The sequence below is a fragment of the Podarcis liolepis genome, assembly GCF_965112155.1.
Source record: "Podarcis liolepis genome assembly, chromosome: 3".
In the NCBI taxonomy this organism is placed as follows: Eukaryota; Metazoa; Chordata; class Lepidosauria; order Squamata; family Lacertidae; genus Podarcis; species Podarcis liolepis.
Genome location: NC_139557.1, coordinates 15,476,047 through 15,548,135, shown reverse-complemented (window position 1 = coordinate 15,548,135; position 72,089 = coordinate 15,476,047). Strand labels below are relative to the sequence as shown.

The following is a 72,089-nucleotide window of genomic DNA, read 5'->3' as shown; positions in this document are numbered from 1 at the left end:
TGGCGGTATCAGGCCTTGGGCGGAATCCTTTTGTCCATCTTCCTCTTGCGGCGGTGATACCAGGGTTCCCCGTTAAAGGGGTTTTCTGAAGGGAGGCTTTGGCCGTACACCGAAAGGTCATCATTGCTCCCTCCTGCGGCGGCGGCGTTACGGGGGCGGCCATCTCTGCTTGAACATATGTTCTCCAGAGCCGGCCCATCCCCCCCCCCACACACTGGATAACCCTGATGCTCCCTAGGTCCCCGGCTGGGGACCGGGGAGGGAGAACGCCCAATGCCTGAGCCAAGGTCTACCCACATTTGAAATTTAATAAAGTTGTGGCCAATTTAATCCCATAGCACGTTGTCTTGAGTCGTTATTCACATGACGGGGGGACCGTGCAGGATCTGGGGACTCCGCCTGTCCACGCAAATTTCAGAAAAAGTGCAAATTTCTATTGTGTTCCGGTTCACATGCTGTTTGGGGAAAGTGTGAATCAGATAGATTATTTCTTTATTACATTTGTTAGTCACCATTTACACATACAGGTAAAACTTGGAAAATTAGAATATCATGGAAAAGTTCATTTATTTCAGTAATTCAACTTAAAAGGTGAAACTAAGATATGAGATATCTTGCTTTGCATGTCATGAGTCTACGTCAAGCCTTTATTTGTTATAATTGTGGTGATCATGGCATACAGCTGAGGAAAACCCCAAATTAACAATCTCAGAAAATTAGAATATTAAATGAAAGCAGCAAAACAAGGACTGCAAATAGAGCAATATTGGACCTCTGAGAAGCATGCATATGTACTCAAGACTTGGTTTAGGTCCCTTTTGCATCAATTACTGCCTCAATGTGGCGTGGCATGGATGCTATCAGCCTGTGGCACTCCTGAGGTGTTATGGAAGACCAGGAAGCTTCAATAGCAGCCTTCAGCTCTTCTGCATTGCTTGGTCTCATGTCTCTCATCTTTCTCTTGGCAATGCCCCATAGATTCTCTATGGGGTTCAGGTCAGGCGAGTTTGCTGCCCAATCAAGCACAGTAATCCCATGGGCATTGAACCAGGTTTGGGTACTTTTGGCAGTGTGGGCAGGTGCCAAAGTCCTGCTGGAAAATGAAGTCAGCATCCCCATAAAGCTCGTCTGTGGAAGGAAGCATGAAGTGCTCCAAAATCCCCTGGGAGACGGCTGCGTTGACCCTGGACTTAATGAAGCACAGTGGACCAACACCAGCTGATGACATTTGGGATTTTCATCAGCCATGATCATATCTCGCTTTGCATGTCATGAATCTATCTCATATATTAGTTTCACCTTTTAAGTTGAATTACTGAAATAAATGAACTTTTCCACGGTATTCTAATTTTCCGAGTTTCACCTGTATGCACACACACAAGCATCAAAGCGAAGTAGAAAAGACCATATAATAAGTAAAACCAGTTAAAACGCAAAACAATGTAACAATACAAATACCTAAAATTGTCCTTTAATTTGCCTTCAGTGCAAACTGGATGTGGCTTGTGCTGATGGCTGTAGGATTTATGCACACGGCAAGTGGAAATTATCTGGGCCAGTCCATTAAACACTGCTGCCTTTTCTTGCCACAGTGACACACTGTTTGGCGGTTAAAAATGAAAGCCAAGATTTCTGCTTGGCGAAACCATGTGGCAGACTGTACCCTTTTGGACCATAGGGGCATAGGTGGAGGTGGTGGTGAGATCATAACTCTGCCCAATTGCTCCCCCAGGTAAAATAACGTCACGTGCAGATCAGAAGTAGGTGTAACCTAGGCTACTCCCTGGTTGCTAACTGTCTATGTTCAAGAGCAGGGGCCGGATCTGGCCCAATGGCCTTCTAAATCCAGCCCGCGGACTGTCCAGGAATCAGCGTGTTTTTACATGAGTAGAATGTGTCCTTTTATTTAAAATGCATCTCTGGGTAATTTGTGGGGCCTGCCTGGTGTTTTTACATGAGTAGAATGTGTCCTTTTATTTAAAATGCATCTCTGGGTTATTTGAGGGGCATTGGAATTCGTTCTCCGCCCCCCCCATGTAGTCCGGCCCACCACATGGTCTGAGAGACGGTGGACCGGCCCATGGCTGAAAATGGTTGCTGACCCCTGTTCAAGAGCATCTCTAAATGCAATGCACGATCCCTATTCTATCACCTGTTTTTTCCTGACCATACTTCATAGTACAGTTATGGCCAGCCCACCCATAAGGCAATGTGAGGGGACCACTTCAGATGGCAGGATCCACAGGAACAGCAGATCTAGCCTCCATGGAATGCATCACCCCTTATTCCTGATGTAGGTCTTCACTCACTCCTTCTTCCCTGGGGGGATACCATTTTGTGGTTTGGCCAAAATGTACCAAAATGTCTTGCACCAGCCCTGAGTAGAGTCCTCCTTGGACCGTAGCATGAGATTCTGCTCACAATGCAGATCTGCCCTTACAGATGCTTGGATACTGTGTTATTAGCCAAATGCTCTAAAGCTAAGCATTATTGTTCTGGAATGGGGGGTGATTATTATATTCTAATCAGCTAACGTGTTACAGAGAGAAAGGCTTGATTTCTCTGAATGGCCAATACTTCATCGCCGAAGAATTGATGCTTTTGAATTCTGGTGCTGGAAGAGACTCTTGAGAGTCCCATGGACTGCAAGAAGATCAAACCTCTCCATTCTTAAGGAAATCAACCCTGAGTGCTCACTGGAAGGACAGATCCTGAAGCTGAAGCTCCAAGACGTTGGCCCCCTCATGAGAAGAGAAGGCTCCCTGGAAAAGACCCTGATGCTGGGAAAGATGGAGGGCACAAGGAGAAGGGGACGACAGAGGACGAGATGGTTGGACAGTGTTCTTGAAGCTACCAGCATGAGTTTGACCAAACTGTGGGAGGCAGTGGAAGACAGGAGTGCCTGGCGTGCTCTGGTCCATGGGGTCACAAAGAGTCGGACACGACTAAACGACTAAACAACAACAACACCCTGTACCAGTGATGGCAAACCTTTTAGAGACCATGGGTAGGCAAACTGGATCCGGCCCAATCGCCTTCTAAATCCGGCCCATGGATGGTCCGGGAATCAGCATGTTTTTACATGAGTAGAATGTGCCCTTTTATTTAAAATGCATCTCTGGGTTGTTTGTGGGGCATAGGAGTTCATTCATCTCCCCCCATATAGTCCGGCCCCCACAAGATCTGAGGGACAGTGGACCGGCCCCCTGCTGAAAAGGTTTGCTGACCCCTGCTGTAGACCCTTAGCATAACACAGACTTGCTGAGATTTCTTCCACTGATGTTCAAAATGAATGCACACATAGGCCTTTCAGTAGTGAGTATTTCTACCAGCTACACCCTGGAATTAATGGGGGGGGGGAAGCATCCTGCTTCTATTCTACCTCATTTTCAAAAGCATTCCAAGATTGTAAATAGTCACAATCATATTATCAGACATGAACTACTCTCCCATTTAAAATATTGATAGATCTTGCAGACCGTGAGGGAATCAGTTTGAGAATAGGAAAAGCAATATCCTGTTAGACAGGCAAAATGAGAAACTGACTTATCAGACCAGCAAGTCATCTGCTAAAGATTGAGGGACAGGTGAGCCTAGTATTTTGCTCCTACGATGAGAAATTTGAAATATGTTGTTGCTCTAGTCTAGTTTGATGGGTGGGGTTCAGCATGCAACTCTCTCAACAGCAAATCTTCCTCACCTTTCTCTGGAGGGAAAGTAGTATATAGGTCTCGTAAGTCAATAAATAGGGATGTGGGTGGTGCTGTGGTCTAAACCACAGAGCCTAGGGCTTGCAGATCAGAAGGTTGGCAGTTCGAATCCCTGCAAAGGGGTGAGCTCCCGTTGCTCGGTCCCTGTTCCTGCCAACCTAGCAATTCGAAAGCATGTCAAAGTGCAAGTAAATAAATAGGTACCACTCTGGCGGTAAGGTAAACGGCGTTTCTGTGCGCTGCTCTGGTTTGCCAGAAGTGACTTAGTCATGCTGGCCACATGTCTGTGGACAAATGCCAGCTCCCTTGGCCTATAGAGTGAGATGAGCATGCAACCCCAGAGTTGTCCGTGACTGGACCTAAAAGTCAGGGGTACCTTTACCTTTAAGTCAATAAATAAAATTGTTAGTTGCGATGTTCTTGAACACCAGACCAGTTTGATCCAAATGTAGGATGAGCCAGTGGCAACATGTTGCCCTATTATATTTGTGCTTGTGTGTACATCTGGGGTCGCTAATGTTTTTGGACTAGTGGGCAAATTTGGAGCAGTCCAAGACATTCTGAGGATGGGACGCGGGTGGCGCTGTGGGTTAAACCACAGAGCCTAGGGCTTGCCGATCAGAAGGTCGGTGGTTCAAATCCCTGCGACGGGGTGAGCTCCTGTTGCTCAGTCCCTGCTCCTGCCAACCTAGCAGTTCGAAAGCAAGTCAAAGTGCAAGTAGATAAATAGGTACCACTCTGGCGGGAAGGTAAACAGCATTTCCGTGCGCTGCTCTGGTTTGCCATAAGCGGCTTAGTCATGCTGGCCACATGACCCGGAAGCTGTACACCGGCTTCTTCGGCCAGTAAAGCGAGGTGAGTGCCGCAACCCCAGAGTCGGCCATGACTGGACCTAATGGCCAGGGGTCCCTTTACATTTACCTTTAAGACATTTTGACACCTGAGGCGAACTCCAAAATTGTTCCCCCTTCCCTGTCAGGGAAGAAGGGGTAAGTGAAGATCTACATCAGGAACAAGGGGCAGGGAGAAAGAGGAGAAAGGTTGACATCTGGATATGCTGACCCTAGGGATTCTGCCGCGTGAGGCAGTCACCTCACTTGGCCTCAGTGGGGGCCCGGCCCTATCTACACCCCTTCTGCACATTTCTACTTATTTCTGCCAGGAAAGATTGTCAGGATTTGGAATCTGGCTTTTTAACAGTTGTAGAGATTTTCCCTTCCCTTTCATCTGCTGTGCAGAGCATAAAAACCAGAGCACATCTCTTTCCAACCTCCCTTAAGGCCACTAATTAGCTGTGGAAACCAAAGGCTGTTTTGTATCTCTTGCACAGGCATTCATGCAGCAATCGGGCACACAGAAGAGGCTCTTTAGCAAGGTCCCTCTTCCCTGCATCCATCTGCCGCTGCTCTGTGCTTTCTCGTCTGTTTTTCCTGCCTGAAAGGCTTGTGAGTGCTGTGTCCAATTTTTATGAGCTTTGATTTTTTAAAAACATTTTTTTTTTGCAAGGGGTGGGGAAACCTTGCACTGGATACAAAAAAGCCCCTTGAAACCTTACTCACCTTTCCTATTTGGGGGTGTATGCCTTTTCCAATGCTGCAGCATCCAGGGCCAGAGTTAAGATTGTCTGCTTTGTTGAATTATCTTAGCCTATTAGGTAAAGGTAAAGGGACCCCTGACCATTAGGTCCAGTCGTGGCCGACTCTGGGGTTGGGCGCTCATCTCGCTTTATTGGCAGAGGGAGCCGGCGTACAGCTTCCGGGTCATGTGGCCAGCATGACTAAGCCACTTCTGGCAAACCAGAGCAGCGCACGGAAACACCGTTTACTGCCAGAGCAGTACCTATTTATCTACTTGCACTAGTGTGCTTTTGAACTGCTAGGTTGGCAGGAGCAGGGACCGAGCAACAGGAGCTCACCCTGTTGCAGGGATTCGAACTGCCGACCTTCTGAACGGCAAGTCCTAGGCTCTGTGGTTTAACCCACAGCGCCACCCGCATCACTTTATCTTAGCCTATTAGGGACCATGTAGTAAGCACAACAGCAGCCACAAAATTAAAAGACGCCTGCTTCTTGGGAGAAAAGCAATGACAAACCTAAACAGCATCTTAAAAAGTAGAGACATCACCTTGCCAACAAAGGTCTCTATAGTGAAAGCTATGGTTTTCCCAGTAGTAATGTATAGAAGTGAAAGCTGGACCATAAAGAATGCTGATCGCCAAAGAATTGATGTTTTTGAATTATGGTGCTGGAGGAGACTCTTGAGAGTCCCATGGACTGCAAGAAGATCAAACCTCTCCATTCTTAAGGAAATCAGCCCTGGGTGCTCACTGGGAGGACAGATCCTGAAGCTGAGGCTCCCATACTTTGGCCACCTCATGGGAAGAGAAGACTCCCCGGAAAAGCCTCTGATGTTGGGAAAGATGGAGGGCACAAGGAGAAGGGGACGACAGAGGACGAGATGGTTGGATGGTGTTCTCGAAGCTACCAGCATGAGTCTGACCAAACTGCGGGAGGCAGTGGAAGACATGAGTGCCTGGCGTGCTCTGGTCCAGGGGGTCACGAAGAGTCGGACACAACTAAACGACTAAACAACAACTATAAGCACAATGACGCCACAGCGTCACAGTTCTGTCTAGCCAATGACATATGGAGTGTCAGAGCAACTCTGTAGGGTCAGGCCATTGGCCCATTGAGTCCAGCCAATCTGATATCCGTCGGAAGCCCTTGAGCAGGACTGAATCACTCTCCCCTCCTGCAGTTTCAAGCAACATCTGGAACATTATTTGGGTATGGGATGACTTCAGAGAAAGCAAATGCAATCTCCTGGTGCGCTCACTCCTAGTGGAGACAGGAGGGTACACATCCCCATTGCCAAAACCATTTGGCTAATGTTTCATAGCCAGATGCTCAGCCCATTTCAGCTGTCACAGTTACGTGCGACCAGTTGGATGATGATGTGCATAGCTGAGCACATTCAGAGATGTGTCGAGATGGGCATCCCATTGGAAACAATACAGGGTGAATGAAGAACTCTCATGAAATCCTACTCAGTATTGATCCAGAGCAGATTCCAACATAGTTAGCAGAGTATAAACTTAAACATGTTGCAGGATTCCCCAAAAATAGATCAATTGTATTTCATCCAGCAGAGCTTTACTGCTACTGAAGGCAAATGAGCATAATGGTCACAAATCCACTACATTCAGGATTAGGCACTGTCCATAAGAAATCCAGTTGCAGCAGACTTAACTTAAACTTACAATAACTCATAATAAGTCTAAATCTTAACAGTAAGCATACTATGTACAGAACACCACACCAGAAGGAAAAGAGATAGAAAGAGAAAGTGAAACCCAGGTTCCTTCTGGCCCTACTTTTATAGTCAGCATGACCTTGACAGAAGAGATAACAGAACCAGTTTAAGCCAGCTGTACTCAGCTTCTCGGAAGGAATAACCCAAACATCATGAACCTTCTGCTTGTTTCTTTCACACAGAGAAGCGTCCAGAACCCTCTTGAATTAAGTAGAATAGGAAAGATCTCTCCACATCAGATCAATACTTTCTGCACTAAGAAATGCAAATTGACAGGTGGGAACCCAGAAATCGGGGCCCTGCACTAATTTAATTGAGATGTGCATTTGAATACACATTCCTATCCCCATTCCTGTCCCCACCCTCACGTCAACAACACAGGATTGGCGCATGAAGGAGTGTTGGCTCAATTGCACTATGACCTGGGAACATAGCGCGTCATCTTCCCAGCACCTCTTCCAAGGCAGCAATGTGTACTTTCAAAAAGGGCTGCAAATAATAATAATAATAATATAAAATAAAATAAAGGATGGCATAAAGAAGCCACATTTTTTGTGAAATGCAGCCCTCTCCCTTCAGTTCCGCACTTAAAATTGCCAACCTGCAATTCTTTGTATAATCTGTACCTGGCATCCTCTAATACAAATCTGTTCCCTTATTAGAGATCTAGTTATATTATCAACGCCCACATCAACACACACAGCTAATTGCATGCTAGCCGTAAATCAAGAAACTTTCAAAAACATTTCAAACTGGATTCAGAAAGGCAACACAGCTAGAGATGGCAACATACTAGACCTGATTCAGTCTACTGGACCAAAGCTGTGGATATGAGTGCCATATTCTCTCTCGGCCTAGTGGTGGGCCAGTGGTGGGTGTGGCCAGGACAATAGTGGGCGTGGCTCCCCTGACAAACCACACCCTCATGCACACCTGTGTACAGCTAGGGCCCAGTGACTCCTAACCTATCCATTTGATCTCAACCATCACTGTCAATGACAGACAGAAAAAAGTGTAATGAACAATTAGTACAGCAAGCTGCTCTGTCTGCCAAGGCAGTTAGCGCTCATTCCCCACCTGCCCTGCTTCTTTTCCTGGCTCACCAAATCACTGATGGGCATTGCATTATATTTTTAAAAGCTGCTGCCATCTATGTGGTCTCAGGCAGCATGCTAACTCAGAGGACTCTTGCAATATATTAACAGGTTATCTTCTCTGAGCTTCTCTGGAGATGCTTCTTCTTACAGACAAGGCCTGCGTTCCCCATACTGATGGTGTCTCTTTTGCTCGCTCTTGCAAGCTGACTCCCTGCAGATTGTGCCAGCAGCAAACCTCAACCTTTCCTCCCATTAACATTAAGAGGATGGCACCCTCAGGCTTGTGGGCTGTGCTTTTCCTGCAGCCCTTGCCTACAAAATGCAGGTCCTCGCTCAAAGATGCTTCAGCAGCTGAAACAGATGAGAAATGGTTGCTTGGTGTTGCTGCTGTTTTGCAGCCTCCTGAAATAAAGGTAGATACCCTGTACCAACAAAGGTCTCTATAGTGAAAGCTATGGTTTTCCCAGTAGTGATGTATGGAAGTGAGAGCTGGACCATAAGAAGGCTGATCGCCAAAGAATTGATGCTTTTTGAATTATGGTGCTGGAGGAGACTCTTGAGAGTCCCGTGGACTGCAAGAAGATCAAAGCTATCCATTCTGAAGGAAATCAGCCCTGAGTGCTCACTGGAAGGACAGATCGTGAAGCGGAGGCTCCAAGACTTTGGCCACCTCATGAGAAGAGAAGACTCCCTGGAAAAGACCCTGATGCTGGGAAAGATGGAGGGCACAAGGAGAAGGGGACGACAGAGGACGAGATGGTTGGACAGTGTTCTTGAAGCTACCAGCATGAGTTTGACCAAACTGCGGGAGGCAGTGGAAGACAGGAGTGGCTGGCGTGCTCTGGTCCATGGGGTCACGAAGAGTCGGACGCGACTAAACGACTAAACAACAACAACACCCTGTACCAGTGATGGCAAACCTTTTAGAGACTGAGTGCCCAAACTGCAACCCCAAACCCACTTATTTATCGCAAAGTGCCAACACGGCAATTTAACCAGTATATCTAATTTTTCCTGTGTTTTCCACATTTCTTCTTTATGACTGCTATTGTAATAAATAATCCTTCATAAAAGTTAACGCATTACGTTCTTCATTAAATTATCTTTCCATTGATATATAATTTTATGGTATAACTCAGTGCTTTTTTTCTTCAAAAATGTTTAGGGGTACTCTCAGTTTGACTCAAGAAAATCACCTCCGGGGGGGGGGGGCAGGGGGCTGGGGCAGGATAAATACATCCCTTGCCTGCTCACTTGCCACCCCGGCCCAGCCTCCCCAGGGCTGCAGGGCTGCATTCAAATTAAAACTGAAACTTTGCAGAAAACCACAAAGCCAACAAACTTGCAACTCGTGAAAAAGCAGCAACACAACAAATTGAAAAAAGCAAACCAACCGCCAATGAATCTAAATCAGAATAAAGCATAAAACAACACTGACCCTGACCCTGACCCTAACCCTAACCCTAACCGTAATCCTAATCCTAATCCTACTCCTAATCCTAATCCTAATCCTAATTCTAATTCCAATTCTAATTCTAATTCTAATAATTCTAATTCTAATTCTAATTCTAATTCTAATTCTAATTCTAATTCTAATTCTAATTCTAATTCTAATTCTAATTCTAATTCTAATTCTTACCTTAACCCTTCGGGATGCGGGTGGCGCTGTGGGTTAGACCACAGAGCCTAGGACTTGCCGATCAGAAGGTCAGCGGTTCGAATCCCCACGACGGGGTGAGCGCCCATTGCTCGGTCCCTTCTCCTGCCAACCTAGCAGTTCGAAAGCACATCAAAGTGCAAGTAGATAAATAGGTACCACTCCGGCGGGAAGGTAAACGGCTTTTCCGTGCGCTGCTCTGGTTCGCCAGAAGTGGTTTAGTCATGCTGGCCATGTGACCTGGAAGCTGTATGCTGGCTCCCTCGGCCAATAAAGCGAGATTAGCACCGCAACCCCAGAGTCGGCCACGACTGGACTAATGGTCAGGGGTCCTTTTATCTTTATCTTTACCTTAACCCAGCCCCCCTCTCCTCTTCACTCCTCCCTTACCCCCGGCACAGAAGCTACAGCCCTGCTGGGGAGACAGCGCTCATGCCCACAGAGAGGGCTCTGAGTGCCCTCTCTGGCACGAATGCCATAGGTTCGCCACCACTGCCCTGTACAGTCATTGTTCGGAATAGCTGGATCTGGTTGATTTCAGTTTCTCATCTTTCCACTCTTCACTTCAGGTCTCCATATCTCTGCATCAGTTTGCTGCTTTTTAAAAAAAGTCCTCATGAAAATCTCTCAGCGTTTTGGAGCACATATCTCCTAATACACACATTTTTACTTGATGTACACAGGTGGCACTGTGGTCTAAACCACTGAGCCTCTTGGGCTTGCCAATCAGAAGGTTGGTGGTTCAAATCCCCGCGATGGGGTGAGCTCCCGTTGCTCTGTCCCAGCTCCTGCCAACCTAGCAGTTTGAAAGCACACCAGTGCAAGTAGATTAATAGGTACCGCTCCGGTGGGAAGGCAAACAGCATTTCTGTGTGCTCTGGTTTCCGTCACTGTGTTCCGTTGCGCCAAAAGCGGTTTAGTCCTGTTGGCCACATGATCCAGAAAGCTGTCTGTGGACAAACGCTGGCTCCATTAGCCTGAAAGCGAGATGAGAACCGCAACCCCATAATCGCCTTTGACTGGACTTAACCGTCCAGGGGTCTTTTACCTTTACCTTTTTACATATTTTTGCAATCACATTTCCCCAATGCAATCCATGTTATAGGTTAGTTCACTAATCTGTGCATTTTAATGCATACTTTCCCCCAACGCACACATTTTATAATCTTTTTTAAAAAAGAACTGCAACACAAATTCAGAGGAAGCATGTGCCTTGATGGCTGTGTTTCAGTTTGCATATTGTTTCAGAAAGCATTAATTAGGTAGGTTCGCGTTAAAATTCAAACCAAACTGAATTTCTCCCCCTTCCTTAATCATGGTGGTATCTGAAGCATCACAAATCCAGGAGAGCAACTATCAAGATTTGCTTCATCTGACTCACCCCTAGGGTGACTAGAGCAATAAAGGAACCAAGTATTAAGTTGCCCTTCAGCCAAAGTCCTCTTTGCCACTGTGACTCTGTCGCATCCAGAATTCAGTCCAGGAATGCAGAGAGAATTGCCCATAGAAGAGAACCCTATGCAAGGGTGGGTTCCAGGCCCATACCAGAAATTCATCCGAGATGGATGCACTGCAACCTGGGATGACAATATACCATGCCCTACCCACTGCACACTGTCAAATATCAAACAGGCAGCTTTTCAAAATAAAAAAATTCCTTCCAGTAGCACCTTAAAGACCAACTAAGTTAGTTCTTGGTATGAGCTTTCGTGTGCATGCACACTTCTTCAGATACACTGAAACAGAAGTTGCCAGATCCTTCTATATAGTGAGAAGGTAGGGAGGGGTATTACTCAGGAGGGTGGTGGGAATGGGAGATTGGCAGATAGCTGAGATGAGCCTGTTGACGACTCTTAACGACTGCAATAGGTCTTGCAGGAAAAGGCAAGGGGTGAGAAGGTGAAAAATGGCTTAGTCATGTATAATGAGATAAGAATCCAATGTCTCTGTTCAGACCAGGTCTCTCCATGGTTTTAAGTTTGGTAATGAGTTGCAATTCAGCAGCTTCTCTTTCCAGTCTATTTCTGAAATTCCTTTGTAGTAAAACAGCTACTTTGAGATCTTGTATAGAATGTCCTGGGAGATTGAAGTGTTCTCCTACTGGTTTCTCTGTTTTTCAGTTACCATTCCAGATACCATGGGAACTTTTTCGAGAGGAAACTGGTGCTTCCACTTATCGTCAATTAGCACACGTGGAACCTCCAGGTAGGGAATGCCTGGAAAGAACCAGAGTAATCTGCGATAGTTGTGAAATCGAAGTATCCCTTTAAGGGTTAACATTGGGTCATTCCTAACTCTTAACTTGTGATTTTGCTGATTGCTGATTTGTGATGCAGGGCAAATCCTAGACCCTTCTTTGAATATGGGATAGCCTGGCCTCCTTCAACAGGGAGGCCATGAAGTGGTTTATGTGTGTCTGACGGTATTTCCCACTCAGACTTCATGTCCATATTCAGCCTCTCCTTCCCCTTCCACCTCGCCTCACACAATGACAGCCATTTAAAATAAAAACAAATGCAATTAACCTAATCAGCGGTGTACGTTTTGGCCCAGGATCACATCAAACTTGCAGCTTGTATATGTGCATATCCAATTTTGCGGTGTTTGCTGGGGAAACAGTTAACAGTTTCCAACTTTATTTTTTTCTGCGCGTTTCATATTTTTAGCTTGGTAATTGTGACTTTTGCATTTTTAATGCTGTGCACTTCGTACACATGAAGATGGAATATCTTAATTTGGGGTTTTGCCGAAGATGATTTGCATGTTTGGATCTGGGGCGATGTACAGTCTGTTGTATCTGCCCACCCACCCACTGTTTTTCTTTGGGATGTGCACTTTAAAATATGGAATTTAAAATAGCAGAAGTGATTTATTTTTTTTACATCCACCTCACCCAAGAGACAGTCCTTGCCTCAACCTGTTTGTGAATGCCCAAATACATCGCTCTCCTCTTTCTCATCACCCCTTTCTACAAAGCTAGACAAGGTACGGGTTATTATAGATCTTATTGGCAATCTGCATTTTCTTTGAAACTTTTCTTTACCTTCTCTCAGATGCAGCAGAGGGTTTGATCCTGCCTCCTTCCCCATCCACTAGGCATGCTTGCTCTGTCTCCAGCAACACCATCACCCTTTCAACTATGCAGTTGTTTTCGGGATTTGGGTTGGTGGTATAGATATATACAGGGACGCGAGTGGCGCTGTGGGTTAAATCACAGAGCCTAGGACTGCCGATCAGAAGGTCGGCGGTTTGAATCCCTGCGACGGGGTGAGCTCCCGTTGCTCGGTCCCTGCTCCTGCCAACCTAGCAGTTCGAAAGCACGTCAAAGTGCATGTAGATAAATAGGTACTGCTCCGGCGGGAAGGTAAACAGCGTTTCCGTGCGCTGTTCTGGTTCGCCAGAAGCGGCTTAGTCATGCTGGCCACATGACCCGGAAACTGTACGCTGGCTTCCTCGGCTAATAAAGCGAGATGAGCACCGCAACCCTAGAGTCAGTCACGACTGGACCTAATGGTCAGGGGTCCCTTTACCTTTATAGCTATATACCATGCAAGATTTGCATTTTTAAGTGCGTACGCCCAATTCAAAGACAGCACCCACATATAGATGTCTCGTGAGTAGGGGTCAGAGATGGAACAAACACATCTGGTAGAAAAGGCATAAAGGCATGTGCTTTTAGGGAGAGCATTATCCAAACTGGGTCCCTATATTCTTTTGTAGTATATTCAACACAGCAACCAGGCAGCTTTTTTCACATCGTTAAAACCAAAAATCGGGCATCAATTTTAATCAGTTTTCTAACTGAATTTTTATCATCTTCTTTCCCCCTTCCAGTGCATTGCATGTTAAAATTCAGAGCAATAAACTTCAGTTCTTTTGTCATGGTGGAAAATCTATAGGTTTCTGAAGGCATAAACATGAAGGACGTTTATGTGAAATATCTGAAGAACCACCACCATAATCCAGCAAGAAATTCATATATGCATTTGAAGAGGGTGTTTGATTTGTTTTTGCCTTTTGAAAAGGAAAACCCACTGAGTAATGTTCTCCCTCTCACCTAAGGAACAGCCCGCACACTTGACGTTCGGAGCACAATGCTCTTTTGCCTTATTGGCTATGTATTGCTATAAAATGTGCTCTTGGAAAAGACTCAGATGGGCTCCACAGTAATAAAGGGGAGGGTGGGGAATGATGCTAATGTCAAACATTTCAGTTCCCAGTGGAGACAACATAGCTCAAAGCAAGATGACTTGCAAATGTCTAAGAGAAATCTCTGGAAAGGTCAGGCACAACACCAAGTGGGGAAAAGAGAGGCTTGAAGCATGAGTTTCGATAATGTCTTTTGAGTAAAATATACAGGGCGGAATTGCATGTTACAAGGAAAAGACAGAGGTCCTATCCCTGTGTTTTCATTGCCCCAGTAATGAGGAGGCTGATAGATGGATAGATAGATAGATGATAGATAGATAAAGAGATTTAGATAATTTTAATTAAATTTTTCTGTTTTACAATTTAAAATACTCATTTTATACCCTTACGATATCAGTGACTTCCCTTCTTATCTTTCCATGGTTCATTTTATATATCATAAAGGGAAAGGGAAACGACCCCTGACAGTTAAGTCCAGTTGCGAACGACTCTGGGGTTGCAGCGCTCATCTTGCTTTATTGGCTGAGGAAGCCAGCATTTGTCCGCAGACAGTTTTTCTGGGTCATGTGGCCAGCATGACTAAGCCGCTTCTGGCGAAACCAGAGCAGCGCATGGAAATGCCATTTACCTTCCCGCTGGAGCAGTACCTATTTATCTACTTGCACTTTTGATGTGCTTTCGAACTGCTAGGTTGGCAGGAGCAGGGATGGAACTACGGAAGCTCACCCCATTGCTGGGATTCGAACCGCCGACCTTCTGATCGGCAAGCCCAAGGCTCAGTGATTTACAGCACAGCACCACCCACGTCCCATGCAAACCTTACTATAAATAAATACATGTTTAAAACGATGACGCAACTATCTTAAATTATAAAACCCTTATCTTTCAGCAGGGTATATGGTAATCCACGTTACCCTGCTGGCATGATGTAAAGCATACTTTCCCAAACAATTGCTTCTATTTTTATTCCAAGGGACCTTTTCTAATCCTTTTATGACATATACATAGTTATATATGCATGTGGTGTACTCACTAGGTCTAGAGTGCAAAATACTGGAGCTTATCTTGATGAGAGGTTAGGCTTTTAGACTGATGAGAAGTCAAGATTCTTATTTACATTGTATTCTTTAAAATGGGAGATAAGCATAGACACTTCACATCTTAATCCTCTGTGGCATTATATCTGTGCTTTTAATAAATCAGCTCATTGTTTCTTGTAAATCGCCCCCCTCTCACTTTTCAGGGGCATAATGTATGACTTTCTTAAAGGGTTTGGCTTCCAAGGCTCCTTTTTATAAAATCATGGCTTCTCATAAGAGTCTGTGGCTCGGCTCTGTATTTTGGAAAGTTCTTTTTCACTTTCTCTGTTGTCTCTGCATTTAGACACCTCAACACAAGCAAAATCTCCACAAAGTCAGCTGAAGGAGTGGGCTTTTGTTGCTGTTTGATGCAACGGGATTGGATGACATTAAGAATCAAGATGGTGGACTGAACCTCTTAAAACTGTACTGATTTTCACCACCAATTTTGGAAATGAACTGATCTTTTCGGTTTCTTAGAGTTCCTGAGCAACACCAGTCCTTTTCCACTACTTGTTAATATCGGGGATGGGCAAACTCCCAAGCCCCAGCTGGCTTGCATCAAGGACTCTCCCACAAGGGGATGCAGGAGACTGGAATTGAAACGAAACCCAGTGCTTGTTCACCCAGTCAACCCAGAGTGGGGTGTTCCTCTGTCCAGGGGCGTCTTACCCATAGAGGCTAGTGGCGCGGGGCACCAGGGCACCAAGTTCTGGAGGGTGCCAGGGGAGGCTGGACGCAGCGCCTCCCGGCATCAGCTCGCCGACCTCGCCCGCCTCCGCCATGCAATGCCACGTCTGGAGACTCCATCTGCCATGGCCACTGCGACACGAAGTGACCAGCTGAGCTGGGAGGCGCCACATCCAGCCTCTGCCTCTACCCCGCTGGAGGAGCCGCCCTCCAGCCGCTGCCCACCTCCCACAGTGCCGCCGACACTAAAAAACTCTGGGAAACAGGAGGGGCGCCAGAGGGAGCTTTGTACCACAGTGCCGGATATGGTTAATTCAGCCCTGCCCCTGCCTCTCTCTCCCACAACCCACCATCACCCTGGCTAAGAATGTGATGTTGTCATTTGTTTAAAGCAGGAATAGGAAACCTGTGGCCCTACAGAAGATGTTGGGACTACAGCTCCAATAATCTCAGATCACTGAGCAGGTTAGCTAGGGCTGATGGGAGTTGGAGTCTAACAACTTCTGGGAAGCTATCCTTCATAAAAGGAGTCCAGCAACTGCCCTCCAGAATCGACCATGCTCAAGGGATTGCAGGTGCAGCAGTAAAACTGCTAGCCCTTTTGCAAAGCTAAACAGGGAACAGTATGGTTTGAAGTCGGATGGGGAGCCACGCGTTGAGATTCCTGCATTGGAGGGGTTGGAACTCTACAGTTCCATGATTCTGTGATTAGCATTTCTGAATGTGGAGGAGGGAGGGAGAGAGGAGGGAGGGGAAAGGGGAAAGGGGGAGGACCCAATTCTTTCTCATTGCTGCTGCTTCAGCCACAACTCCCAGTCTCAATAATGGAAGGGACAGAGTGTCTGTTTGTGTGACAGAGATGGACAGGAGAGTTCCTTTTCCAGGTAAAGGTAAAGGGACCCCTGACCATTAGGTCCAGTTGTGGCTGACTCTGGGGTTGCGCCGCTCATTTCACTTTATTGGCCGAGGGAGCAGCGTACAGCTTCTGGGTCATGTGGCCAGCATGACTAAGCCGCTTCTGGCGAACCAGAACAGCGCACGGAAACGCCATTTACCTTCCTGCCGGAGCAGCGCCTATTTATCTACTTGCACTTCATGCTTTCGAACAGCTAGGTTGGCAGGAGCAGGGACCGAGCAACGGGAGCTCACCCCGTTGCGGGGATTCAAACCGCCGAACTTCTGATTGGCAAGTCCTAGGATCTGTGGTTTAACCCACAGCGCCACCCGAGTCCCTTTTCCAGGTACTCACAACCTATTTGGACTTGGGTCTTCCAAACTCCCTGGGTTTGATTCCAAGCTGAGCTCAAAGAAATTCTCACACCATATCTAATTAGTATATCGTGTTGTTGCTTTTGTTGTTCTTTATCACTTACAAAGCTCCAAATCAATTACCGGTAATACAGTGGAAGAAGGCAATGTAGTTGTTGAAGCAGAGTCAGACCCCTGGGGTCTCTTCCAACTTCTATGATTCTGTTCAGTTGAGATTTCTACCTTGCAAAAGATTGGACTAGAGGACTCTGGGGTCAACTTCCAACTCTGCAATTCTATGATTCTATAAATGTCCCGTCTAGCCAGTCCACCACTAACTTTAATTTAAATGCATGATAGTGTTGCTGAATATTTAGTGCTCCTACCCTTCTCTTTTCCCGCTTCTCGTGCAGAATTTTTTACTTCACTCTGGGGGTTTCGTTATTCCATATAAATGCTAATAATATTATTTTGCTACTCTTTTAATCTTTTGTCTGGAATGTGAGGCACGATCCAACGCATGGTTACTTGGAAGTAAACCCCAGTGAGTTCCCTGGGGTTATTCCCAGGGACGTGTAGGATCGCATCATCCTGCATATGTCTGACTTAAAAGTAAGCCCTGCTGAGATCAATGGCAATTATTCTCCGGCAAATGTATACAGAACTGGCTTTATAGAAATTTTAGAACTTGCTTATTCTACTGACAGATATGCTTGTGTGTAGGGGTGTATGTATGTGTACACAAATGCGAGATATATCGTTGACCCTCTTGTCTGTGCTTAAACCACTTGAGATCTGTTATGTGCTGAGACAGGAAAGGGCCTTCTCTGTTGTGGCACCATGGCTGTAAGATGCCCTTCCTTCGAAGATGCAGTTGGCACTTCGTCTAGTTAGTTTTTGCTATCAGCTGAATGCCTATTTCCTGGCCCAAATATTTGCAGAATATTAGGGCTCAGACCTGGTTATCTGTTGTTTTTGCTGCAGTGGCTGCTGCTGGGAAATTTTTTGCTGTCCTTTTATTGAATAATTTGTGCTAGTTTTGTAATGAACCAATCATTCAGTGTAGCGGCAGTGGGCAAAATTCCCTGCCGATTGACCTTAGGTAAGTGCCCTTGCTGTGCTCCTTACAGCACCTGCTAAAAACTGTTTTTTTTTTTGTTTAGGTGAGCCTCCCAGCTATGTAAAGCTGGCATGTATTTTAATATGTAATTTTATTTTCCAATCTATGTTTTTAACAGCTGTTTTTCTTTTTGTCTTTTAGGTCAGCTTGTTTTTAATTTATAACTTTAATAAATAGTTTTAATATGCATGTTATATTTTCTGTAAACTACTCAGAGGCTTTCACAATTTACAATAAGCAGTGCACAGATTACACACACACACACACACACACACACACACACACACACACACACACACTGGTTTATTGTATCCTGACTTGGGATTGCTTGTCCAGGCAAGGCGGGCTAGAAATATTTTGAATGAATAGTGTAAGCTTTTGTGTGTGGCAATTCATGTTTTTGCTAGGACCGTACAGTAATATGAACTGATGGCCGTCTCTTTGCCATTTTATCCCAGTCTTTTGTAGCCCATTGATTGTATTGTAGATTGTTATAACTATAGTTTGTCCCCCCCCCCAAAAAAATGTCAAGTCAACACACCATGAATGTTTTTTTCTTATTATACTAAATTGTACTTCTCTTTTGCATATATTTATCATCAGTGCTTTTTTTCGGGGGGGGGGGGAACGCAGGGGTACGCATACCCCTAAACATTTTGTGAATCTAAGTTTGGCCTCATTGAGGGGCAGTGTTTCAATATGAGTAGGAAAATGTGAGCACCCCGAAACATTTTTTAAAGGAATAAAAGCACTGTTTATCATCATCATCAATCTTTATTACAGTCCAGAGACCCAACAAAACATTACAAATCAATACAGAGTTCATACAGCCTACCTCCAGGTTAATCAAGCACTTTGTTTGGAATACAGGGCTCGTTTGTTCTTGCAACCACCGATAAAAACTTTGCCACTGCCAACGTTCTATCTTTTGTCTGGTCTTCCAGTAGGAACCTGACATAGTGAGCCTCTGACTTTCCCGGGAAAGGGTAAGGGTAGTATCAGTTCAGCCCTGGCCTGCTCATACTTCGCACAATGTAACAAAATATGATCTATGGAATCGATGTCTATTTATCATATTTGGAGGGTTGAATTGTATGTGCCCCCAGTTTTGTTCTTATTTGTTCCCTCCTCCTCCTTTTTTTCTGGGAGGGGGGAGGTTCTTATCCTGAATTCACTGGCCATCAGATTCATTGGAGGAACCCATGTTCTTGTGCCAAGAAAGAGGATATTCTATACAAAACACACACCCTGGAAAAAATAATTTGGAGGAATTGAGAGTTGTTGCATCCTGGGTTGTGGTTGTTGTTGTTATTGGTTTCCCTTTTCTTTTTGGGACATGCATCATGAATGGAGGCGCGAGTGGAATTTGCTCACTCGATAGCTCCTAAAAAACCAGCGCCAAGACCCAGCTCTAAAAATAAAATATAGTCTCATCCATCTCTGGGAACCTCTTTTCAATGGATGCAGGGGGACTGTACAAGCAGGCCGCAATAAAGCGTTCCTTGCTTGAAATTACTTCTCGCTCTGCTCTTGTATGAGCTGTTCACCCAGCTGGCTCTTTGACAAACTTCCTCAGTGCCCAGATGACTCATGCTGATCAACACAAGCCATTCTAGTGCATCGTACCCTTACCTGTGTAATTGCTAGGGGCTGCCGGGAGCCAGCTGGCTTCTGTGATATGATGATGATGGCGCACACATTTGGATCCATGGAAGTGTGAGCAGCCTGACTTGCACGGGTCGGACAAAAGCTCTCCCTGTCCCTATTTAACGATAAAATGTACTACAATTTCATTTTTAAAAGTGGAATTGAGAACCAGGTGAAAGGTACCAGGCAGACGTTGGGCTTTAATGTTTACTATAACTAACCGCAAGTTGTTGGTATCCATCCATCTCGAGAGACAAGAGAGACTTCATCTGGGGATGAAGTCAAACCGCCGGAGGATCACAGTGCCTGCTGTGGCTGCAGAGATCTGCAACTTGTAACTGCTGCCTTCAACATTGTTTTACTCCATTAGTGTGGGGATGATTAGGGAGACAGGAGGAAATATTATTAAATGATATCCTTCCTAACTTGCGTTAGCTAGTTCCATATTCTAGCAGAGTTCCAAACGTCCCCCTTTTTAAATTACACAGCGATCAGCTTGTAGCTGACTCATCTGAGTCTCACTATTAATAATGATAATAATAATTTATTATTTATACCCCGCCCATCTGGCTGGGTTTCCCCAGCCACTCTGGGCGGCTTCCAACAGAACACTAAAGTACAATAACCTCTTGGCCTCGCTGATGTGGCCCAAAGGAAAGCAGAGCGATACATTTGGCACCAGCTTGGCTGCAGGAGTTGCTGGAAAGGGGCGTACAAGACGTTATCCAACCATCTTAGGAACTCCACTCCAGAATTGTGTAGGGTTTGCTCCTTAACCTTTTCTCCTCCCGAAGATGTCCCTCAAGGCAATGGGTATGGATTTCTCAGGGTTTTACTCCTGACGCCTTTCTCATGAAGGTTTCGGATTAGAGTTTTCCTTCTCCTCAGAGTTTTCCTTCTCCAAGCGTGCCTATAGAAATACCAATTTGTTACGCTATTAAAGATGTATGAAAACTGTGCTATCTTTTGATCATTAGCACCTACAAAGGGGCTAGAATGGATGTTTCACTTTAGCTAATGGGGCCTCCTGCTGCTGCCGCACCACCGGAGCATGATTTCTGTTCTCATCCTGAAGCAAAGTTCTTAACCTGAAGCACTGTTTCTGGGTTAGCGGAGTCTGTAACCTGAAGCGTATGTAACCTGAAGCGTATGTAACCCAAGGTACCACTGTATTATCTTTATACTTGCCGATTTGTGAATACAATCCCATTTTTCAATAGATTACCCCCAGCCCAGCCCAGCCCGCCAATCAATATTTCAGAGTTAACTTGTCTGATTTCAGTGAGGCCTCAATTCAAGTAACTTAGGCTGCAACGCTAGACACACTTACCTGCAAGTAAGTCCCATTGAACTCATTACGGCTTATTTCAAAGTACTGGGTTTTACTTTTGAGACATTGGTCATATGTTTGTGTTGTAAATTACATTTAGTTTTTAGATTATTTCTTCCAGGAGTTCTTTTTTAAAAAGTTTTGTGATTTAATCCAACCCACCCCAATTTTTTGGTGACTATGTAGGTCTGTAAGGCAGGATTCGCCAGTGTGGTGCCCAGCGGTAGAGGAAGCCGCTTGGGCGCCTGGGGCAGTGCACCCAGGGGCAGGTGAGCCACCCATAGGGGCAGGGCGCATCGTGGGGCCTCCAGAGTCTGCCTGCCTCCTCCCACCCAGCCGTCCTACAGCTGGGGGGGGGGGAGCAGTGGGCAAACTGTTTGGGCAGCATGGAGCCTGTGTGTGTGCTCAAGCCACCGTGTCTCTCCCAGGAGACACACATGGCTCGGGCGCACTGCAGGCCCCACGTTGAGTGTCGCCCGCCATGACACCCGGGCTCGTCTGCACCCACCACACACCCCTTCTTCTGCCCCTGGTGGTGCCACCCAACTGAGACGCTGGTGTAGGTGGGTGACATGGAAGAAATGAACTTCACAAATAGGCAACCCAGTCACTGTAGAGCAGCGGTAGGGGAACTTGAGACCTACTAGAGGTTGTTAGACTATAAATCCCCATCATCCCCATCCATTGGCCATTTTGGTTGAGATGATAAGCTCAAGTGTGGGGTCAGTGCAATGGGTCTGAATCCAGTGCTTTGTGCAGTAGGCTAGTTTCTATAGATACTTAGGCAGGGCCTGTATCTTCCACAGATGCAAGAGGCATTATCAGAGTTCAAAGACTCATTCCGGTGTCACAGACTGGTGGGACACAGAGGAATCAGTTGGCGAACCCACAAGGGAAGAGGGCTCAGAGCCAGGGGATTGGCGGTGGGGCAATGATGAGTGGTCAGAGGGAGGAGAGAGAGAAGACTGGGAAGAGGAGGTTTCGGAAGATGAAGAGGTAACAGGGCTTAGTGAGCTGGGAGAGTCTGTGGCAGAGAGAAGTCCAGAATTAGGGCAGAAGGTGAAGCAGAAAAAGGAGGAGGCCAAGAGGTAGAGATGAGGAATGGGTGTCTCCCCCTCTGACTGCAATGAGCTCCCCTACCCACTTGTCTTCCAAAACCAGGAGGGAGGTGACGTGGGCAGAGGAGAAGCTTCATACAGGCACAGTCTCAGATCGCTTGGGGAAAATACTGGAGAAGAGGAGACTTTGGCAGCTGTGGAGAAGTGAGGACCTTCAGTCTCAGCAACCGCTTCATGGGGGAAGACCTGCTGGAGATGAGTCCTGTGCTCATTAGGCCCGACACTCCTGTACAGATCCTGTTTTTGTCAATAAAGAGTTAACTACACTTTGATCAGTGTGATTTGCAGCAGGCTCGCACCACCCAGTCAAGAATACTCAAGGATGGTGCAGAGCAGGGCTTGTGGCTTAGGGAGAGGGGTTTGGGCTGGGAAGGGTGTGTGACCTGGGAGAGTATCAAGGGCCAAATAGCTGGGGGGCTGAATTTCTCCCCTGGGCTAGAGGTTGCCCCTTCCTGCTCTAAAGGGTTGTCAAGCTTAGACCCTGAGAGATACCCCATGTCTCTAATACCCTGTTTCCCCGAAAGTAAGACATGCCCCGAAAATAAGACCTACTTCCAGTTTTGCCTCTCGCTGTAATATAAGGCACCCCCGGAAAAAAAACCTCCCCGATAATAAGGCCTCCCCGCAATATAAGGCCCCCAAAGCTATCATAAGACATCTGAGTCCTCTGGACCATAGGGCAGGCGCCACCACTGTGCAGCTCACTGATTGGCCACAGCGCAGCGGGAGCTGTTCAGGCAGTGCAAGGTCTCTTTAAATCAGAGAGCCCATGCCACCACCAGGAAAAGCTGCCGCCTGCTGCTCGCTCTGCCCTGACGGAATCTGGCTGACTCACAATTAGACAAGAAATGTGTACTGTATTCTTCTTCTTCATGGAAAAATAAGGCATCCCCTGAAAATAAGACCTAGCGCATCTTTGGGAGCAAAAATTAATACAGTGGCACCTCAGGTTACATATGCTTCAGGTTACAGACTCCGCTAACCCAGAAATAGTGCTTCAGGTTAAGAACTTTGCTTCAGGATGAGAACAGAAATCGCGCGGCGGCGGCAGCAGGAGGCCCCATTAGCTAAAGTGGTCTTCAGGTTAAGAACAGTTTCAGGTTAAGTACGGACCTCCAGAACGAATTAAGTACTTAACCCGAGGTACCACTGTATAAGACACTGTCTTATTTTCAGGGAAACAGGGTAGTTGCACAGAATGGAAACAGAAGACATTTTCACCATTGCAGCCATGCTAAGGCAGGGGAAATCACCTGATAACATGCTTTCTTCTCTCATTCTGTTCAAGGTACAGGGCTCTCAAACAGTCGGTGGGGGGGGACGGGAAGCTGCCTTTGGCAATTCTGATCTTTTGCTGCTGCACTCAATTAGATTGGAAACAGGCATGCCGGTTACCATTTAGATAGGTACCATTCCCCAAGTAACGCTCTTGGCCTTTTCCTGAGGGCCCTGAGTTCAAAAGGGGGAAAATCCCATTATCCCAGATATAATATATCATGTTAGGGGCGTAATTGCTTGAATTAATTTCATCTCTTACACAGGGAATAACACGGACCTTCTCTACTCCGCAGCAGTTGCTACAGGCCCCAGAGACTGAAGAAGCCAGTGTGTTCTTTTACTTCCTTTCTAGGCAAAACCAAGCCCTGGAATAGAGTAAAACGGGGCTTGCGTCTAGGCAACATCTTGCTTCGTAAAGGGCACAGCAATGCCTGCAAGTAACCCATTCTAAAGTTCAGCCGGAGGTGGCGGAGGAGAGATGACCTTTTGCTCCGAGCAGGAGAGAGCAATGGGAGTGCAATTGTCATCTGATGCAATATAATAGCTGAGCTTGAGGGAATCGTAGCACTGCAACAGTCATCCTCTACTCGGTTCAGAGAAATCTCCAAGATGCACTCTTCCCTCTTGGTAATCCCAGACCTGACGTTTCTCATAAGACACTTTATTCCTCTAAGAAAATATCAGTTACAGTGGTGCCCCGCAAGACGAATGCCTCACAAGACGGAAAACTCACTAGACGAAAGAGTTTTCCATTTTGGAGGTGCTTCGCAAAACGAATCTCCTATGGGCTTGCTTCACAAGACGAAAATGTCTTGCGAGTTCCTGCGGGGGTTTTTTCCTCCCCCCCCTTTTTCTAAGCCGCTAAGCCGCTCATCAGCTGATCCGATAAGCCGATAAGACGCTAAAAGCCGCTAATAGCGCTAATAGCGCTAATCCATCAATGGGCTTCCTTCGCAAGACGAAAAAACCGCTAGACGAAGAGAATCACAGAACGGATTCTTTTCGTCTTGCGAGGCACTACTGTATTTGTCTTCTTCACCACAACCTCCCCAAGAGGAAAAAACAAAAAAACACTTTGCAGAATACCCTCTGGCTTGTCTCCTTATTTCTTTTGAAGGAGCCACCCATCTCTCGCCAAGGTGGAGGATGCAAAATGGCGGCTAAACTGCTGACACAGTTGCTGCTCAGTCCCTGCTCCTGCCAACCTAGCAGTTCAAAAGCACGTCAAAGTGCAAGTAGATAAATAGGTACCGCTAAGGCGGGAAGGTAAACAGCGTTTCCGTGCGCTGCTCTGGTTCGCCAGAAGCGGCTTAGTCATGCTGGCCGCATGACCCGGAAGCTGTACGCCGGCTCCCTCGGCCAATAAAGCAAGATGAGCGCCGCAACCCCAGAGTCGGCCACGACTGGACCTAATGGTCAGGGGTCCCTTTACCCTTTACCTTTACAGTGGTACCTTCGGTTAAGTACTTAATTCATTCCGGAGGTCTGTTCTTAACCTGAAACTGTACTTAAGCTGAAGCACCACTTTAGCTAATGGGGCATCCTGCTACTGCTGCGCCACCGGAGCACGATTTCTGTTCTCATCCTAAAGCAAAGTTCTTAACCTGAAGCACAATTTCTGGGTTAGCGGAGTCTGTAACCTGAAGCATATGTAACCTGAAGCGTATGTAACCCGAGGTACCACTGTACCACATGCAGCAATGGTGAAGCAATTTTAAAAACAACAAATCCTGAGGAAAACAAGAAAGAAGTTGTGTTCCTTTCACTGTTAATGGTGAGCCTCAACTCCAAGGAACTTGGAAAATTTCTTCCCCACCTTCCTCAGAGAGGAGCGCTCCTCAATGTGTTTGCCCACAAATAGGCTGCAGAATTCTGAGAGGCCATTTGTGTGCAGCCCTAGATGTAGTTCTGTATGTGTAGCTTCTGAAGACCCTGTCTGTGGTGTTTTCAAGGTCGGTAGTTTTCCAGGCAGCACCTGGACTAAGCACCACCACACACAGTGTGAGTGTGTGTGCTCTTTAGATGGCAATGGGTTCTACTTTAAAATGTGCTTAACTAGCCTTGCACACCCGCCAACATTTCTTCAATGAAAATAGGAACGTCCTATCCAGTCCCTGCTCCTGCCAACCTAGCAGTTCAAAAGCACGTCAAAGTGCAAGTAGATAAATAGGTACCACTCCGGCGGGAAGGTAAACAGCATTTCCATGCGCTGCTCTAGTTTGCGAGAAGCGGCTGAGTCATGCTGGCCACATGACCCGGAAGCTGTATGCCGGCTCCCTCGGCCAATAAAGCGAGATGAGCGCCGCAACCCCAGAGTCGTCCGCGACTGGACCAAACGGTCGGGGGTCCCTTTACCTTTATCTGGTTCAAGAAAAACAGGCTCCCTCCCCCCTGGCTGAATGTGCTGGAAGTCCTATCATTATGTTCGCGTCTAGCAGGCCGAGGGCATGCAAAGCCTTTTGTTGTTATGAACTGCCATTCCCTTTATCAGCGCTATCATAATATATGAGTACAAGGCAGTGTGAGCGATGAGCCTGATATGGGAATAGCATCGGCTGGACTGTTAAACCTCATTATACTATTAATTCACGATCTTCAAGTTTCCCCCTTTGGATATCGCATTTCAGTGTATTTTGCATCCTTCTTCCACCTCCCCTAGGAAAACAGGTCTGAGGTTTGAGCTGGTGGATCAAGCAAATAATTATGTCATTCACGAACATAGCTCCATTTCATTGTGATGTCTCAATGCTCAAGGGGGGTGTCGCATTACAGAATAAGCCTCTTGATGCCAGTGGCATTTCCAGGCATGTAAAATCAGTTATATAATCACATTAATGGCCTGATACCATGTTCTAGGTTGGAGCTTTGCTGCCGGATTGTCTTAGTTTGGTTTTAAGAACTGCTTTATGAGGGTATACTTGGTGATAGAAATATTAGCTGTGCTTAAGTATTATGCCTCAACAGGAAACATAAAGCCCTGAATGGTGTGGGATATGAAACACAAGAGCAGTCAAGTACAACATTGCTAGAGTGAACATGTTTACACATGGGGAGGGATGTTTGTCCAGCCAGCAGGTAAACTTCCTGCTTCCTTCTGGGCTGCGACAGACTTCCTCTGCATGTGACTAGAGGTGGGTGTGGCCTCACCTGTGCAGGTAATGACAAAAGCACAGGGCAGGGCAGCCATCTCTCTCTCTTTCACCACATGCATCGAATACACAACATCTACTGAGCGAAAGATGCCATCTTGGCTTCTAGCCAAGAGAGGACAAAAGGGACTGTCTTCTTATGAGATAGATTCCAAGTGTATGTTACTTCATTAAGCTAAGTCTGCCTTCTGGGACCTGATTGTGAACAGAATGTGAGTAAACTCTTTTTATACTTTTGTAAAAGTCTGTGTCGTGTCTTCTATCTTATGAGGGAATAATGGGAAAATACCAGAACAGTTATTATAGAGGCTTTAGCGAGCCTGAGCAAACGCAGCCGTTGCAAACTTAAAATAAAGGGGGATGTATTACTCTGCTGAAATTGGGGAACTTGTTAACACAAGTTGGATAAGGATATAATTGGACAATATATCCTCTCCTGCATCCCTGAACATTCCCACATATGGGGCATAGCACACCTCCACATCTAGGGACAGTAATGCTTCTGAATGGCAGTTGCTGGAAACCCTGGGAGCAGCGAGTTTAGGTCCTGCTTGTGGGTTCCCACGGGCATCTGGTTGGCCACTGTGAGAACAGGACAGTGGACTAGATGGTCCCTTGGTCTGATCCAGCAGGGGTCTTCTTATGTTCTTACAGAGATCTGAGTTTTAGCTTACCTTAACAAAAAGAAAGGAGTAAGTGTCAGTGTGCTGGTCCTGTGGGTTACCCAAGAGGCAAGGTCCAAGTCCGGTCCGTGGTCAAAGGTACAACATGGAGGCAGTCCTTAGTAGCTGAAGCTGGGTGCAGGGCAGGGAGTCGGATGGAGTCAGGAACAGGCATGCAAGCAGGCAGCCAGGGCGCGTCAGGCAGAAAAGCAGGACAGGGTTCAGGCAGGAACTAGCAACCAACAATGTTGCTCCCACAACTTGGGACTGGGACTGGCCGGCTTTTATCTGCCCTGAGGCATAGGGCGTCCCCGGTCCTCTGGTGACTTGCCTCTCCTGGCCTGGAGAACTCCTCCTGCGAGAACTTAGCTCCCTCCACCTCTCTGCCCTGAGCCTCTGCAGCTCAGGAGAGGCTGGAGGGTTACCGGACCCAGAGGCAACCTCCTCTTCCTCTGAGGGGGCTGAGAGTGGAGCACCTGCAGGCAATGGGTCCTCCATCACCTCAGGAGCCAGAGAAGACTCAGCTGGTGCCTGCACCTGAGGATCCAGCACCAGTGAGGACCCTTCAGGCTCAAGCCCCAGCCCCGGCTCAGGTGGTTCTGGAGGCGGGGAATCCTGTGAAGGCTGGGATCCCTCACGTTCAGCATCCGAGTCCGAATCCCAGGCCATCACAGTCAGGGGCTGGACTGAGGAGGAATGGTGGGGACCGCCACCCCTTCTCCTGAACCTTCCGGAGAACAGGAGGACAGTATAGATTTAAATCAGTGGTTTGCAGAAGGGCATAGTTCAGAGGGGAGAAGCTGGGAAATATTGGAAGAGGAACAGCAGAAAGAAGAAGCCCTAGGGGAGAGAAAGCTGACAGACTCAGTGTCCTTGGAAAGCATTCCTGACCCCGCTTCTCCCAGGACCAGACGGGCATTGAAGGTAGTGGAAGAGAGAGCTCAGTGGCAGAAGGCTCAGATTAGCCGGCACAGAACTGACGTAGATTGGGGGAGATGAAGGTGTGTGGGGGACTTTACTTGGAGCAAAGCCATTTCTAGAAGGAGACCACATTCCTTTGTCTTTCACTGTGATTATTGAATAATAATAATAATAATAATTTATTATTTATACCCCGCCCATCTGGCTGGGTTTCCCCAGCCACTCTGAGTGGCTTCCAACAAAACACTAAAATACAATAACCTATTAAACATTAAAAGCTTCCCTAAACACGGCTGCCTTCAGATGTCTTCTAAAAGTTTGGTAGTTATTTTTCTCTTTGACATCTGGTGGGAGGGCGTTCCACAGGGCGGGTGCCACTACCGAGAAGGCCCTCTGCCCGTTTCCCTGTAACTTGGCTTCTCGCAATGAGGGAACCCCCAAAAGGCCCTCAGCGATGGACCTCAGAATAAATTAATTAGTAAGAACTCTTATTTTTTTATCTGCTTCTTTGCTGCCACCGGAGGAGCAATCTGATTCCCCGAAGCCTGACAGCAAGCCGTTAATTGCTCAGTGGCACCTTAATAATAAAAAGTCATTGTGAACCATACTCCTTGCCCACCCCCTATCACCATATCTCTTCCTACATGGCACAACTGCATGCAGGGTCAGATCCAGAGCACACATCTCTTTTCCAAATGGAGAGGCTGCTTCCATTCATAGAATGGACTGAGATCCAGCACAGGGTCCCATTGCTGGAAACAGGGGAAGCAATTTTCAATGATTCCCCATTCACACTACAGCCCCCGCAACATCTCCCACGCTGACCTGGAAGGTCGTCCGAACCTGTAGATCAGTGGTTCCCAAAGTGGGGCACATGCCTCACAGGGGGTGCAATTTGATTTTTAGGGGGAGCAATTTGAGAATAAGTTAGACCAAGTTAGTGGCCTTTTAGGCTTCCTCCCCATGAATAGGAGTTCACTTTTTGAATACAGTGGTACCTCGGGTTAAGAACTTAATTCGTTCTGGAGGTCCGTTCTTAACCTGAGGTACCAATTTAGCTAATGGGGCCTCCCACTGCCGGCGCGTAATTTCTGTTCTCATCCTGAAGCAAAGTTCTTAACCCAAGGTACTATTTCTGGGTTAGCGGAGTCTGTAACCTGAAGCGTCCGTAACCAGAAGCGTCTGTAACCCGAGCTACCACTGTAATAAGATTTCTACAGTGGTGCCCCGCAAGACGAATGCCTCGCAAGACGGAAAACTCGCTAAACGAAAGAGTTTTCCGTTTTGGAGGTGCTTCGCAAAACGAATTTCCTATGGGCTTGCTTCGCAAGACGAAAATGTCTTGCGAGTTCCTGCTGGTTTTTCCCCTCCCCCCCTTTTTCTAAGCCGCTAAGCCGCTTATCAGCTGATCTGATCAGCAGATAAGCCGCTAAAAGCCGCTAATAGCGCTAATCCGCTAATCCTTCAATGGGCTTGCTTTGCAAGACGAAAAAACCGCTAGACGAAGAGAATCACAGAACGGATTCTTTTCGTCTTGCGAGGCACCACTGTATATCGGGGGGTATCAGGATTTTAGAGATGCTTAGGTGGGGCATGACCAAAACAAGGTTGGGAACCACTGCTGTAGGTAAAGGACTGCAGGAAGAGGAAAGGGATTAGTGGGGGAAAATCACACTCACCCAAGTTCTTCTCTGCTCAGGTGAAATCTGGATTCAGCTTGCTGACTTTCCAATTCGTTCCATGTTACTATTGCATCCCTCCCTCCCTCCCTCCCTCCCAATCTTATAATTAATGCCAAAGCCTTCTCCTTCAAATAAAATGGCACTTTAGATGAACACCGATGCCTGTCTAGCTCTTTTTATCATCCAAACCTCTTTTGTCCCATTTTGTTTGTTTTTAGTTGCTTGGTAACTTATTACATGCAAATGTCCCTTTTGTTCACTGCGGGACACTATGTTGTCTGCATATTTGTTATGTAAGTGGCATTTTCTTAAAATAAAGAGGAACTTTTTGAAAAGGAAAAGAAAGAGGTAGTTTGAAAATGCCTTTTCTTGCCCGTGGGGTTACGTGTCATGCTCTCTAGTGTGTGGAGAACAGAACATAGTGGCATGTACATAAACAAAAAGTGCTGTTTCTGCCATCGTCTCCCTGCCACCAGGTGTGGAAGCTCAGTTGTAGCTCACCATGCAGCTTACAATAAAAAGTGCAGTGATTGGGTGGTTGTAGGCCATGGGTAGGCAAACTAAGGCCTGGGGGCCGGATCCGGCCCAATCACCTTCTAAATCTGGCCCATGGGCGGTCTGGGAATCAGTGTGTTTTTACATGAGTAGAATGTGTTCTTTTATTTAAAATGCATCTCTGGGTTATTTGTGGGGCATAGGAATTCGTTCATTTCCCCCCCCTCCAAAATATAGTCCAGCCCCCCACAACGTCTGAGGGACAGTGGACTGGCTCCCTGCTGAAAACGTTTGCTGACCTCTGTTGTAGGTGCTTCCGGTCTAGAAGTGTGTGAAGTCAGATGCGGCCACATCTTGTGGCCTGTCAAGTGCTTGGAAGCCCTCTTGTTTTTTTTCCCACTGAGAGCCAGTGTGGTGTAGTGGTTAAGAGCGGTAGTCTTGCAATCTGGGTGTCAGGGAACTGACATCGGAGCTAGAGGCGGAGGGAAGGCTCTCAAATGATGCTGGAGAGGGGCCCAGCAGGGGGAGAGGCAGCTCCGCAGATGGGGAAGCAAATCAGCGCAACACCAGGGATATAGAGGGGCTGATGGGGGAATCGGCGAGAGGGCTCCAGGACTCTTCACTGGACACCAGCGGGGAGAGCACGGGTCCTCCGCTACCCACGCCCACCCTGCGCAGAAGACTTCCGCGCAGAGAGAGTAGGAGGAGACTGGATGTCAAACAACTTTTATGTTGGAAAAGATTTAAGAAACGCCCACTGACGGATTCTGCTAGCGACTGAGGCAGCCACGAAGTGAAGGGCTGCCCAGACTGAAAGGTTTAGCAAGGCAACAAAGCCTGGAGAGGCGGCAACTTACGCACGAGCAACCCATACACATTACACTGGGGAACCGGGTTCACGTCTCCGCTCCTCCACATGCAGCTGCTGGGTGACCTTGGGCCAGTCACACTTCCTTGAAGTCTCTCAGCCCCACTCACCTCACAGAGTGTTTGTTGTGGGGAAGGAAGGGAAAGGAGAATGTTAGCCGCTTTGAGACTCCATAGGCTCGTGATAAAGCAGGATATCAAATCCAAACTCTTCTTCTTCTCTTCTTCCTGGGAGTAAAATTGGGGGGGGGGGGGTATTGTCCTTTTCCAGAAGCAGCACCAAGCAACCCACCACAGCTGTGTTAAGTTCAGTAATTCAATTCATTGACATTGTAAATGCTTTTATGCATTACTATGTGCTTAAATTTGATTGGTTGGTAACTGAATTCTAGAGAGTTTTCTAGTAGTTCTCTCTCTTTTTGAAATAATTTTTGTTTGATTTTAGAAATTATAAACTTAAAACAAAGTCAATTCAAAAACAACATATACAGAGATTACTCGGAATCTCAGGACTTCCCCCCATCACCTTCCTGAGCCTTTACAGCTGCCTATCAGTCCATTATCCACAATTTTTAATCCATCTAAATTGTCCATAGTTTTTGTTACTTTACAAGTGTGGTTAAAATCCTGCTAATGCTTTCATCTGCTTACAATGGTCTCCTAAGTAGAGTATAAATTTCCCTCTTACTTTTTAAAAGTTCTTGTCCTTTTGGTTCCTGAGCTTTCCAGTTAGTTTTGCCATTTCCACATAGTCAATCAACTTGCTTTGCCATTCTTCCTTCATCGAGATTGTTTCTTCTTTCTATCTCTGGGCCAATAACATCCGTGCAGCTGTTGTCGCATACATAAAAAGTCTTTTCTGGTCCTTTTGGTACCTATAATTCCTAATAAAAAAGCTTTTTAAACAAACGTTATTTTAAACATATTTTTTTCTCATTTCATTATATATCATCTCCCAGAAAGGAGTTTTCAAGTAGTTCTCATGTGATTGGCTACCATTGGTCACATGGGAGGTCTCTAGCGAAGGAGAGACTCCATTTTGTGTGAAGCAAGAGGACTGTGTTTTCAAATCCACTGGGAACACTGCTAAGTTGAATCGTCCGCAATGGATTCCCATGCAGCAGGGTTGAAGTTGTAGGCCTTCCTATCATGTTTGCAGACAACTTTGTAACACAGAGTTGGCTGCCAATGGGCCTGGCGCCTGAAGCCAGCTCCCCATGGATTTGCCATCTTCCATTCTGTGTACATGGCCAAGCCGGTGCAGATGTCACTGAGAGAGGAGTACAAACGGGCTGAGAATGTGAGCTTGGGAGAGCCCATCTTTGTTTGAGACTCTGTCCTTGTTAAGTTGTGGGTGAACATATCAGACGACACAGCGATTCTTCAAACAGCTCTTGTTTATTCAGAGGCCAGAACAGAACTGAACTGAAGGGTTCAGTCAGCCTGCTTATACAGAGCTCCAGTACAACGTTACTGTAACATCTTTCTAAAACTATCCAATCACTGAACGTCACTTTCGATCCTTCATTTGCATAACTATCTACAGTATCCCCCTACAGTAGCCCAGGGTGAGAAATTCAGTACATAACAGTCCTGCCATGTGATACCCAAAATCTTCTCAATGTAGCACATGGGAAAGGCCTTGAGGCATTGCTCCAGGTGGGTATATGTCTAGTCTTTAGTATCTTGTGCAAGGAATTTGGGTGCATACTGGGAAACTTTCCCAATTCAAGCGGTTTGAAACACTCTGGCGTCCTAACACAATAAACCCTCTTTTAAAAAAGAAAGGGACTTTTCTGAGGTTATAAAAGTGGCAGAGAAACTCGTTGAAAAGTGTGGGGTGGACTAATAAATTTTTTTCCCCCATGCATAATTTTTATTAATTTGCGTAGTACAAAATACAAAATACAGAAAAAGATTCAGTTCTCATTTTCACAGACTTTTGGTATGACTTCCTTCAACCTTTCCACAAATCATCCGTTATAATCTTTATGAAGGTTCGCATTTCCTGTTTTATATTGCCATTATTCATCACAGTTCTTCCAATTCTCTTTAGACAATAACCTTTTCTTTTTACAGAGCTCCTTTAAAGCCCACTAGTGTTATCTGTCCGTCACTTAGGTTTTCCAGATATTTCGTAAAGCTTTCCCAATCCTTAATGAACCTCTGGTCTTTTGAGTATCTAATTTTCCCTGTCATCTTATCCATCTCCGCATAATCTAACAGTTTTGCTCTCCATTCCTCAATAGTCGGTAAGCCCTCTGATTTCCAGTTTTGAGCTAGTAAAACTCTTGCTGCTGTTGTTGCATACTGGAACAACTTATGATCTTTCTTCTTTATCTCCTTTCCTACCAATCCCAACAAAAAAGCCTCGGGTTTTGTAATAAAGGTATATCTTAAGATTTTCTTCATTTCATTATATACACTCTCCCAAAACCCTTTAACTTTTTGACATTCCCACCACATATGGTAGAAGGACCCCTCCCTTTCCTTACACTTCCAGCATTTATTGCAGATTCCATACATTTTGGCCAATTTTGCAGGAGTCATATACCATCGATAGAACATTTTCATTAAGTTCTCCTTTAGTGTCACACAAGCTGTAAACTTAAGATGTTTTTTCCAAAGTTTCTCCCATTCTTCGAAATATATATTGTGACCAATATCTTTAGCCCAATATATCATCACCGACTTTACTTCCTCGTCTATTAAATTCCATTCCAATAGCTGATTGTACATTTTCGATAGGATTTTATAGTTATTGTTCAGTATCTCTGTCTGGAATCTAGAATCTTTATCAGCATATCCTTTGTCTTTAATGTCTTTTCTAAACATTCCATTTATCTGGAAGTAGTGCATCCAATCATAGACTTTCTCTTTGACCTGATCATACAGCTTCATTTTCCACTTTCCTTCTTCTTTCATTAACAGTTGTTCATAAGTGGCCCAATTATTTCTCATGTTAATCTTTTTAACGCTCATGACTTCTAGTGGCGATAGCCTCTTAATATAATTTCAGATCTGGCAGGGCAAAGCCCCCCTCTCCTTCGCATCTGTCAACAGGGGTGGACTAATAATTAATGCAAAGGCGTGGTAACACCCCTCAAGCAAATCGTAACGAATAAAGGCTAGACATTGCTCTAACCTCCATGTAAGCTTTGTGCAATCAAATCAGGAGAAACGCTGGACGAAAAGGTCATTTGGGGGAGCTCCAGATGGAGGCAAGAGCAGAGCAGTGCATTCTAGGCCTTAATCCTTCACATGTGCTCCAATGAGCACATGGAGCTCCTAAACATGTGTCAGCTGCATCGTATGTTTCAGGAGAGAGGGCACACAAAAGGCTGCGTAGTCTTCCCAGCTCCTGAAGCGCTGGCTCTGCTCGCACACCCAGGGATGCTATGAACTTATTATCAGAGCTCCTGTGCCTGCAGCGAAGCACCAGATCGCCGTGTTCGTGTTGATAGGCCGCCATCAAAATGAATGATGGCAATCTCTAAAAAACAGGGGCCTCCTCATTCATCTTCCTCCCTTCTCGTCTGCGTGCTCATGTGTGGAATATTTGTAGCAATGCCCGTTTTGTTTGCCCTCAGAGAGATGGATGACTGCTTATTAAAACAATACCCAATCTGGGGGGGGGGGCGGCTGAGACAAGGCAGCCTTTTGCTGCCCCCGACACTTCCTCTAGGCCTCCCTGGTTCTCCCTTATCACTTTCACGGCGTAGTTGTTCCTGCGTGGCTCCACGTTACTATCGGCATGTGGTTTACGAATAAAAAATTTGAGATTCTCTCCCCTCCCCCCCCCCGAGCTATTTTTCTGCTCTGATAATAGTCTCATCAGATAACTTTGTAGGATTATTTCCCCCTTCAAAAATAGCACCTCCCAATAATTCGCCAGCTGAGATTTTCTGTGTGATAACAGGGAAGGGATTTCTTGGACCAATCTGACTTAATTACGCTACGAAAACGTTAAAAGAAGCGGAGTGTCACTTTCCAGCTCTCCTTGGCAATTAGGGATCAGACTAGCTTTCCCTTCCTCGGTGTTTATGTTCTCTGGTCTCGTACACACTTGCACATGCGGTGCCATCTGTGGTATTTATAGGAGGGTTGTGATTTTTTTCTGCTCCATTTCTCTACGCCGGAAAGCGGCAGAGAGGACTCTGGTTTTACACAGTGTCTCTTCAAGCAAGAGTTATCGGAGAACGTTTTTAGGATAGCAGAAGTTTAAAAATCCGGGTGCTTTGGGGATTCCACGGAGGCAGCCGACTGGACGATGAGTATTATCCATATATTCAGTCTTGCATGGAAAAGTGAGGCAGGGAATGTTCGATAGCACACTGACTTATTCTCCAGCTCAAGACCCTGATTTGGGTCAAGAGGCAATTTCGAAATATGGATCAAGCTGTAAAGATAAAAGGAACAAAGAACACTGCCTGACGTATAACAGGTCAGAATGTTTTTCCATCTAGATCAGTATTGCGTATTCTGATTTGCAGGCACTCTCAAGGAATCTCTCACATTAGTGAAAGATGTGACCTTCCACCTTGATCTTTTTTTACTCTTTCTTTTTTCCTAGAGGCACCAGGGAGTGAGCCAGTTTTTATTTATTTATTGAATTTATATACAGTGGTACCTCGGGTTAAGTACTTAATTCATTCCGGAGGTCCGTACTTAACCTGAAACTGTTCTTAACCTGAAGCACCACTTTAGCTAATGGGGCCTCCCACTGCTATTGCGCCGCCAGAGCACAATTCCTGTTCTCATCCTGAAGCAAAGTTCTTAACCTGAAGCACTATTTCTGGGTTAGCAGAGTCTGTAACCTGAAGCGTTTGTAACCTGAAGTGTATGCAACCCGAGGTACCACTGTACCACCCTATACCTGGAGGTCTCAGGGTGGTTCACAGAAAAGACCGCAATATAAAAAACCAAAATAAAAACAATAACCTAAATAACAACACCCCCACCCCCCCAAAAAGAGCCACATTTTAAAAGGGCATAGGATGTCAAGCAGGTCAACCAAAGGCCTGGTTAAAAAGGCGCCTAAAGGTGTATAATGAAGGCACCAGGTGAACTTCCCTGGAGAAAGCATTCCACAGACGGGTAGCCACTGCAGAGTGTGGGAATGTTCTGGGGTGCAGGAGAGGATATATTGACTAATTATATCCTTATCCAACTTGTGCTAACAAGTTCCCAAAATATCAGCAGAGTTTATAGACATTCCCCTTTAAGTTCGCAACGGTAACGTGTGCACAGGTTCGCTAGAACCTCTACAATAATTACTCTGGTAATTTCCCCTTTGTTCCCTCTTAAAATACAAGACACAACACAGTCTTTATAAAAGTATAAAAGAGTTTACTCACGTTCTGTTCACAACATGATCCCAGAAGGTAGACAGGCTTAAAAAGGTTACATATATTTAGAATCTATCTTGTTGCAAGATAGACCTTATCTCCTCTCTTGGCTGAGAGCCAAGAGGGCATCTTTAGATGCTTCCTCATCGAAAGAAAATGGCAGAGAGAGAGAGATGGCTGCCTGCCCTGTGCTTTTGTCATTACCTGCACAGGTGAGGCCACACCCACCTCTGGTCACATGCGGAGGAAGTCCGTCCCCAGGAAGTTCCCCATGTTCTAACATGTACACTCTAGGAATGTTGTCATTGACTGCTCCTGTGTTTACATCCCACACAGAGAAGGCCCTGTTCTTGTGTTGCCATCCTCTGGACCTCTCAAGGAGGAGGCACATGAAGGAGGGCCTCAGAAAATGACCTCAGGGTCTGGATAGGTTCATATGGAAAGAGGCGGTTCTTGAGGTATTGTGGTCCTGGGCCGTTTAAGGTTTTATAGGTCAAAAGCAGCCTGTTAACTTCTCCATGAAAAACGTGTGCCCTACCATTGAGCTAGAGTCCCCTCACATCATGGCTAGAAAGCAGTGAGGAAAATACCCAAACCACTTGCTGGAATAAGCAGCAGTCTTTAATTAATTAATACTCACTTTAGTAAGAGGGAAAAGCCTCTAGAGGATTAGGGCCAAGAAGCTGAGTGGCCTTCCTGAGCTGTGAAGAGTTCAGTTTCTCTTTCACCTTTCTTTCTTGCTCCTGCTAGAAGATGTCCAGATGTTGCCTCCATTGCCTCTGTTGTCCACTTTGCATTGAACATGGTTCCACCGGTTCAGCTCATACCAAACAGTGGATTATGTGGCGAGAGGACAGCATCCCAATGTTTACGGTGGCAAAGAGGGTGCTCTGAAAATAAAGCACAGCCAGATGATGTATTGGTGTCTCGGCAATAGAAGGACGAAGACTGTCTGTCCAGAAAGGCCTGGTACATTGGTTGGTACATTGGCCAGTTTCCCTCTTCCTGGGAAGGACAGCCAAATAGGGGCACATGGATTAGTCAGTATCCTGGCCCCAGTACGTGGTCACAATGGCCAATCTCCTTCAAGCAGGTGACATCAGCATGTGGTCACAGTGGCCAGTCCCTCTCCTTCAGGTGAGCAGCATCAGCATGAAGTCACAATGGCTGGGGCCTTTTTCAAGCAAGCAGCATCAGTATGAGGTCACATTGGCCAGTTTCTGTCTTTGAGGCCAGTGGTATCATCATGTGGGGAGTACATTGTGTTACGGAAAAGGAGCAATGCAGCAGCGAGCTGCAGCTGGCTGGAAAGCAAAACAGGATGTGAATGTTTGGGACTATATCGTGAGAACAAAGGGGCAGTCTATTCACTGTGCTGAGCACCGGATGTTAGCTCAGAGTGTCATTTGACCTGTACAGGAAGTACAGGAGGTGGAGTTTGTCTCTCTGCTGTTGGTGTCTGAAGAGAGCAGACGCGTTTCTCTGTGCTGCTGCAAAGACAGAGATAAAGGCATGTAAATACATTTCTGTCTATCTCTTTCCCCTCCCTGAGGGAGGCAGGGAGCAGGGAAGAGTGGTGTGTTCTTCTCACGTTTGAGGAGGATCGCCGATAGTGACCTAGCCTGTATCCTGCCGGAGAATGCAGACAGGGAGGTCAACAAGGAGATCAAGCCAGGTGCCTGGAGAGTGGCCAGTTCCTTTGATAAGGCTTGAAATCTGACACATTGGTCAACCTTCATCGGAGCAGGTATAGTGGACACATGGCGCTACTCATGAAGGCAAGTAGAAGCAGGACTGTATGGCTGCTGTAAATTTTATATCCATGTGGATATACAATTTATATCATGTTATGGTTTAAGAGAAAATGATATGAAAATGATATATCATTGGTATCTAACACCAAGTAAACTGGCAAAAATGTATAAATTTAAACCAAACAAGTGTTGGAATGTAAAGAGAAAGAAGGTTCTTTTTATCATATGTGGTGGTCTTGTATAAGGTTAAAGCTTACAGGGAAATAATATATAATGAATTGAAAAGGATGTTCAAGTAACCTTTGTAAAAAACAACAACCCCAGAATCTTTTCTTTTGGGAATTATAGGGACAGAACTACCTAAATAAAAATTTATGTATGCTACTAGAGCAGCAAGAATGCTACTTGCTCAAAAATGGAAAGAAGCAGAAGTCCCAGTAAAGGAAGAATGGATACAAAAACTTATGGAATATGCAGAAATGGCGAAACTCACTGGAAGAATAAGAAATCAAGGTAACAAACTTTTTTTATAAATGAATGGAAATGGTTTGTTGAATATTTACAGATAAATTCCAAACAGATAAAAACATTGGCAGGGTTATTGTAATAACCTGCAGTTTCAAAAGAGTATATATTTAAAGTAGATAATTAAATGAGCAGATTAAATGAATTTGAATATGCAGAAGATATTGAAAAATAAATATAAGGAACCGTATGTCAGGGAACTGCCATCAGTACTGGAGAGGGAGCGCAAAAGCCAGAGGGATTCCAGAGAGCGTCCAGGGATCAGGAGGAGCAGCCCATCTTCTGGGGAAGAGAATCAGCGTAGCACCAGTGGAGAAGGGGGGTAGGTGGAGGAAGTGGCGAGGCGGTCCCATGACTCCTTGCCTGGGACCAGTGGGGAGACTAGGGGTCCTCCGTTGCCCACGCCCTCCTTGCGCAGAAGGCTTTCGCGCAGAGTGGGTAGGTGGAGACTAGGCATCAAAGAACTTCTTTGCTGGAAGAAGTTTAAGAAACGCCCACTCACGGATTCTGCCAACGATTGAGTCAACCACGGGTGAGTGGCTGTCTGGACAGAAAAGGTTCACTTTGGCAGCCCAGCCAGGTGTTTGCACCCAGCCAGGGAGATAGGCACCTGCTTACACACGAGCAACCCCTTAGAACCATTACACCGTAGAAAGAGGGGGAAGGAAGTCAAAGTTTGAAATGTTAACTTGACTGTAAATCTAATGAAATGTATAAAGTTGAAAAGTATAAATAAAAAAATTATTAAAAGGGAAGAAAAGAAAGGCCTGCCTTTCCATCAGGGACTGGACAAGGATTGCCCACCTGATGTCAGTGTTTGTTTCTGTTTGTGCCACTGTGCAGTTGCTTGGAGTCACAGGACTCTGTTTACATTCCAGGGATTCCAGACGGTTGGAAGTCTCACGGAAGACAGGAGACGGATGTGATGTTTACTGGTTTCCTGTTCCTTTGTGTTTTCAGTTACTCTCTGCTCTCACAGAGAGAGGATGTATTTTCTTTTCTGTCTGCGTAATTAGGAATAAAACTCTTTAGCCATGTAGCTCATACTATCTCGTCCTCCTGCATGCTGCTATATACTCTGCGTACTGGGGGAACGTGCTTGGAGCCTCATCAAAGGCTCAGGTCGTTAATCACGTCGGAGGACTGGACCGGAAGAGTTGCATGGTCGAACACAAGTCCAACAGTCAGAGACTGGCTGGATGATGAGAAGTGGTGGGGGGCACTATCCAAGGAGCCCCCATGGAAATCCCAGAGGAGAAAGTTTCAGAGCCTGGGGATTGGTGGTGGGACACTGAGGGCAGGTCAGAGGGCTAAGGGGATGGGGAGGGAATCGTTGGATGGTGCAGAGGCAACTGACTTTAGTGAGCAAGAAGAGCCAGGTGCAGAAAGCAGTTCAGACTCAGCAGATGAAGCAGAGGAGGAGGGGCCAGAGGCTACAGAAGTATCCAGGGAGCTTGCCTGTCCTGCTGTAGTAAGCTCCCTTCCCACCCTCGCCCCCCCCATCTCCAAGGCCACAGAGAGCTATGCGTGTAGCAGAAAAAGAGCACAGTTCCTCTCCCCCGACGTGGTTTAAGGCTGCTTGGGAAACATCCTGCAAAGGAGAAGGAGACTTAAGGGGAAATAGGAGGCAGGGACTGCCACTCCTGTCAACTGTAGCCTAGGGGCCAGTCCTGTTCTGAGAGACTACCGCCTTGTATGCTGTTTTCTTGAATAATGAGTTGTGATTCAAGGACCTGATCCCCGCTTGGGGGAATAAAGACACGTGGACACAGTATGTAAGGTTAATGGGTAAGGAAAAGGCCACAACTTTATTGATAACAGCATGTGAGAAGGTATTGGCATAGGCATTGGACTACGGAACATTAGACTCCACCCACATGGAGAGGGGTGAGTCTGAGGAGGGGTTAACCACCAATAGGGGTAGCCTGTTGATGCTAATACAACTATGGACTCTCTCTTGATGTAACCGAGGGTCGTTCCATGGCAGCCCGCCACACGGGCATCGGACAGGATCCACGACCACCGGATTCCTTTAGCGGAATACCCAAAATTGTCGGGGAAGGCGATGGCCACACCTTGCCCCCCGAAACACCAACAACACATTCCAATGCCTAAAGAAAATGTCAAAATAAAAAAATTCCTTCCAGTAGCACCTTAAAGACCAACTAAGTTAGTTCTTGGTATGAGCTTTCGTGTGCATGCACACTTCTGCAGATACCTGAAGTTCTTCAGAAGTTCTTCAGGTATCTGAAGAAGTGTGCATGCACACGAAAGCTCATACCAAGAACTAACTTAGTTGGTCTTTAAGGTGCTACTGGAAGGAATTTTTTTATTTTGACTATGGCAGACCAACACGGCTACCTATCTGTAAAGAAAATGTGTGTGCAATGGCGGGGATGGCTAGCACGGCCGCATTTGAGCGGCAAGCCACGCCCCCACTGAGCCTCCCTATTGGGTGCCCAACCAGGGAGGGACGTGGCGCGCCAGCCCTGGAGTTGAAGCAGGGGACGGAACAACCCCTCCCCTCCGGAAGGAGGAGAGGCTTTAACTTTTCTGTGTCTTGAATGCTGACCTGCATCTGAAGCAGCCCTGACACCCAGCGCTCTTGTAATGCAGCCTTTGCCAAGCTGCTGCCCTCCCTATGTCAATGGACTAGCGCTCCCATCGGCTCTGGCCAGCGCGTGCTGGAGGGCACCAAGTTCTCGAAGGCTGCCCTAACACGTTTTTGACAAAGTGGGAGGCAATGCTTAGCAAGATTAAAACAAGGAGGGGAGAGCGCTGACTGGCCATTAAAGCATTAGCACCATCTCATCATTTACCTAAAGGTATGTTCCATTGACTCCAGAGGTGTTTACTTCCAAGTGAGCGGGTGCAGCACAGAGCCTTTGACAAAGAGCTGGAGAGGTGACTGTCCCTGGTTTGAATCTCAGGCCTGCCATGAACTCACTCGGTGCCCTTAGGCAAGCACCCTCAGGCAGCCTCATCACTCCTTGTTAAGATAAATAAACCTGAACAGCCTAACAGGGTTGTTGTAGCTGGTAGCTTCAAGAACACTGTCCAACCATCTTGTCCTCTGTCGTCCCCTTCTCCTTGTGCCCTCCATCTTTCCCAACATCAGGGTCTTTTCCAGGGAGTCTTCTCTTCTCATGAGGTGGCCAAAGTATTGGAGCCTCAGCTTCAGGATCTTTCCTTCCAGTGAGCACTCAGGGCTGATTTCCTTCAGAATGGGTAGGTTTGATCTTCTTGCAGTCCATGGGACTCTCCTCCAGCACCATAATTCAAAAGCATCAGTTCTTCGGCGATCAGCCTTCTTTATGGTCCAGCTCTCACTTCCATACATCACTACTGGGAAAAGCATAGCTTTAACTGGCCGTCTTATACTGGGGCGTCTTATACACAGGAAAATTTGGTAGATCCCTTTGGCATGTTATGGGTTGCAGCCAACAGAGTCATCTGAACAGGGACTTCTGCATGTGCAACAGAGCCTCTCCCTCTCTTCTCCCTGCCCCCCCCCCACATCAGTTCTGGAGGAATGGGGAGGAACACCCCAGATTTGGTGCAGGGGCAGGAGAGGAGAGGGGTGGGCAGGAGAGGTTCCATGTGTGAACAGGATAGATTTATTGAATTCAACCGTACATAAATGCCAGCTATTCTTATTGAGTGAGTTGGGACACAGGAAGAATTACGTTAAATACTTTATAAATAGGAAAACCTTTATTACGCCTGAAGGAAATCGCATTTGGATTGGGCAAGCCCCCTCCCCCACCTTGAGATTGTATTATAGGAAAGAGTTGTCCTAAATGTTTTCCTTATTAATTAAGGATTGCATTCATATGATGACCATAACATTATCCTGAGAAGGCAAGGGAGGGGGGGACAGGGGGAGAGAAATCTCATTTTCTTCTCAAGTGATTCAATTTCTGCTTAATTTTCTTTTCTCCGCGTTTCTCTCCAAGTCCAAACAGTGTCATAAAATATGGAATGGAAAGCAATAACCAGATCATTTACATTAGTGAAACAGCTGCATTTAATTCTGCTTCCATCTAATACACTGCTATAGAAAAATCTCCTCCTATAGACCATCTCCCCCCCACTGCAATACTGTCTTTCCTCGCATGCTCTTAATTATGGCCATAATTAATTTTAAACGGGCAGTCTACCATCAATTCTACATTATTTGTAATATATCCTCCAGCTGACACACACACACACACACAAACCTCAGAAGAAACGGCCCCTCTCTGGGCTGTCTTTTTAATGAAACTGGTAGATTACTTAAGGAATTGGCACTGAGGCTCGTTTGTGCAAAATTGCCTGGTCCTCTGTCAAAGCACATTGTGTCTGCCCATTGATGGATTGCATCACTCATAGCTTTTATAGTTGTGGTAAAAGAGGTCAGGCTGCCCAGATTGATAAATCTGAATTTCTTGTAATATTTTATACCTCTACTAGACATATGCATAGAGCCAAATTTATACTTAAGGCTCTGTCCAAAACTTTCATCTCCGTGGCCAGCTGGCTGGAACTGGAGTCCTTGGACAAACCTTGGGGAGGAGAAATACCCAGCAGAGTGAAATGGAGATATATATATATATATATGGGACGTGGGTGGCGCTGTGGGTTAAACCACAGAGCCTAGGACTTGCTGATCGGAAGGTTGGCGGTTCGAATCCCTGCGACGGGGTGAGCTCCCGTTGCTTGGTCCCTGCTCCTGCCAACCTAGCAGTTCGAAAGCACGTCAAATTTCTCCCAATAAGCACATTTTCCCTCACAGTTTTGATGAAAGTAAACATTTTGTGCAAGCCGTTTCCTCCAATAGAAGGCATTTTTGTATATTTCTGCTTGTCTCTTCGGTTTTCTACACATTTCCTCCTGCTATTTGCACTTTTGTAAATATTGGTTGGCAGACGGCATTGCAAAATTTGGGTAAGTGCAAATTTCGAAAGATATCTATGTTTCAATTCACATCTTCTTTCAGAAAATGCAAAATTTTATAGATTCAGCTTTCAGTGTATACTGCATCAATTTTTTTCCTCCATCCCAGCTGGAGAGCTCTAATCCAGAAGTAGACAGTCTTCAAGTCTTTTACTTGAACCCCAGTGTCTACCAACCAGAGCAAGGTGCGAAATTGTGGCTTGAGAAGCAGGAGCAGACAGACAATGGTGACTCAAGGGATGGGGTCTAAATCTACACCTGAGTTATTTCAGATCAAGGATTCTAGCAACCTAATTTGGCAGTGGTATCAGCTTGGGTTGTTGCTACTGACAACAATGGATATGGAACAACTGATTGGTTCAAAATTGGGAAAGGAGTACAACAAGGCTGTATATTGTCTCCCTGCTTACTTAACTTATATGCAGAATTCATCATGCGAAAGGCTGGGCTGGATGAATCCCAAACCGGAATTAAGATTGCCAGAAGAAATATCAACAACCTCAGATATACAGATGACACAACCTTGATGGCAGACAGTGAGGAGGAATCAAAGAACCTTTTAATGAGGGTGAAAGAGGAGAGCGCAAAATATGGTCTGAAGCTCAACATCAAAAAAATGGAGATCATGGCCACTGGTCCCATCACCTCTTGGCAAATAGAAGGGGAAGAAATGGAGGCAGTGAGAGATTTCACTTTCTTGGGCTTCATGATCACTGCAGATGGTGACAGCAGTCACAAAAATAAAAGACTCCTGCTTCTTGGGAGAAAAGCAATGACAGCATCTTAAAAAGCAGAGACATCACCTTGCCGACAAAGGTCCATATAGTTAAAGCTATGGTTTTCCCAGTAGTGATGTATGGAAGTGAGAGCTGGACCATATAGAAGGCTTATCGCCGAAGAATTGATACTTTTGAATCAGATCCTGAAGCTGAGGCTCCAATACTTTTGCTAGCTCATGAGAAGAGAAGACTCCCTGGAAAAGACCCTGATGTTGGGAAAGACTGAGGGCACAAGGAGAAGGGGACGACGGAGGATGAGATGGTTCGACAGTGTTCTCGAAGCTACCAGCATGAGTCTGACCAAACTGTGGGAGGCAGTGGAAGACAGGGGTACCTGGCGTGCTCTGGTCCATGGGGTCCCGAAGAGTCAGACACGACTAAACAACTAAACAACAACTGACAACAAATTAGGAGCCAGAAATTATTGCTGACCAGATGAGGAGGAGGAGGAGGAGGAGGAAAAATTGTATACCTCCCTATCCCCACAGGTCTCAGGGCTGTTCACAAGATAAAATCACAATATAAAAACACAGAATACATATGATGTGTATGATCAAGTGATTTACCAGTAGATCCCAATCTATCTTCCGGCTACTCTTGCTGCAATCTACACTTCTTCCATCTGTTCCTCGCCTCTTAGGCTGGGATGCCTTCTTAAATATCCAGAATGATCTCAGCGTCCCCAAAAAACCCCCACAACAGTAATCTATCAATTTATCTTTTTAGGGGATGGGTGGAAGCAATTAGTCAGAGTCAAAGGTTATTAATTGGGGCCTTGCTCCATTTTATAGGGAATTAAAAGACAGTGCATTCATTTTGACCCTGGGCACCAGATCGAAGCATCAAAAGAGGTTCCTGGGAAACTTTCCCCATGTATTTATTTTTTTATTTATTTCCACCAGCAATGGCAATAATTTAAAACTGCATGGGAGACGGGAATGCGGCTGACATTCAAAGGCAGCAGCTACGCTTTAGAAGCAGGTGAAACAAGCAGATTTGAAAGAAGCAGACATAAAGCGTAAAAGTGAATCCTTGATGTTCACGGACCTGATATCTGAGAGGGGTGAAGCAAAAAAAGAAGAAGGAACTAATGCCAGTCATAATTGATTTGCAGGATGGGTATGTCAAGGGTAGGGAATGTCATGCAGGAGCTGAAATGAGGCAAGTGAAATGAGCAAAGCCCTCTTCGCCTGCTCTTGACAGCGGAGCGAAGATGGATGGCATATTCCGCTATCAGGACAGCTGAAAGAATTGCTTGTGAACACATCTTGGGGTCCCCATATTGATTGGCCTTCCTTCCACGGCCCATGCTAATTAAACATTACTTTAACAGGATGAGACTGACTCTGATCAGAGCTGGAGGGGGGATGGAGAGGAAATGCTGTGCTGTGTACATCTCTCTGTCCAGAAGAGGACTCAAGCTTTTGGTGTTTCCCCCTTTGATACAGCTTTGCAATCTTTCAAATCGCAGGCCAGTTTATTCAATACCAAGTATATTATAAGCCCGAGGAGCCAAGGTGAATTTTTGGACACCATGTAATTAACATTACAGTGGTACCTCGGGTTACATACGCTTCAGGTTACATACGCTTCAGGTTACAGACTCCGCTAACCCAGAAATAGTGCTTCAGGTTAGGAACTTTGCTTCAAGTTGAGAACAGAAATCGTGCTCTGGCGGTGTTGCAGCAGCGGGAGGCCCCATTAGCTAAAGTGGTGCTTCAGGTTAAGAACAGTTTCAGGTTAAGAACGGACCTCTGGAACGAATTAAGTACTTAACCTGAGGTACTACTGTACTTGCATATAATGTCGATGAGCATGGAGGATGACCAGTTAAAGTTGTTGAGTATGTTGTACGTATTCATTCTAGCAGTCTGAATTTGTGGATCTCATTGTGTGAGAGTTTTCTCTTGAAAATTCTTGATATATGTACAGAAATAGTGAGGGCTGAATTAGTGCTATTTCAGTTCCTTCAGAGTGTTGCCGTTTTCAGGTTTTTGATGATAAACGTCAGGATCTTTGTGGTGGGAGATTCCCAGGATCTGAATACAGTCCCCAGGTCAACTCTGAGATGAAAGCGAAGAAAAGGACTTTGGGAACAAAAAGAGCTGATAGCAATGTTGCTATGATCCCAACCCTAGACAAGATCTATTCCTTTATTGTTCTTTTCCTCCTGAATTCCAATTTAACTGAGGGAATGTTTTTTGTTTTACTATTATTATTTTACTTAATTTTGTTTTTAAAAGCAGCAAGCAAATTAAACAGAGCTATCTTAGAGAAAAGAACAGGGTTACAAAAATAGACTTCTACCAAGCCACAGGGCATATTCTAATAAACAGTAAAAGCACGTCCATTTGCCTTCTGCATTGCTTGCTTGCTTCTTTTTATGAATTTCTTCATAAGCTGATCCCAGCTTATTCCAGCCTTCCTCAACTTGGTGCCCTCCAGGAATTCCTAGGGTTGATAGGAGCTGTGAACACCATTTGGGGAAGGATTCTTCATCCATTTTTCTATTAGAAAAATTAATTGATTACAAAAATCAATTCATGAACCAATAGATGTCCAGCATTTCCCTCCCAATACCTTGCCCAGACACTATTCCAGATATCAATACATTCATGACCAAGGGTTCCAAAGTGCTCTGTAAATCTTTCTCAGATACACTGAGCAGTATTCTTGGTTACAAAATACTGAAGTCTGGAATCCCAGCCCCATATGTCTGCTTAGTTACATGGTTCAAAGAGAAGAGACAGAAAGGAACAGGAAACTGCCCTGATAGAGTATTTCCAATTAGCAAAGCTGAGTGGAAAAGTCAGGGGGAACTTAAATCAAAAAGTATACGGAGAATGGAAAATATTTAAGGAATATATAAGACTATATTGTAAAAATGATACCATCCTAGCAGAATTGAATGATATTTGTGTATAATAAATACCGTATTTTTTGCTCTATCAGACTCACTTTTCCTCTCCTAAAAGGTAAGGGGAAAGGTGTGTGCGTCTTATGGAACGAATGCAGGCTGTGCAGCTATCCCAGAAGCCAGAACAGCAAGAGGGATTGCTGCTTTCACTGCGCAGTGATCCCTCTTGCTGTTCTTGCTTCTGGGATTCAGAATATATTTTCCCGTGTTTTCCTCCTCCAAAAACTAGGTGCGTCTTATAGAGCAAAAAATATGGTAAATGGAATAAACATCTTAGAGGTATATATGGAAAAAGAAATAAACTGCGTGATAAAATCAAGACAATAGAAAAAGCATAATGAGAAGGATTGGAAGCTTTTCACAGAAGACTTTATTGGATAAGATATGATGTTGTATAAATATCTGGTATTTTAAATTGTTTTTTTTTCTTCTTGTTGTTACTTTTAAACTTTTTGTGTTTTTGGATGTGGAGAATTCTTTTTTTTCCTCTTTTCTTTTTTCTTCTTTTCTTTTCTGTGCTTAACTTTGTAGTATTTACCTTTATTGTAAGATTGTATTTTAAACCAATAAAGATTTTTTAAAAAGGAAACTGCCCTTGCTTCCTCCCTCCCCAAAGGTGAGATGATTTGACATAGTTGAGCCTTCTCTAGAAAATAACAGCTCTGTGGTCCTTCACTCCTTCATTTACCAACTCTCATAGATCTGCATTGTTTGGTTTCACTGCAAAATCTCCCACGTCGATAGTGTTTCAAATACAGTGCATTCAAGCATAGCATTTTATGCATATTATATCTTTAGCACACTCACCCAAAACCTTTGAGCATCTGTGAATCCTGTTGTTGCTGTTTTGTTGTTTAGTCATGTCCGACTCTTCGTGACCCCCTGGACCAGAGCACGCCAGGCACTTCTGTCTTCCACTGCCTCCTGCAGTTTAGTCAAACTCATGCTGGTAGCTTCGCGAACACTGTCCAACCATCTCATCCTCCGTTGTCCCCTTCTCCTTGTGCCCTCCATCTTTCCCAACATCAGGGTCTTTTCCAGGGAGTCTTCTCTTCTCATGAGGTGCCCAAAGTATTGGAGCCTCAGCTTCAGGATCTGTCCTTCCAGTGAGCACTCAGGGCTGATTTCCTTAAGAATGGATAGGTTTGATCTTCTTGCAGTCCATGGGACTCTCAAGAGTCTCCTCCAGCACCAGAATTCAAAAGCATCAATTCTTCGGCGATCAGCCTTCTTTATGGTCCAGCTCTCACTTCCATACATCACTACTGGGAAAACTATAGCTTTGAAGAAGACAAAGACAACAGGTGAATCCTGTTAGTCTCATACAAAGCCCTCTTACATGGATAGGAATCGCGGGAGCCTTGGGTTTCTTCAAAAGGAGATTTGAAAAATTCACACTTGTGAATAAGTCTATCAATGGTTATTAGCCCTGGCAGATGGATGTAACTGGGTTCACAGGCATCATTCCTTGAGAGATGGGGAAGAAAACCCCAGGTGCTTAGAGATGTTGTGACAACATCCCTCAGTAAAGATGGGAGTGATGTGATGTGACAGGGTTTTGAGATGGTTTCAAAACTTCTGACTCTTCCTGTCAGAACACTTAAGAGGTCTGTTATTATCTCTCTGTGGTGATGTTTCTTAATAACCAGCAGCAAGGCATTGCAATTATGCGGAAGAAGAGCCTGTGACCACATGGATGAGGCACTCTGGGAACAAAACGAGAACATTTATTTATACGTGATGAGGTTCATAGCTTAACAGGTACTCTAATAAGGCAGAACACTATGTTTTGTTTTGTTTTAAAAAATAAATTTTTATTAAAGATTTCTTAGTTTACAAAAATACATGCATTGTCTCTTCTTTCAAGTTGTGTTTCCTACAGATCAGTTTCGTTTGTTGTGAGACATTAGTTTTGCATACAGTGTGTTAGGTTAGGAAGAAAAGAGGGAGGGAGAATGGTGAGTGGGGTAGGGTACAGTGGTACCTCAGGTTAAGTACTTAATTCGTTTTGGAGGTCTGTTCTTAACCTGAAACTGTTCTTAACCTGAAGCACCACTTTAGCTAATGGGGCCTCCTGCTGCGGCTATGGCTGCGCCGCTGCCGCCGCCCAATTTCTGTTCTTATCCTGAAGCATTCCCTTAACCCGAGGGGAAATTTCTGGGTTAGCGGAGTCTGTAACCTGAAGCGTATGTAACCTACGGTACCACTGTATTCTACTTATTGTATGTGTGGGGTTTTGTGTCAGCGTTACTTGTGTGGGTTCTCTTACTATTCGCTTGTTGTTTTTTCTTGGTGGTGAGAGAGGCTGGGGTGGGCCTAGGGTGTGGCTCGTTGACTTTTGTTGGCTGTAGTGAGATTTGTTTTTGTGTGTGAGTGGGGTGTGTATGTGTGTTTCGAACAGGTTAGCCAGATTGATTTGTATGCTGTTGGTGGAGTCTTGTTGTTGACTTGTTGGGCTGTGTACAGTGCTACCTTGGGCTACAGACGCTTCAGGTTACAGACGCTTTGGGTTACAAACTCCGCTAACCAGGAAGTAGTTGCTCCAGGTTGAGAACTTTGCTCCAGGATGAGAATGGAAATCATGTGCTGGTGTCGTGGCAGCAGCGGAAGGCCCCATTAGCAAAAGCACGCTTCAGGTTAAGAATGGTTTCAGGTTAAGAACGGACCTCCGGAACGAATTAAGTTCTTAACCCGAGGTACCACTGTATGTGATAAAGGGGAACCATACTGGGGTGACAGCGTCTTCTATTTGTCCCCATGTCAGTTTCAGTTTATTAGTTAGTTTTTCTAATAGGGCTGCTTCTCATACTATTTGATACCATTGATCCATGCCAGGCTTCCTCAACCTGGCCCTCTAGATATTTTTGGCCTACAACTCCCATGATCCCTAGCTAGCAGGACCAGTGGTCAGGGATGATAGGAACTGTAGTCTCAAAACATCTGGAGGGCCAAGGTTGAGGAAGCCTGGTCCATGCTTACTCCTGACAGGTCTCTCCAGTGTCTGGCTATGATATTTCTGGATAATAATGCCCACTCACATCATAAAGAGCTCATATAACCCACCTACTCTCGGCAGAACACTTTGTTATGAACAAACACTCTTCAAAAAAATAAGCTAAGAACTTTATTGAAATTCTCATTTTAAACTTGTCTTTAAATAGACTGATTCCTTCTAGAATGGCTATTGGTCTTACACTTCCAGCGCCTTCTAGTAATTTTTACTTTCCCCCAAGAAAAACAATCTGGGTTGCCCTGCCTGGCTAGACCATAATTCAGTTCTAACCAGGCTCTAAATGGATCTCTAACTAGGCGCTGTCCATGCCCTAACTAACACTGACAGACAAGCCCTACCTGACAGTTAGACTGTCTAATTCTAACATTCAACTTTCCACTCTCTCTCCCGATTGGAAGACACTCTGCCCAGCTCTGATTGGTTTCTGGGTCACCTGGAGGCTAACCCATGATTTGTCCATCACAGATGCACTTTATTGTAGGCCCAATGCATTTTTTGAAAAAACTTTCTTTTCAACCCGCACTTTCAAGGTATAATACAGTAATTCTTGTTCATCTGGGGTCAAAACGAATGAGATGTTAAATGCATTTTAAAAAACTAAAAAAACCCATAAATTGCAGCTACCATTGGGAGGAAAACTCATATTATTCCTAGTTCAATTAGGAACTACAGAGGAGCAATTTTCATCTGGGGGGGGGAGTTAAACCCTCCATCCCTGTCTGCTGTGATCTCAGTAATAATTCCCCCCTCTAGACACAAAGTGGCTGCTGTTTGCACTTCTAAAAAACACATGCACAAGGATCAAGGGGGACAATTCACTCAACACATTTCTTTCAGATCACTGTAATTGCCCTTGTTCATCAGTGTAATATTACATTTACACCCCATCTTTTCTGTGAGGAGCCCAGTACGTTTCTGAGCACAATTCAAAGTGTTGGTGCTGACCTTTAAAGCCCCAAACGGCCTCGGCCCAGTATACCTGAAAGAGCGTCTCCACCCCCATCGTTCAGCCTGGACACTGAAGTCCAGCTCCAAAGGCCTTCTGGCAGTTCCCTCGCTGCGAAAAGTGAGGTTACAGCGAACCAGGCAGAGGGCCTTCTCGGTAGTGGCGCCTGCCCTGTGGAACTCCCTCCCAGCAGATGTCAAGATGTAAACAACTATTTTACTTTTAAAAGACAACTGAAGGCAGCCCAGTTTAGGGAAGCTTTTAATGTCTGATGCTGTATTGTTTTTAATATTCGGTTGGAAGCCGCCCAGAGTGGCTGGGGAAACCCAGCCAGACGGGCAGGGTATAAATAATAAATGATTAAATATTCTTATGGCGGCATACACACCTCTCCTCTCCATTTTATCCTCGCAGGAACCCTGAAGGTTAGGCTGAGAAATTGTGACTGGCCCAAGGTCACCTGGTGGGCTTCAAGACTGTCAGACTTGCGTTCGACCGAGCTACTCCTCCGGTCGAGTCCTCCAATGGTGATTAACGATCTGAGCCTTTGATGAGGCTCCAGGCATGTTCCCTCATTACACAGAGCATACAGTAGAAGAAGAAGACGAGAAATGTATGAGCTACATTGCTACATTTATTTCTAACTACGCAGGACAGAAAAGAAAATACATCTGCTCTCTGTGAAAGCAGAAAACCAACTGGAACAAAGAAAACAGGAAACCAGTAATATCAACAGCCGTCTCCCATGAGACTTCCAACAGTCTGGAATGTAAACAGAGTCTTGTGACTCCAAGCACTGCACAGTGGCAATAAACAGAAACCTAACCCTGGTCTCCTGATTCCTAGCCCAGTACAGTGGTACCTCGGGTTATGAACTTAATTCGTTCCGGAAGTCCATTCTTAACCCAAAGTGTTCTTAACCCGAGGTGTGCATTCCCTACATAGGCCTCCCGCGGCCCCAGAAGCGGATTGCGTTCGTATCCCGGAGCAAAGTTCGCAACCCGGGACACCTACTTCCAGGTTTGTGGAGTTCGTAACCCGAAGCGTTCGTAAGCAGGACTGTTCATAACCCGAGGTACCACTGTACTCTAACAGCTTTAGCACACTGGAGAATCCCATTCTTGGCTCACTGCACTCCCTGGGCTTACCAACTCTGCTACTGCCTATATGCCATAAACTTTGAAAAGAGCTTCTGGATTTTCTCACATGCTGTAATTTGTTCCCCAGCCATAAAAGTTGAAAGAATTTGATGTCTTTTTATCTTCATTTTTTATTGATATTGATTTCTTCCTAAATTTACTTATTTTGAAACCTAGGCTGGGCTAAGCTGGACCGACATTCTGGTCAACCCTGCTTAAATTGTTTATCATTTATACTTTGCTGGATCCCACTTTCAATTAAAGTACACTGCATTAACATTCAGATGCTACTTTGCTTGGCTGATCCCAGCAGCCTCATCCTGAGGGGTTGTGTCCATCATAAAGAAATATATTCCTGCCACTCACTAGTCAAAACTGTGAGCATTTTATTCCTCTTTCAATTAATCAAACAGTTCCAGCTGGGAAACTGGGAGCAAAATCTTTAAAGCAGATCTGGTTTATTGGAGCAGATTGTGTTCCGAGCTGTTGTTCAATGAAAGCAGCCAGATTTCCCTTTTATGCAGATTTTTTTTGGGGTGAGTGTGGAAAAATAAAATAAAATGCTAGTTCGGTGCCTACTCACATTTATCTTCTACCACAAACATTTTTCATTCTGAGCCTTAACGACAAAGTGTTATATAGCAAAGAACCATCTTACCCATAGTCTGAATAATGGCCCCTTGGCTTATTAATAAAAGATAATGAGGTAGATATTTCTAATAGGATAGCTTTTTTTAGAACAATTTAAGCAAACAGGAGCTTTTCATCTTGCAGCTAATGTTCATTCAGACTTTCAAGTCTTTTGAGTCATGGGATATCTCCACATAGCTGCTATTGTCCAGGTGGGATCCAGGCACATACTTTCAAATTCAGGTTGCATTGTGATGGGAGATATCCTGCTTCCTGTGGTCACAGTAGCCAACCAGATGCCTGTGGGAAACAAGCAAGCAGGATTTGAGCACAAAGAACACTCATCCAGAGAGCCAGTGTGGTGTAGTCAGTAAGAGCGGCAGACTCGTAATCTGGTGAACTGGGTTCGCTTCCCTGCTCCTCCACATGCAGCTGCTGGGTGACCTTGGGCTAGTCACACTTCTCTGAAGTCTCTCAGCCCCACTCACCTCACAGAGTGTTTGTTGTGGGGGAGGAAGGGAAAGGAGAATGTTAGCCGCTTGGAGACTCCTTAGGGTAGTGATAAAGAGGGATATCAAATCCAAACTCTTCCTCCTCCTCCTCCTCCTCCTCCTCCTCCTCCTCCTCCTCCTCTTCATCCCTGCTGCAGCTTCCAGCAACTGGCATTCAGAATTGTTTGTTTGCTCCTTCCTTCCTTCCTTCCTTCCTTCCTTCCTTCCTTCCTTCCTTCCTTCCTTCCTTCTTTCCTTCCTTCCTTCCTTCTACCCCACCCATCTGGCCAGGCTTCCCCAGCCACTCTGGGAAGCTCCCAACAGAATATTAAAAACACGGTAAAACATCAAACATTAAAAACTTCCCTCAAGAGGGCTGCCTCCAGGTGTCTTCTAAAAGTCAGATTGTTGTTTATCTCCTTGACATCTGATGGGAGGGCGTTCCACAGGGTGGGCCATGTTAGGATAGTTCCGTTCCACCTTAAAAAGGGAACAGGCTGTTGTGTATCACATGCCTGTTCACTTCCAGCTTCTCGCTGGGAACTTCCATTTTGTATATAGCTTTTGTTCCGGCTGTTTTTGCTGGACATGGAGGCAAGCAGTCATGTTTTTCCTTTGTTCTGATCTACGTTGAATAGAGCTGTAAATATGCTCTCCTGTCAGCATCTTTCATTGTGGAGACTCTGCTGAAAGGGTGTGCACGAGTCTTGGAATGTCTCTGAGGCTCGTGTCGCTAATTGACTGATGCTGTTCCACGGGAGACCGGTGATCATCCAGAGACGACTGGTGGCCTGCCTGATGCCTCTGTCTCCCTGGCAGTATCCCAACTGTTATGTACTGAAGTTCTCACCCTGGGCCAGCAGGGGGATGCTGTAGATAGTTCAGGTCCACATATGCAAATAAGGGATCGAAAGTGACGTTCAGTGATTGGATAGTTACAGAAAGTTGTTACTGTTGCATTGTAGTGGAGCTCTATATAAGCAGGCTGGCTGAACCCTTCAGTTCAGTTCTGTTCTGGCCTGTGAATAAACAAGAGCTGTTTGAAGAATCGCTGTGTCGTCTGACATGTTCACCCACAACTTAACACCAACAGGCCCCACTACCAAGAAGGCCCTCTGCCTGGTTCCTTGTAACCTCACTTCTCACAGTGAGGGAACCTGCAGAATACCCTCGGAGTTGGACCTCAGTGTCCAGGCAGAATGATGGGGGTGGAGATGCTCCTTCAGGTATACTGCTTGAGGATATAGCTCAGTGGTAGAGCATTTGACTGCAGAAGCATTACTGCTTCCAATCTTGGAGGCAGAGCATAACCATCATGACTAGCAGCCATTGATAGACGGAACTCTGTGTCTGCATCTCAGGAGCAGCTTCGGAGGAAGTTGGGGGCTCGCAGCGTGATTAGACATGGGCACGGCACTTGCTACATGGCTCAGCTTGGGGCTTTTGCTCCTGGCACTGCTTTTACCCACTCAGACAAGTGGCGGTAATGGAACAACTCTATTGGCTGCAAACAACAATTGAAGTCCAACGTCCGCACCACTTAGCACACTGAACAATACCACCACCAAGGGACATGGAAGCTCTCTTCAATCAACTACTGGCCTCTTCATTCTCACAATCTCTCTTAAGGAACCCTGGCTGGGAAACTTCCACCATTCCCTACCCAGTGCCCTGAACCATCTGAGATGGCTAGACCTTCCTAACCCAGCATGAAAAAGAACCACAGAATACCTGCATCAAGTCAGTGCAGTTTACGCTACAGTTCAGTTACTGGTACCAATTGGACTGAGAGTCTTATAAGAGCACCTGATGAGCCAAAGCCATTTCCCCTGAAAATCAACCCTATGACCATTCAAGATTTGGAAGGCTGAGGGATGGGCTCCAGTCTTCAACAGCTGGAATTGGAAATACAAGACAAAGAAGTACAACTTGACTGGCCGTGGATAGTGACTACCATGAAACACATAGGAGAGAGATCATGAAGATACGCAAAATAAGGACTCTTTAATTTGAATAAAAATGAAGCTTCAAAAACCACTAGAAAATACAAATGGCGCTGGTTCAGTTCACTCAGTTTCATATATAAGGATGTATCCAGCAGAACAGAGTAGTAGCCATTGATAGGTTTCTTCTCCATAAATTTCTCCAATTGGCTTTTAAAGCCGTCCAGGTTGGTGGCCAATGCTGCCTTCCTGTGGGAGCGTGCTCCAGAGTTTAACTGTGTGAAGAACTACTTTCTTTTATCTGTCCCGAATCTTCCAGCATTAGAAGACCACGAGTTCTCGTTTGAGAACACTCACTTTGATGCAACACCATCTAACCATACAGTCAGAATGGATGCTTGCTAAATAGCCAACGTCATCTATCGTATTTTTTGCTCTAGAAGACTCACTTTTTCCCTCCTAAAAAGTAAGGGGAAATGTGTGTGTGTCTTATGGAGCGAATGCAGGCTGCGCAGCTATCCCACAAGCCAGAACAGGAAGAGGGATCGCTGCTTTTGCTGCGCAGCGATCCCTCTTGCTATTCTGGCTTCTGAGATTAAGAATATTTTTTTTCTTGTTTTCCACCTCCAAAAACTAGGTGCGTCTTATGGTCTGGTGTGTCTTATAGAGCGAAAAATACAGTAATTACCCACAAACAGATCAGGGTGAATGCTCAATAAACAGGTCATCTGGAAACGCTCTTGGGATACATACAACCTACAAGAATGTTGTTCCTGTTGTGTCCCTTGCTTCGGCTAATTAGTCAGAACATCATAGGGTGGAATAGGCCAACTGGTTTTATGCGCAGATGTTCCCCACCCCCAATTAATGCAGCTGTCTCGTGCTGCAGATGCTTTTGAAGACATCACCTGTAGTGTCTGCAAAAGACCAAGAGAGCATTTTGCAGGGCGGCCAGGTATGAATCCCAAGGTGGAAAAAGACAGGCGATCAAGTAGATATGTGTTTTGAAGAAACCCTTTATTGAGGAGAAATGTAAGTGTTTCTTAATAAAAAGTGCTCAGGAAAGGTTTTCTGCCACCATTCATCTCCTGTTGACATGCTTCTGCACAACCTCAAATGCTATTTTTTTGTAGCATGTCCACCTTGTCTTCATAAGTCACACTAACAATACCTCCTCTTCTAGACTGTGTCACTTGTGAATGCTGCTGCAAAATGGGGGTGGCAACATTATCAGATTGACTGTACATCGATGTAGCTTTGTCATTCAGTAGTAAGAGATGCAAAACATAACTGAAGCACCCTCTGTGAAAATGACCTTGGGATAAGCAATCTGCATCTGGCAAGATTGGCAGCCTGGTGGAAGGGGGGAAAAAGGATTGTGATAAGATAAACATATTAGATAAGGAAGGATTAAGTAGAGCCCAGTTGCCCATCAACTTCAAGGTCACCTTGGCATTGCCCAAGATCCGTTAATGGTCCAATCCACAAATCTGAATAAGGACTGAGCACTGTACCTCATCACATTCAACTGATCCTTCGCGCCACGCCATCTGCTTGTTGATGATATTTGTATCCTCTCCTGCTACCTCTGGTGCACTTAAGTCTTAAATATATATATATATATCACCAGGCTTTTAGACATTTACCATGCTACAGTGTGTGTGCGCGGCAACATTGTCATCAGACACATTTGCATTGGTAAGTTAGCCCAAAGGTAAGCCTCTGCACTGTGGGACACGGGTGGCGCTGTGGGTTAAACCACAGAGCCTAGGACTTGCCAATCAGAAGGTTGGCGGTTCGAATCTCCGTGACAGGGTGAGCTCCCGTTGCTCGGTCCCTGCTCCTGCCAACCTAGCAGTACGAAAGCACGTCAAAGTGCAAGTAGATAAATAGGTACCGCTCCAGCAGAAAGGTAAACAGCATTTCCGTGCGCTGCTCTGGTTCACCAGAAGTGGCTTAGTCATGCTGACCACATGACCCAGAAGCTGTACACAGCTCCCTCGGCCAATAAAGCAAGATGAGCGCCGCAACCCCAGAGTCGGTCACGACTGGACCTTTACCTTTACCTTAAGCCTCTGCACTAGGTTGTTGTTTTTTTAAAAGGTTACTGACACTTCGATGGTTAAGTCCAATCAAAGTCGACTAGGGGGTGTGGCGCTCATCTTGCTTTCTGGTCGAGGGAGCCGGCGTTTGTCCACAGACAGCTTTTCCAGGTCATGTGGCCAGCATGACTAAACCGCTTCTGGCACAACGAAACACCGTGACGGAAACCAGAGAGCACGGAAATGCCGTTTACCTTCCCACCGCAGCGGTACCTATTAATCTATTTGCACTGGCGTGCTTTCAAACTGCTAGGTTGGCAGGAGCTGGGACAGAGCTTACCCCGTTGCGCAGATTTGAACCGATGACCTTCTGATCAGCAAGCCCAAGAGGCTCAGTGGTTTAGACCACAGCGCCACCCACTCCCAGCCTCTGCACTAAAGGAACCATGGCCCAATATGCCTGCAATGACTCTCCTCTTTGTTTCACATGTAACACATGTTTATTTCATGTGTTATCCCTCTGCCATCCTGGACAAACAATACAACAATGTACTGTACAGACTCTGCATATGTGGGCAGAAGACATATTGCACTATTTACTATATTGCCCACTATACACTGGACCCAGGAGGCAATTTCTCACCTTACCATTCATACAGGAAAGATGTCCTTTCCCAGCAGAGAAGATCCTATGGCTTCTTAGCTATGTAAATTTTTCAGTGACTCACAAAGTCGCCCTTTTTGCTCCAGTGGTCAAAAAGATCAGAAATAAGACCCTGGACAATATAGGGTTGAACTGTAAGGGAGATGAAGATCTAAATGGAGACTTATTTGGATTGAAGCTATTGTGGTTATTTCCTGTGTTATCTGGGCATGGTTGGTGAGAATGTTTGAGAGTGAGGGTTGTATGTGGAAGTTTGCTGAGGATGACCTTGGGAAATGTTACTGAGGCAAATGTGGCTGCCTTTGTTTATTTGCTAATTATGTTTTATATGAGGAATGTTTATTGTGCTTTTGCATTTGATTTGAATTTGTAATGTTGCGAGGGGTATGTTTGAGATAAAATTTTGTTTTGCTATAATTTATCCAGCTTTACAACTGGATCTTTATTGCATTTTGCATTTATGTTGTATTTTGATATTCTGTAATATACTATTTGATGTTTTGAGATTATTATATTTAATATAAAGCAGGACAGAAATATTTTCAATCAATCAATCACTGGTGTAAACATTATCTCAGAGGAAACTCTAGTAGTTTATTCCAAACAAAGTGTACACCACTCTGAAGACCCTGTGCTCTGAAGGAGTGACTGTCCTTCTACCATATGTGGTGGACATGTCCAGAGATCAGAAAGTTCTGGGACATGATCCATGAAGAAATAAAAAAGTTACTAAGAACTTCAGATAGCAAAAGACTAGAAACGTACCTTTTGGGAATACAGTGGTACCTCGGGTTACATACGCTTCAGGTTACAGACTCCACTAACCCAGAAATATTACCTCAGGTTAAGAACTTTGCTTCATGATGAGAACAGAAATCGTGCTGCAGCAGCGCAGAGGCAGCGGGAGGCCCCATTAGCTAAAGTGGTGCTTCAGGTTAAGAACAGTTTCAGGTTAAGAACGGACCTCCAGAACGAATTAAGTACGCAACCAGAGGTACCACTCTATTGAATAGTGATATTTCTAGAGAAAATACTAAATTCTTTCTGTACGTGACATCAGCGGTGAGAATCCTGGTGTCTAAGTACTGGAAGGGTAACCAGGTACCGACCAAAGAGGAATGGTTATGTAAATTATGTGAATATTTGGAAATGGCCAAACTGACGGATATAATAAGACTATAGCCAAAGTCAAGAAGGAATTGAAGTGCTTGAATGATTATTTAGAAAGACAAGGATCTAATGTAAAAATGTGGGTGTGTCTAGAATGACCTCGTGAATGGAAAGGGAAACACACACACACACACACACACACACACACATAGATGAAAATAATACTGAAATACAGGTAAAATATGAAATGTGAAAGGAAGTGTTGTGAGAGTGATGGAAGTCTATTATTAATATTATTTTGTAAAATAGTGTTTATTGTATTGAAATATTATACTTTTCTTTATTCTTTTACTGTCTGCTTTTCTTTGCATTTTTTTTTCTTTACCCCCCCCTTTATATTATTCTTTATGTCTGGTTTGGTATTGATGTATTTACTTTGCAATTAAAAATAAAAGCTGTATCCCACAGCTGTGTCTGCCTGAATGCCAGAAGCAGTTTCCAAATGTAGTTTTAATTTAAAAAGTAGGATGCAGCTATAGTTGTTAGATACAAAGTGTCTGCATACGGATGCTCATATCAGTAAGGGGGGTACAGTGGTATCAAAATGACCCCCTTCTCTCATCAGTCCAAAATGCCCCCCTTCAAAAAACTGTAATGACACAAGGAGCTTATATGTATCACACTACAGTGGTACCTTGGGTTAAGTACTTAATTCGTTCCGGAGGTCCGTACTTAACCTGAAACTGTTCTTAACCTGAAGCACCACTTTAGCTAATGGGGCATCCTGCTGCTGCCGTGCCGCTGGAGCACGATTTCTGTTCTCAACCTGAAGCAAAGTTCTTAACCTGAAGCACTATTTCTGGGTTAGCGGAGTATGTAACCTGAAGCGTATGTAACCTGAAGCGTATGTAACCTGAAGTACCACTGTATTTGTTCAGCTAGCCTTGTATTGTTTTTGCTGGTTATCCAAGTCCTTAGGCAGAAGTCTACCTAATCCTTTTTAACTGAAGGTGCTAGGGACTGAATCTGCCTTCAGAGCAGACTCTCTAGACTCTAAACAGTGGGTGACATTTATGATATCCTTCCTTACATAATCCAGACTTACACACAATGAAAAGGCATGGCTAATCATAGAATTGTTTGAGTTGGAAGGGACCACAAGGCTCGTCCAGTCCAATCCCTTGCCACGCAGGAATGCCCAGCGTGGAGCTCGAACCAGAGATTAAAAGTCTCATGTTTTACCAACTCAGCTATCACTCTTGAAGACCTTTTCTCTGATGTGCCATTTTTGTTGTTGCAGGTTATATATGCTAGTTTTCTTCTTACAGTTTGCACTTTTGTGTGACTATAAAAAATTATAGGGAAGCACAGAGGAATTTCCTCAAGAATGGATAGGTTTGATCTTCTTGAAGCCCATGGGGCTCTCAAGAGTCTCCTTATGGTGCTGGAGGAGACTCTTGAGAGTCCCATGGACTGCAAGAAGATCAAACCTACCCATTCTGAAGGAAATCAGCCGTGAGTGCTCACTGGAAGGAAAGATCCTGAAGCTGAGGCTCCAATACTTTGGCCTCCTCGTGAGAAGAGAGGACTCCCTGGAAAAGACCCTGATGTTGGGAAAGATGGAGGGCACAAGGAGAAGGGGACAGAGGACGAAATGGCTGGACAGTGTTCTCGAAGCTACCAGCATGAGTTTGACCAAACCGCATGAGGCAATGGAAGACAGGAGTGCCTGGCGTGCTCTGGTCCATGGGGTCACGAAGAGTCGGACACAACTAAATGACTAAACAACAACATATGGCAAAAAAGTGTATGCATTTCTAGGCACATTTCTCCCAATATCCGCAGATGATATGCAATTTTAACTAATGCATGTACAACAACAACAACAACAACAACAACAACAACAACAACAACAACAACAACAGAGGAAAGTGGTGCAGTTCACTCTGTCATCTCAGAACTCTACTATCTCGCATTCATTTGCATGCATAGATCTGATGTGAGTGGTGTTATATTGTTGTCTTAACTCTTGCTCATGTTTATCAGACCTGTGAAATATTTGCCTTCTGGCATCACCCAACGCTCTCAACAACAGCATCTTTCCTGAGGTTTTTCCCTTCTCCCTCTCGTTGTCTTCAAGCTGCAGTGCCACAGAAAACATCAAGCATTTCTTAGAAACAGCTCTCTGAGAGCGGTATTTGACCTTCTTGATTGACCTTGACTTTGACACATACTGTAGCAAAACAATGACCGGTGGGAAACTGAGCCTCTCACAGAGATTTCTTCTCCCCGCTCCAACAGTTCTGCAGGTTGCTCTCCTTATAGTAATTGCTTTGTATAAAAGCTGCATCTTGCTCCCTCAAAAAGAGCTCAGTCAATAAGATCCCTTCCTGTCGAAGAGAGACATTAGGAGAGAAGATTCATCCAAGACACACAGAACCATCTGCCAAAAATAATTATATCACTATTCTATGTAGCCATATCAGGATGCCGGGAAGTTTGTTGTCATAGCATAGAAGTCACTAAGAGGACAACTCTGAAAAGAAGGAAGACAGGACATGTTTTCATCAGGCTTCTCGTGAGCTCCCAATCCAAGCTTTGTCGCTTTTGTACTCCTAAATGGGAATGCTGAATGAAAGATCACTTAGAAATCTGAACGATTTTCTTCCATTTCTTACAGACCTCAGTGGCAAAAACACCCCTCATCCTGTTTATTGTGGATTGGTGTTGCCTGCTGCTCAAGAAGATGCAGCCAATGAGATCCAGGCAATTTGTGTTGTTGTTTTTTTATAAGATATTTATTAAGATTTTCAAAAAATTACAAAAGAAAAAGAAAAAAGAAAAATACAAAATAAAAATAATTTAAAAACAGTTCAATCTTTCCATCACATATTTTTCATTTGCTTATTTCCCGGACCTCCTCACGCCTTCCTTTTCTGTATTCCAGTTCCAATTGTTAATTCAGCAAATCCCTCCCCTCTTCATTCATCTTAATCTTCAATTTTTAAATATTATAACATTAATTTTCCCCCCTCATTAATAACCATTTTCTCACATTCCCTTATAGCATTACAGCAAAAGACCACTTAGTTTCTATCCAACATCATTCTAACATTCATTAATTTTACAGTGTTTCTGTAAATAATCTTTGAACTTTTTCCAATCTTCTCCCACCGACTCTTCTCCCTGGTCTCGGATTCTGCCAGTCATTTCTGCCAGTTCCATATAGTCCATCACCTTCATCTGCCATTCTTCCAGGGTGGGTAGATCTTGTGTCTTCCAGTACTTTGCAATGAGTATTCTTGCTGCTGTTGTGGCGTACATAAAGAAAGTTCTATCCTTCTTTGACACCAATTGGCCGACTATGCCCAGGAGAAAGACCTCTGGTTTCTTCAGGAAGGTATATTTAAATACCTTTTTCATTTCATTATAAATCATCTCCCAGAAAGCCTTAATCCTTGGGCATGTCCACCAAAGGTGAAAGATTGTACCTTCAGTTTCTTTACATTTCCAACATTTGTTATCGGGCGAGATCTAGGCAATTTGTTTTAGAATGATTTCCAATTTGGTTGGTAAAGGTCTGATGGCAGCATGGATAGGAATCCTGTCATTGTGATGGTCAGTGTCACAGAGTGATCCTAAGTCAGGGGTCAGCAACCTTTTCTAGCCATGGGCTGGTCCACCATCCCTCAGACCATGTGGTGGGCCGGACTATATTTTGAAGGGGGGGAATGAATGAATTCCTATGCCCCACAAATAACCCAGAGATGCATTTTAAATAAAAGGACACATTCTACTCATGTAAAAGCACGCTGATTCACAGACTGGCTGCGGGCCGGATTGAGAAGGCGATTGGGCCTTAGGTTGCCTACCCCTGTCCTAAGTCATAGGAGCCAACTCCTAGGGGCTGAGGGAGCTTTGGCCCCCACAATAAAAAAACTGAGGGGGTTGGGCCCCCACAAAGTTGATGGGCATTCCCATTTAAATGGTGTGTGCGCACTGCGTCATGTGATCAATTATGCAAGGCGGGGCTTACCTGGGCCCCCACAATATTTTTTCAAGTTGGCACCCCTGTCCTAAGTGGAGGAGGGCAGTGAACTAGCAGGTTAGCTTCCCTGCTGGCTTGAACTGGGAGACAGTGGAGAATTTTATCTTGGGGGGGTGAAGTCAAACTGTTGGGAGGTTGCAGCCCCTGCTGTGGCTGTAGAGACTGATACAGGAGTTGTTTCCTATAATGAAGCATGTTTTTTTTTTGCTTTGGCATGTTTCCATTTTATAAGGGAAGTAAAACACCAGTGGGTGAGGAATGCTAGGTCCAAGCTGGCGTAGTTCATGAGCCCAGTCAGTGAAGGGGCCATTGATGGTCTTGTTCATGAGCCCAGTCAATGAAGGGGTCATTGATGGTCTTGTTCATGAGCCCAGTCAATGAAGGGGCCATTGATGGTCTTGTTCATGAGCCCAGTCAGTGAAGGGGCCATTAATGGTCTTGTTCATGAGCCCAGTCAGTGAAGGGGCCATTGATGGTCTTGTTCATGAGCCCAGTCAGTGAAGGGGCCATTGATGGTCTTGTTCATGAGCCCAGTGAGTGAAGGGGCCATTGATGGTCTTGTTCATGAGCCCAGTCAATGAAGGGTCCATTGATGGTCTTGTTCTCCAAGAAGTTTTCTAATTCTCCCCTTAAAGTCCCCTTAAAACTTGGGTTGGTCGCTTTCATTGCAACCTGTGGTTGTGAATTCTCTAAGTTAACTATACACTGTGTTTGAATTGTGCCTGCTTCTGGAAAGTAAGCTAGATAGATCTGCAGTAAATGTTTAACATTTTATGAAGCGGCTTTTCAAAACATTTATACATTGCTTTCAATCCAGAACCTATGGAAACAAGGTCTTTCTGTGTGGATAAGCTCAATATCTCTCCTTGCCTGTTCCTTGCCGAGTTTTCTGTGGGTCAAGGATGATAAGGTAATTTTCTTAAAACTCACCTATTAGCATTCTGCTACAGCCGCAGTTTCATAAAATTGTTCCTACCTAAGTGAAAAAGTAATAAAACTGACTTCTATTATTTATTACGAACCTTTATATCTTTCACATTTATTTTTAAAGCCTTCCCCCTCCCCCGCTTGCCTTTCCCCATGTTTTTCCTAGGATCTTTTATGATCAGGGCAAGGGCAGGATTCTGCCTCTGCAACTCAACTCACCCCAATTCTGAATTTTAAAGGCAATGGGTTTCTGGTTTTCCTTACGCCTTCTTGGCTGGGACAGAAATACACGCACACACAAACGCACAAACAGACCTTATTACTATGTGGGTTTCAAATACCAAAATGAACTAATTATGTTTCTCTGTCATTTTCCTTTGATGGCTCGCCCTGAATAGAAAAGAACAGAAGCAGCCCAGGATGCAGGCATCTGTCAAAAAACAAACAAAACACCCCACCTCTTTTGCTAATAAATTTCTGAATCCATTTGTCACGCAGATCGCAGGAAGCTACGGAAAAGATGAAATGAGGACATGTTCTAAGGGCAACATGTATCCAGCTTCAGGAAATGGGCCAATGGTGTTCTCACTCTGCCTCATAGTTGCGTTGAGTCCTTTCATCACTTGGCTTCAGAATGTAGAGGCAGCAAACCCAAATAAACAGCTTCTCATGTAAGCAATTCCCAACTCCACTATTTCAGGTGTAAAGAGGTAAGGTAAAGGTAAAGGGACCCCTGACCATTAGGTCCAGTCGTGGTCGACTCTGGGGTTGCGGCGCTCATCTCGCTTTATTGGCCAAGGGAGCCGGCGTACAGCTTCCGGGTCATGTGGCCAGCATGGCGAACCAGAGCAGCGCGTGGAAACGCCGTTTACCTTCCCGCTGGAGGGGTACCTATTTATCTACTTGCACTTTGACGTGCTTTCGAACTGCTAGGTTGGCAGGAGCAGGGACCGAACAATGGGAGCTCACTCCGTTGCGGGGATTCGAACCACCGACCTTCTGATTGGCAAGTCCTAGGCTCTGTGGTTTAACCCACAGCGCCACCCTTGTCCCTGTGTAAAGTGGTACCTATTCAGAAAATGATGGAAGCTAAGATACCTATTCAGAAAATGATGGAAGCTATCTTATAAAGGTGTCAGGCACTCCTCTGTGGAAAGGGAATGGACAGGGAATGGACATAGTTCAGGACAGAGCAGCCCAACGTTTTAATCCATGTGGACTGCAAGAGTACTTTGACTGGAAACCTGCAGGCCACACAGTGCCTTGTCATGCAGTAGGCAGGGGGAGTGAGGCTCTGCTCTGACTGTTGGGATACTGCTGGGGAGACGGGGGCATCAGGCAGAGCCCCAGCTGGCTCCAGCCACCAGCCAGCAGCCGGGCGATCTCCAGGTCACGGAGCAGCATCAATCAGTGACACGAGCCTCAGATACGTTTAGAGACCCGTGCAGGCTGTGCCAGCAGAGTGTGTAAATCTTCTCACAGCAGAAGAGGCAGACAGAGAAATGTGTAAGCATGATGTACAGCATTTTATTCAGCATAGTTCAGGAACAGAGGAAAACATGTCTGCTTCCCTTCGTCTCCTGCAAAACAGCAGTAACACAAAAGCTATATGCAAACGGAAGTTCCTGGCAAGTGCTGGAAGTAAACAGGCATGTGACACACAACAGTCATGCCTGTTTAAGGTGGAAAGGAACTATATCCTAACACTGACAGGGTTCCAGAGCCTTCCCACCTCCCTCCCAAAGCTGGGTAAGTGCTAACTAAGATTTGGGAAGGAGGAAGGAGGACCCTAGGACCCTGTCAGAGCCCTCGTGCCTCCTTCCCAAAGCCCAGCACCTTGCTCACCCAGATTTGGGAAGGCAGCAAGACGTCAGGGGTGTGTGTGTCAAATGTTGCCGAGGGTCACCAAAAAAGGCCTCAAGGGCCACATGCAGTTGGCCCTCCCTGGCTTAGGGGCTGTCAAAAAGAATGCCACCCTAGTCCCAAACGTCTGAGGTTAGTGAAACTCCTAAGAGGGTTCCCACTGCTACTCTTAACACCCAGGAAGGTTTGTCTTGAATTCTGCAAGAGTCCATTGTTGGCTGGTTTTCAAATGTGTACTTCTGATTCCGTGTCTTTAGCAACACTTTTATGGAACCAAGAAAGAGAGTCACCAAATCTTGATCAAAAGACAGACACTCATGTACACTAGTGGCCAAAATTGTGGAAACCTTTTGGGGAAAGTGTATTTCCAAGGTTTCATGGCTCATAACACCCGATTGGCTCTCTAAACACTCATTGGCTGCATTCAGATGAAGGAACGCTGCACATCAACCTAAGCAAGTTGTGCTTCCCTTTTCTGGTTATTTGGCTATAACTTTTGATAGAATACAGATAATTGAACAAATTTTGTTGCATTACATTCTTCATTAAATTAACTTTCCATTGATATATAATTTTATGGTATTACTAAAAAAAAAAAAAGTGATGTTAAGAGCCTTCAAACCTCGGAAACACACTTTCCCCAAAAGGTTTCCACAATTTTGGCCACTAGTGTTTACCATCCATTCATCCACCCATCCACAAACACAGACATGTTGCTGATACTGCTGGACAGCTCCCCTGTCCTTCAGAACTTGGCCCTCTGACTTGGTATTGACTCTACTGATGCTGCTGGACCACTGCTGTGGGTCAGTGTTTCACTTCCCAGAACTCTCTGGAGGAATGGGGCATTTCCCCATGTCTAGCAACAGTGAACTCAAGGCAAAATCCTGAACGTTCTTGGATTCTACAGTCTCTTTGTAGAGTGGAAAGGAAACTCCAGCGTTGTAGAGATGAACGCTTAAAACAGCACCACTCTTGGGAACCACATAAAGCTATGAGCAGTACTACTCCAAACCTAAGAGCTGTTTCTGTGCAAGATTAACAGAACAAATATACAAAAACCGGCTGCAAGAGGCCACATTGCCAAATGCCGGTTGACCTATTTAGGCACACCAATAAAAAGCAAACTCGGTCTTTACTCTAGTAAACTGGGTCCAGCCAGAGCATAGGAGAGACTTGAAGAGGAGATGGAGAATGGAGATGCATTGCAGAAATACCAATTTAGTGTGCCAAACAAAGGGTCAGAGTCTTATCTAAATGTTGTGACCTGTCATGGGACCTTCTGGTGAAGAGTGGCTAATAAATCTCTTGATAAGAGTTGATCTGCCCCTGCCCACTGCTGGGTCCACTGCTGGAATGCCACTGCAGAGAACTTCCCACCAAGGTAATATGGCCCTCAAGCCAAAAAGGGTTCCTCACCTGGTCTAGGAAGAGCCCTGCTGGATCAGGCTCAAGGAGGCAGAAGGGATGGTGAGTCTTAACCTTTATCAGCCAGATGCTCCTGGAATTCCCATAAGCAACAATTATTTTGCAGCAGAGTTACTGGAAACCAAAGATAGCCATTGGTTGCTCTTAAGAGTGCCCCTGAGCAAGATCTGAATTTGGTAGGCCTAATGATGTAAACCTCTGAGCACCAAGATGCCCTTGTCTTGGTTTCCTTATGTTTTCTTTCTTATTAAAAGATATACCACCTTTGAGTATGGATGTGCCATCTAGGTCTTCTGACTCATAGCTGCGGTTGAAATGTGTGGCATGAATTAATGTATACCCTTTTTTTTTTTTACACGCAGAATAAGGAGCAGCTCTGCTGGATGAGACAAAAGATTCATTTCTTCCACATTCTGTTCCTAATCGTTACCAGCCATGATGCCCCCAGGAAGTCTACAAAGAAGGCAAGATGGCAACCGTTGTCTCCATTGTTCAGAAACATATGCCTTCTGGACCAGAATTCAGGGGTGGAGGAGACATAGGGAATTGTGGGAAGACCTTCAGTCCCCACAGCTGCCTCATAGGGGCCAGATCTAACAGGATGAGTTGCATTGCTCACTAGGTCTGCCTCCTGGGCCTACCGTGTTTTCTTGAATGAAGAGTTAACTTCACTACTGCCATGTGGTTTCTTCCAGACCCGCTCCTGACAGAAAATGAGGTGGAGGAAAATGGAATGGTATATTGTAGAGGAGGGTGTGCCTAACTGTCTGAAGCAGTGAATGGAAGCCCTTCACAGTGCAACACAAACCCTTTGTGATGGCCTGGGATTCGGACTCGGATGCTGAACCTGAGGGATCCCAGCCTGCACAGGATTCCCTGCCTCCAGAACCAGCTGAGCTGGGGCTGGGGCATGGGCCTGAAGGGTCCTCACCTGTGCTGATTCCTCAGGTGCAGGCATCAGCTGAGTCTGCTCTGGCTCCTGAGGTGATGGAGGACCCATTGCCTGCAGCTGCTCCACTCTCCACCCTGTCAGAGGAAACTAAGGTTGCCTCTGGGTCCGGTAACCCTCCAGCCTCTCCTGAGCTGCAGAGGCTCAGGGCAGAGAGGCAGAGGGAACTAAGTTCGCCCAGGAGGAGTGCTCGCCTCCAGGCCAGGAGAGGCGAGTCACCAGAGGATTGGGGCCGCCCTATGCCTCGGGGCAGATAAAAGCTGGCCGGCCCCAGTCCCAAGTTGTGGAAGCAACATTGTTGGTTGCTAGTTCCTGCCGGAGCCCTGTCCTGCTTTCCTGCCTGAGCTCCTGACCTGCCCTGGCTCCCTGCTTGCAAGCCTGTTCCTGACCTGACTTCACCCGACTCCCTGCCCTGCACCCAGCTTCAGCTACTGCAGACTGCCTCCATGTTGCACCTTTGACCACGGACCGGACTTGGACCTCGCCTCTCGGGTAACCCATGGGACCAGCACACCCTTAATAAGAATGCTGGTAGATATTAACAGACCTACCCAACATGAATTTGTGCAGGAAGCTTCATGCAATGTTGATTTTGAAGTTTATTCATTGTAATTACGGGGAAAGGACGGGGACAAAGGAGGTGCTACATTGGAAAGGAAAATCACATTTGAACAGAGGAATGACCGGGGGAACTTAGCCATTGCCCCTCTGACTGTTTTCTGACACAATCTCCCCTACTTCCCTGCCAATGGGGAGCAAAACAGATGGGATTGTGTCTTTCTTCTTCAAGGAAGGACAGTCACTTGAATCATGGTGACTCAGGCAGCTTCAGAGAGGTTATCTGAGAGACGTTCATATGTAATAATTGATCTGGGTTTCAAGTCAGACTAACTAACACGCAGAGCAGCTTGTAGAGGAGGTTTGGTGCAAATTAGCGGGCGAAACAGCAACGCATCATCATGACGCAGTGACATTAATCCAAGCTCCGAAGAGCTCAATTGTTGCATCGGATGCGACCAACCCCCATCTCCCCAATGGGAACTTTCAAAGCGCAGTGAGTAGGTGGATTGCTCCCACAGTATGTAACCCTTCCCTTGAAACCAGCTTCTGTTCTAATGGGCTGGAAAGCAGCTTAATGTAATGACAACCTTTAAAAACCGCTAAAAACAGGCAGGTTAAATGCATGGATGAACATATCTTAAGGAAAAGTCAGCAGGGACTGTGTAAAGAAAATTATCACACCCACATCTGATAGAGTTTTTTTGAAAATGTCAGCAGGCATTTCTATGATTGTGTTGATCGTTTGCACAGAGTGTTGTTACAGATGCTAGCCAGACGTTTTCTGGCTCGACAGATTGCTGGTTAATAGTCCCAAGATGTTTGGTTGCTGTTTCTGCACTGGGAGCTAATACCAAGGAGATGGTCTCATGATAGGTGTGTGTGTGTGTGTGTGTGTGTGTGTGTGTATCCTATCGAAATACAAATATAAACATGTGTGATCTAGTTGAGATTCCTGTATTGCAAGGTGACCCTCACGATCTCTTCCGCCTCTACATTTCAGTGATTCTATGATAATTGGCCCACAACATTTTACTGCCCGAAGTGGACAGCTCATTGTATTTCTTCTGCCCAAATCAAGGTGTACAGAGCCCAAGTTTGATTTAGTTATTTCAGTACCTGAAGCAGAAATCTCACAAAAGCCTCTCTCCCCTCCCTGGCAGTACAAATAATAATAATAATTACAGCAATAAATAGCCAAATAACCAATTATAACAATTCCATAACTAAGAATTTGCTGCCCCTTCATTGACATGGATGTTCGAGGCAGAGTGCCTAATGACAGAGACATAAATGTACAAAACTCAACACATAACATGATGAAAGTGGGCAAGTGTTAAACGTATTATTATTGGATGTGTACACACTGTACAGTCATCCATATCCTGAAAGGGGGGCCTTTGAATGAGGTAACCCATCAGAGATTGCAGGAAGGGATAAGACTTCAGCTGAGGGCAGGCAAGTGTGTGCATTGGTGTGATTTGTGTGTTTCTAGTTGGTGTCAGCCCAAATTGGTGGTGCAGCCTTTGGGGCTACCGAGAGATGGATGGGAAACTCAGTTCAATTCACGTTTTGTTTCATTTTCATTTTTCCCCAATTTTTTTTTATTAGTTTTCACAATATTATAAACAAACAAACAAACAAACACACAAGACAAACAAACATAAATCATAGCCTTATTGAAAATTACAGTTATTAACTTTGTTAAGTGACTTTCTCACTTCCCTTTGGTTGAATTTCATGGCATGTCCTTTTAACGGTTTTCCAAATCCCAATTTTTTAAAAAATTAACTTAAGCATTAACATCCTTAGATCTTCACCTTATGGAATTAAACATATTAATTCATCACTTAACATAAATAAAATCCTTAGCCCATTAAGTATCTGCAAGCTATTTTCAGTTAGTTTAACTTAGCAAATTTAACTAAATAATCATTAAATTTATTCATTCTTCCTGATACTCCTCCTCCTCCTGGTCACGGACTCTTCCGGTTAGGTTGGCTAGCTCCAAAAAATCCATCATTGTTTCATTTTCATTTAAAGGTGAGCCTGTCTAATTTGCACTTTCAAAATGAAATGTGGACCAAAACATAGCCAACCAATTTTGGAATTCACGCTTCTCCAAATTTTGCAACACAGTTCTCCGGCCACATAACACATACACAAATGTGTATTCCAAAGTAAAGTGTGCAGAAACATGCATATATTATTGAAATAGCATACCATATGCAACATATTTGAGAAAGTTGTTTCTGCAGATATGTGTATTTTAGGCAAAATTGCCTCGAAACTTGAGTATATTTAGGAGAATTTTGCAATAATGATGGCGAATTTTCAAGGGGACTCTTTTTTTAAATTAAAAAAAACATTTGCAAAATGCTGTGGAAAAGTGGAGAATTGAACCTACGTCTGGAAAAAGGAAACACTGAGCTAAACTGACATTGACTGATTTGCCCATCTCTCGGGCTACCGCAGCTGCTCTCTGGGGGAATCTTCCGCCTTGCAGGAGCTCCTCTTTGCCTCAAGTTCTACACCTGTAATAGCTTTATTTACAAATATACAAGCAAAGACACCTGAAGTCTCCAGCTCTATCTCATTCAAAAGCAAATAAATCTAGCGAAGCCGCCTGGGGAATCTCTCGCTGCTTGGGGAAGTGGGGAGCGTGCAACTGTATTTTGAGAAGCTTTTGAAGGTTTCTCTCACTCACGGAAAACACCTTTTGGAAGCTAAGCAGAAACATTATTAAAAGAAGAAGAACCGTTTACCAGAGGTAGAGAAGCTGATGGACATTCTCCTTGTGGAGAAGAACCTCCCCTCCTTAACACTCACCAAATTGGAGGATAATGGGGTGGAGCGGAGGACTTTTGGA

The 72,089-nt window shown here is 45.2% G+C and overlaps 2 long non-coding RNA genes across 2 annotated transcripts; both read left to right on the top strand.

Moving 5' to 3' along the window:
• The first annotated feature begins 37,632 nt into the window (after positions 1-37,632).
• LOC310702367 lies at positions 37,633-52,254 on the top strand. Its single transcript, XR_014523474.1, has 2 exons — positions 37,633-37,696; positions 51,843-52,254. It is a non-coding gene; the product is annotated as an uncharacterized lncRNA (long non-coding RNA).
• Positions 52,255-64,205: 11,951 nt separating this feature from the next.
• LOC310702362 lies at positions 64,206-68,343 on the top strand. The gene is made up of 3 exons (XR_014523470.1): positions 64,206-64,405; positions 64,921-65,093; positions 68,076-68,343. It is a non-coding gene; the product is annotated as an uncharacterized lncRNA (long non-coding RNA).
• The last annotated feature ends 3,746 nt before the right edge of the window (positions 68,344-72,089 follow it).